Below are 72,089 nucleotides of genomic sequence, written 5' to 3' on the forward strand. Positions count from 1 at the left end.
AGATTTAGGAAGCCTTTCCTTCTTATAACTGTGTCTCTGGCAAAGTCTTGTGAAATGGAGATGCGATGACCTTCCCAGCTGACTTGTTTGACTTTCCTCATATGAGAGAGAATCAGCTCCGTGTGCTGATGGCGTAGAGGCTTAAAAATAATTGCTCTTGGCTGGGTTGCTGCCTTAGGTCGAAACGTTGGAACACGGTGTGCTCTTTCAATCTCAAACTCTCTGTGAAAGGAGATTTGTAAAGTGTCCGGGATCCACTGAGATAAAAACTCTATCATAGAAGAAGCAGCCTTCTCCGAATCCTCCGGAACACCAAAAATGCGCAGATTAGATCTACGATTACGGTCCTCCTGCTCAGTGAGATCTCTGCGCAATGCCGCCATTGAGCGCTCCAAGTGGGTGAGAGATCTGGACTGCTTGTGCATACCATCCTCAGCAGAACTAATTTGTGATTCTGTGGCTGACACACGAAGAGAAAGGGCTTTAAAGTCATTCCTGATAGCAGAGACCTCCACTTGTAACAAGTCTGTGTTAGTTTTAGTTGACTGCGCAATATCATGTACCTCGTTAAGGCGCGCCAAAATGGTATCCAGCGTGGAAGCAGTGTCTGCCTGAGGAGACTCGGGCGACGGAGAGAGTGACTTGAGTCTTTTCAACGACGAGCCCACATCTTTTAAGTCTTTGGCGGTCGTAGACCGATTCATAATTGCAGTTGTGAGGTAAAATACTGCAAGAGTACCACTTGAGAAAAAAAGGTACACAGGAATTGCGCAGAATGACACAGAGAATACTAAGTAGGCGCCCACGGTAATGTGTGCCAGGATATGGTAGCAGCGAAGGAATGCGCAAAGCAGGGAAATACAATAATAAAATAGCAGGAAAAAATATCAACACCTTGTATGGCAGAAGTGCACTGAGAAAAAAAACAGCGCGTCAGCAGCTTAAAAAACCAGCCAAGCAGCAATGAAATAAGGAAAAGAAGATACAAATGTTACCAGAAATAAGCCTCATGACAGGAACACCCTAGAAAGCCAGGCGACGCTGCAAAATTGTATCCATAGCGGCGCCTCTGAGGTAAAATGACAGGAACGTCAATAGCGGGAAAATGGCGGCCGCTCGTCAGGAATGCGAGCGCTTTTGAAGAGTGCGGCGGAATTCATATATCCGGTGAGCCAAACCACAGGAAAATAGCCTCATGCAACTCCCCTCATGTTCCGCTGGAGAGGTGTGCCTTTTCCGCGAAGAAGGGCAGCCAGAAGCGGAGAAAAGCTCTCAAAGGGCCGAACTCGCTACGGAGCTCAAGCGCAACCCGCCATGTAGAAGCGGCGCGCAAGCCACGCCCCCCGAAGACATTCGTTTTTAAGAAGAAATATTGGGAAAAGTAAGTAGGAGGCCTCTTGCAAAGAAGAACTCTATCAAGTATATGGCATTCCACTCTTTTACAGCCAGAGCCTAGAACAAGGGGCTATCTGATGTGTTAATATTCATTTAATACAAGTATTTTTGTAATAATTCATAAAGCACTTAGGGGCATTTTTGCAAGTCCCTACCGCCACCACAGCGTCACTTTTAGTGATATTGTGATGGCGATAGGAACTTTGCCTTATTTAAAAGGCAGTGTTAAGCCATTTAACATGGCTTAACGCTGCCTTGTAAATAAGACCCCCTTTCACGCTGTGTTTAGCGTGAAGGGGAAGGCAATGGGTGATGCAGTGGGCGTTCTACCAACACACCCATTGATTTTGACGCTGCCCCCTATTTACAAGGGTAGCATAAATAGGATTCAGTGCCAAAATTAAGACTAGGGAAAACCTGGTCTTAAACAGGCGAAATTAGGAGAATTTTTTTATTTCTCCTCGTTTATGCTGTTTCCATGTGTGCTGCCTTGTGCAGCACACATATAAACAGCAAAACGCCCATGATTGTTTATGTGCAGGAAGGTGACCCTTCCAGCACATAAACAATCAATAAAAAAAATTCAGTTTAGCAATTTCTATGTGTGCTGCATTAAGCAGCACACATAGAAATACAAAATGGCATTTAACGATTGTTTATGTGCAGGAAGGTAGCCCTTCCTGCACATAAACAATCTTCCCCTCAACACAGGCCCCCTTGCACTAGGGTGCAAGGCTGCCTGCGTTGGCACCAGGCAGCTCAATTTAGCGCCAACGCAGGGGGATACACAGGGCTGCACCATATTCTAGTAAATGTGGTGCAGCTCTGCGTTTCTAAAGTGATGAAGCGTGTCGTTAGCCTTCTTGGCTTTACAACACGCTTTGCCACTTTGTTGTAATTATGCCCCTCGCTTTGCTCCCTGCTTACTCGTTGTTTGCACTTAATACCAGTTTACTTCTATTTTCTATTCTTTTGCTTCATACCTTACTAGGCAATAAAAATGAGATGGTCGCGATGAAATTGTGCCCTCTATGCAGGTAATGCTGTAAAATGCTCCATCACATTACCAAGCATTGCATTCACTGAAGCTTCTTGCAGGGAATAGCTCCACAAAAGAATAGTGATGGCACAATTGTTTGTGGCTTATGGTTTCATAATGGATTCTTTATCACGTTTCAGTAGATTAAATGTATTTATTTATCATGCATAGTTAATTAAAACCATTACATGTCCATTAAACACAGAAAAAAATACCAACTAACATACAATTAACTTAGACTGAACCCGACTAACTATTAGAGCAAAGAAATATCAGGATCGGACAGGATGAGCTCAACACAACACTGAAATTAATGGAAAAGAATGTTAAAATCCACAGGAGCCAGCTATATTCAAACCCATTAAGCTTTACCTCCTGAAGGATATAAGTATTTATACCTGTTCAGGTAGTAAAGCACTTATCATGCTTGCAATCATCATGCATTGAGGTGCCTGCCATGCTGCTGTTGTAGTACCGACAAATGAGCCTGCGCTCTTTTATACCGATACCCGGGCTAAAGTTGAGTTATCATTGTTCATAACATGCATGTAAATAAGAATATTCGGCAATAGATGTTAAAACTGGGCAATTTTAGGAAAATAAAATATATTTAAAAAAATTCAATTTACCTTGGCTCTAGTGGTATAAAAGGTGCTAAGCATTGAATATTGGCTCTTGCACTGCTTGAAGATATTTGAAGTTCCAGGATATGCTGACTGTCTAAATTACTTGATCATTAAAGTTCCATTGTGCAGCTGAAATCATCCAGACATAATTCACAATGATCCAGAGGTTAGTTTTCCATATAGTACCAGGAATTTCAGCAATTTACAATTGATCTGGAGGCGCGAGGGATCAAGACTCTTTATAATAGCCATAAGACACGTGTTAATTAGAGTATTTGGCAATAGATTAAAAAACTAGGCAATCTTCAGAGGATAACCTACATGAAATAAATATCTTCCTTGGCTCTAGTACTATATCAGGTGCAGAGCATTGAATATTGGCTCACGCACTACTTGGAAATATTTGAGGTGCCAGGATACATTGATCATGTAAATTACTTGATCAGTAAAGTGCAATTGTGCTGCTTGAGATCGACCTAAGCCTCCATTGTTTATAGTGTGCCAGAGATTAGTTTTCCATGTAGTACCAGGAATATCAACAGTTTACAATTGATCTGGGGGTCAGAGGGATCAAGAATCTTTATAATAGCCGTCCAACAATTTTGGACCCTCCCCCATTAGTTGAAAATGGATTTCAGCAGTAAAACACATGGCTTCTTTAGAGCTGGGCATATACAAGCCAGATGTTTGATATCTTCCTTCGGGGCACCACATAATCTGCATGATTTAGAACCTTTGTATTTCTATACCGGTAGGTCAGCCAAAGAGGGCAGGATTCCTAGGCCGGAAATGGGATTGGTGTCACTACAACGCATGTTATTACAACGCATGTTTTTACATCGCATTTTTTACATCGCAAAGTCTATTACAACGCGATTTTTTACAACGCATACCACTACATCGCAATATAGTTTTATTAATGAAAAAGTACCAATACAACGCATTCTGTTACAACGCATACATTTACATCGATTTTTTATATATAAATTTTTTTTTGTAACATAAAATCTGGCACGGGATGCAGGGAAAATAGGGGTTTTGGGTGGGGAAGTGTATTAAAATATAGAGAAAAACTACACGTACAAGTAACAATATTTTAATAAATAATTTAAACGTATACCGTTTTTTTTTTGTAACATAAAATCTGGCACGGGATGCAGTGAAAATAGGGGTTTTGGGTGGGGAAGTGTATTAAAATCTATAAAAAATCTCCACATAAACTTTCTTTTTTTATTTAAAAATTAATAAATTAATAAATTAGCTTAAAATATTATAATTTTAAATTAATTAAATAAATAAATTAAAAAATTAAATAAATAAAATAATAGCCAAAAATCATACGGAAACACTGTATAATCATAAGAGTATTAAATTTAATACTCGAGTATTAAAATTAATACTTGAGTAACAATAAATATATTAAAAAAAATTAAATTTACATTAATTTTCAAAATAATTTCGGTAAATAATTTCATATTGTTACATTATCTGTAAACAATTATTTAAAAAAATAATTAATTAGATTTTTAAAAAATTTATATATATATTTATTAATTAAATAAAATAAATAAATAATTTTTATTATTTAAGTAAAATAAAATAAAACGACGTGTTGGTAGTAAACTAATTCCATAAATAATCGACCTATATTTCTATTATTCAAACAACACAGATACAATGCAATGCATAGATATTCTAATTAAAACGAGATTAATAAAAAACGTACTCGATATATTTTACAAAGTAGTCATAGTAAGGATAATTATTATATTTCAAGAAAATAACGACGTATTGAAAAAATAAGGATTAAATGATTAGTAAATAATTGATTTTTAAACTTTTTAATCAAAAGTAACACATTAACGTGCAAAGTTGCGCCATTTTACACACAGGAAACTAAAATGAAGTCCATCTACGATTTCCATGACCTACAATATCAACAAGACTTTCAAGATGGATGCCAAAATGGAACGAAAATATTAAAAGTTTACTTCCACGTAACGTATTTTAAATTATATGTTTCCACATCAAATGATTTTAAAAGAATTTAGAAACGGAACGGTATAATTTACTCCAAAAATAATGATAATTACGAAAAGTTATAAATAGAAGAAACCCACCATTTTGAAGGCAGTTGATTATCAACTAACAGAGTGAGCAGACGTGAAAACCTGACCCTCTGACCTCTTGATTTAATTGTGAAGGAAAAGGAACATAGACGCATTTCTCTTTCACATTAAAGTAAGTCAAATGAAATAAGAATTGAATTTATGTAGTGCTAACATATGAGCACCAATATATTTAAAAAAAAAAAATTCTAATAAATTATTTAATATAATAATAAGCATTTAGAAAGAAAGTATTAAAACGTTTGATAGGAATGTTTATATATGTTAAAGTTTTTATAATTATTAAACAGAATACTTTTAAGAAAATGAAACAAAGGTTGATGAAATTTTTTTTAACCAATAATTGCATTGTCAACAAGGTAACTGCTGAATACTTCAAAAAAGCTTATATTTCAACTTATTTAATTTAAATATATAAATGAAAAAATACATTACCATAACCAAAATAAACAAGCAACATTACTAAACGTTCTCTCCCTCTCCCCCACATCCTTCGAAAATTAATCGTAAATGTAATATGTTAAAAATAGTAAGACAGACACATAATACAGCGTAAAAATGGATGACAACTAAATGTCAGAATAATTAAAATTAAAATATAGAATATGTATTTATTTGCTTTGCATCTCATGCAAATCAACATTTAATTTTAGATACTTCAATGTATGTTGTGAAGCAGTATAGATTGTGAAAAAAACCTGAAACAACAATCGATTCAACCAAAGATTTAAAAATATAAGAAAAATAAAGGACTATCAGCAAGGTAAATACTTGACAGTTTTAATGTACCAGTAGAATATCGTTTTAAAAAAATATAAATTAGTATAAGAAGTAGATTATTTTCTACAAAAAATGTCATAGTAAAAAAACTCGCATGTATTATGAAGGAACATATGACACGTTTTCAAATGTTTTCTTTACAGCAAAAGGAGAACAACCATAACTGAGAAAGCCACCGAAAATCAGCCAATATCGAAACCATTTGCAAAATAACACCACAAATTAACATTCAAATCTCAAAGGTAACTTTTAAATATAAAACACATTTCTATTTGAGAATACAATAGAAATCATAAATATTTTTTAGCTGAATATGTGCAGGATAGTCAAAAAAATGTAAATTTCTAATCGAACTCTAGATAAGTGCATATTCTGTTTAAAATGCTGATTATTAATAGAAACTAAGATAAGTACTTGGGGCTAGATGTAGGTCGGTCGGTAACGGCCGAAAATCGGTATTTTCGGCCGTTACCGACCGAAAAATCTGATTTGGTATGTAGGGCACTGTATTTTACAGAATCGGTAAATTTACCGATCGTTAAATTTACCGATTCTGTAAAATACCGAATCGGTATTCATACCGATTCGGTATTTTTGAAATGTAGGTGGGACTCTTCTGAGTCCCACAACCCTTACCGATTCGGTATTTTACCATCAAATATATTTGATGGTAAAATACCGATTCAGGTGTGCATGCACATGTGTGCATGCACACCTGTGCCATATGACAGGCAGACCTGCCCTTAGGGCAAGTATGCCTGCCACATGGCCCCGAACCTTTTTTGGGGGTACTAGAGGGTGTCAAAGTGACACCCCCTGCATCCTTGGCAAAATCTGTATTTACCGATTCGGTAAATACCGACCGGTAATGCCCCATTCATTCCTATGGGCTGCAAAGCCCATAGGAATGAATGGAGCATTACCGGTCGGTATTTACCGAATCGGTAAATACAGATATTTACCGATTCGGTAAATGGAACATCTGGATGTTCCTACATACCCCCCCTTCTCATTTACCGATTCATAATTACCGAATCGGTATGATTCGGTAATTAAAAATCGGTAAATGATTCCTACCTACATCTGGCCCTTGATCTCTTATTATTTCCACTCTGAGAAAGTGCATGACTTTAGTGGTCCCCAAATCTTTTTTGGGGGTGCTAGAGGGTGTCAAAGTGACACCCCCTGCACCCTTGTCAATATCTGTATTGACCGATTCGGTAAATAACGACCGGTAATGCCCCATTCATTCCTATGCGCTTCAAAGCCCATAGGAATGAATGGGGCATTACCGGTCGGTATTTACCGAATCGGTAAATACAGATATTTACCAATTCGGCAAAAGGAACATCTGGATATTGCCACATCTCGACCCCTTAGATTTACCGATTTTTAATTACCTAATCGGTATGATTCGGTAATTAAAAATCAGTAAATCTATTTTACCTACATCGGGCCCTAAGTAATGTAAGTCCAGGTAAATGCATGATGTAATAAAAGGCTGGTTAGTGTTAACATTTTACTAATTTGTAAACAATAATAAACATATTTTTATTCAAGACAACGTACAAAAGGGATAAATAATTAAAACATTATCCAAATATATAACACATTTTCTAATTTTTTTTTTACATTCAAAGGAGAACAACCAAAACTATAAAAGCGATCAAAGCTCAGCCAATATCAAAACAGTTTGCAAGACTTGAAAGGAACGCATAAACCAACCTTCAAAACTCAAAGGTAACTGTCAAATGAACACATTTCATTTTCTGCTTACATTGCATACGATATATAATTTTAAAGCAGAAAAAACGCAGGATAGTGAAAAAATTTCATTTACTATTTAAACTCCAGGTAATTGTTTGATACGGGAAAGTGCTGGATAGATTAGAAATACAAATTACTATTCTAACTCCAGGTAAGAGCATGATTAGATAAAGTGCTGGATAGTGTAGAAATGCCACTTACTATTCCAACACCAATAAAGTGCATGATTAAAGAAAGTACTGTATAGTGTTAAAGTGCCACTTACTGTGCAATGTTCAAGTAAATACATGATTAGTGCAAGTGCTGGATAGTTTTGAAGTGCCACTTACTATTCTAACTCTAGATAAGTGCATGATTAGGGAAAGTGCTGGATAGTGTTGAAGTGCAACTTACTATTCTAGCTCCTGGAAAGTGCATGATTAGGGAAAGTGCTGGATAGTGTTGAAGTACCACTTACTATTCTAACTCCAGGAAAGTGCATGTTTAGGGAAAGTGCTGGATAGTGTTGAAGTGCCACTTACTATTCTAACACCAGGTAAGTGCTTGATTATGGAAAGTGCTGGATAGTATTGAAGTGCCACTTACTATTCTAACTCCAGGAAAATGCATGTTTAAGGAAAATGCTGGATAGTGTTGAAGTGCCACTTACTATTCTAACACCAGATAATTGCATGATTAGGGAAAGTGCTGGATAGTGTTGAAGTGCAACTTACTATTCTAGCTCCTGGAAAGTGCATGATTAGGGAAAGTGCTGGATAGTGTTGAAGTGCCACTTACTATTCTAACTCCAGGAAAGTGCATGATTAGGGAAAGTGGTGGATAGTGTTTAAGTGCCACTTACTATTCTAACACCAGGTAAGTGCTTGATTAGGGAAAGTGCTGGATAGTGTTGAAATGCAACTTACTATTCTAACTCCAGGAAAGTGCATGATTAGGGAAAGTGCTGGATAGTGTTGAAGTGCCATTTACTATTCTAACTCCAGGAAAGTGCATGATTAAGGAAAGTGCTGGATAGTGTTGAAGTGCCACTTACTATTCTAAGTCCAGATAAGTACATAATTAGAGAAAATGCTGGATAGTGTTGAAGTGCAACTTACTATTCTAACTCCTGGAAAGTGCATTAGTAGGGAAAGTGTTCGATAGTGTTGAAGTGCCACTTACTATTCTAACACCAGATAAGTGCTTGATTAGGGAAAGTGCTGGATAGTGTTGAAGTGCCACTTACTATTCTAACTCCAGATAAGTACATAATTAGAGAAAATGCTGGATAGTGTTGAAGTGCAACTTACTATTCTAACTCCTGGAAAGTGCATTAGTAGGGAAAGTGTTCGATAGTGTTGAAGTGCCACTTACTATTCTAACACCAGATAAGTGCTTGATTAGGGAAAGTGCTGGATAGTGTTGAAGTGCCACTTACAATTCCAAGTCCAGATAAATGCATGAGCAAATAAAGTGCTGGTTAGTGTTAACATGTCACAAATTTCTAATCATCAATACATATAGATTATTTTTTTCAACGTTTAGAAAAGATATAGAAATAAAACATTATCAAACCATATAACATTATTTTAAATTTTTTCATTACAGCCAAACAAGATAAACCAAAACCGAAAAAGCAAGCAAAGCTCAGCCAAAACACAAAAAATTTGCAAGACTTGAAAGAAACCGACAAAGCAACCTTCGAAACTCAAAGGTAACTGACAAATAAACACATTTCATTTTCTGCGTACATTGCATACAAAATATAATTTTAAAACCAAAAAAGTGCAGGATAGTAAAAAATGTCAATTACTATTCAAACTCCAGGTAAGTGCTTCATTAGGAAACGTACTGGATAGTTTTGAAGTGCCACTCACTATTCTAAATCCAGGAAAGTGCATAATTAGAGAAATTGTTGGATAGTGTTGAAGTGCAACTTACTATTCTAGCTCCTGGAAAGTGCATGATTAGGGAAAGTGCTGGATAGTGTTGAAGTGCAACTTACTATTCTAGCTCCTGGAAAGTGCATGATTAGGGAAAGTGCTGGATAGTGTTGAAGTACCACTTACTATTCTAACACCAGGTAAGTGCTTGATTAGGGAAAGTGCTGGATAGTATTGAAGTGCTACTTACTATTCTAACTCCAGGAAAGTGCATGCTTAAGGAAAGTGCTGGATAGTGTTGAAGTGCCACTTACTATTCTAACTCCAGGAAAGTGCATGATTAGTGAAAGTGCTGGATAGTGTTGAAGTGCAACTTACTATTCTAGCTCCAGGTAAGTGCTTCATCAGGAAACGTACTGGATAGTGTTGAAGTGCCACTTACTATTCTAGCTCCTGGAAAGTGCATGATTAGGGAAAGTGCTGGATAGTGTTAAAGTGCCACTTACTATTCTAAGACCAGGTAAGTGCTTGAGTAGGGAAAGTGCTGGATAGTATTGAAGTGCTACTTACTATTCTAACTCCAGGAAAGTGCATGTTTAAGGAAAGTGCTGGATAGTGTTGAAGTGCCACTTACTATTCTAACACCAGGTAAGTGCTTGATTAGGGAAAGTGCTGGATAGTGTTGAAGTGCCATTTATTATTCTAACTCCAGGAAAGTGCATGATTAGGGAAAGTGCTGGATAGTGTTGAAGTGCCACTTACTATTCTAACTCCAGGAAAGTGCATGTTTAGGGAAAGTGCTGGATAGTGTTAAAGTGCAACTTACTATTCTAACTCCAGGAAAGTGCATGATTAGGGAAAATGGTGGATAGTGTTGAAGTGCCACTTACTATTCTAACTCCAAGAAAGTGGATGATTAGGGAAAGTGCTGGATAGTGTTGAAGTGCAACTTACTATTCTAGCTCCAGGAAAGTGCATGTTTAGGGAAAGTGCTGGATAGTGTTGAAGTGCCACTTACAATTCCAAGTCCAGATAAATGCATGAGCAAATAAAGTGCTGGTTAGTGTTAACATGTCACAAATTTCTAATCATCAATACATATAGATTATTTTTTTCAACGTTTAGAAAAGATATAGAAATAAAACATTATCAAACCATATAACATTTTTTTTAATTTTTTCATTACAGCCAAACAAGAGAAACCAAAACCGAAAAAGCAAGCAAAGCTCAGCCAAAATCCAAACAATTTGCAAGACTTGAAAGAAACCGACAAAGCAACCTTCAAAACTCAAAGGTAACTGACAAATAAACACATTTCATTTTCTGCGTACATTGCATACAGAATATAATTTTAAAACCAAAAAAGTGCAGGATAGTAAAAAATGTCAATTACTATTCAAACTCCAGGTAAGTGCTTCATTAGGAAACGTACTGGATAGTTTTGAAGTGCCACTCACTATTCTAAATCCAGGAAAGTGCATAATTAGAGAAATTGTTGGATAGTGTTGAAGTGCAACTTACTATTCTAGCTCCTGGAAAGTGCATGATTAGGGAAAGTGCTGGATAGTGTTGAAGTGCAACTTACTATTCTAGCTCCTGGAAAGTGCATGATTAGGGAAAGTGCTGGATAGTGTTGAAGTACCACTTACTATTCTAACACCAGGTAAGTGCTTGATTAGGGAAAGTGCTGGATAGTATTGAAGTGCTACTTACTATTCTAACTCCAGGAAAGTGCATGCTTAAGGAAAGTGCTGGATAGTGTTGAAGTGCCACTTACTATTCTAACTCCAGGAAAGTGCATGATTAGTGAAAGTGCTGGATAGTGTTGAAGTGCAACTTACTATTCTAGCTCCTGGAAAGTGCATGATTAGGGAAAGTGCTGGATAGTGTTGAAGTGCCACTTACTATTCTAACTCCAGGAAAGTGCATGTTTAGGGAAAGTGCTGGATAGTGTTGAAGTGCCACTTACTATTCTAACACCAGGTAAGTGCTTGATTAGGGAAAGTGCTGGATAGTATTGAAGTGCCACTTACTATTCTAACTCCAGGAAAGTGCATGTTTAGGGAAAGTGCTGGATAGTGTTTAAGTGCCACTTACTATTCTAACACCAGGTAAGTGCTTGATTAGGGAAAGTGCTGGATAGTGTTGAAGTGCCATTTATTATTCTAACTCCAGGAAAGTGCATGATTAGGGAAAGTGCTGGATAGTGTTGAAGTGCCACTTACTATTCTAACTCCAGGAAAGTGCATGTTTAGGGAAAGTGCTGGATAGTGTTAAAGTGCAACTTACTATTCTAACTCCAGGAAAGTGCATGATTAGGGAAAGTGGTGGATAGTGTTGAAGTGCCACTTACTATTCTAACTCCAGGAAAGTGCATGATTAGGGAAAGTGGTGGATAGTGTTGAAGTGCCACTTACAATTCCAAGTCCAGATAAATGCATGAGCAAATAAAGTGCTGGTTAGTGTTAACATGTCACAAATTTCTAATAATCAATACATATAGATTATTTTTTTCAACGTTTAGAAAAGATATAGAAATAAAACATTATCAAACCATATAAAAATTTTTTAAATTTTTTCATTACAGACAAACAAGATAAACCAAAACCGAAAAAGCAAGCAAAGCTCAGCCAACATCAAAACAATTTACAAGACTTGAAAGAAACCGTCAAAGCAACCTTCAAAACTCAAAGGTAACTGACAAATAAACACATTTCATTTTCTGCGTACATTGCATACAAAATATAATTATAAAACCGATAAAGTGCAGGATAGTGAAAAATGTTAATTACTATTCAAACTCCAGGTATGTACTTCATTAGGGAACGTACTGGATAATTTTGAAGTGCCACTTAATATTCTAACTCCAGATAAGTGCATGATTAGAAAAAGTGCTGGATAGTCTTGAAGTGCCACTTACTATTCTAACTCCTGGAAAGTGCATGATTAGGGAAAGTGCTGGATAGTATTGAAGTGCCACTTATAATTGTAACTCCAGGAAAGTGCATGTTTAGGGAAAGTGCTGGATAGTGTTGAAGTGCCACTTACTATTCTAACTCCAGGAAAGTGCATGTTTAGGGAAAGTGCTGGATAGTGTTTAAGTGCCACTTACTATTCTAACTCCAGGAAAGTGCATGATTAGGGAAAGTGTTGGATAGTGTTGAAGTGCCACTTACTATTCTAACACCAGGTAAGTGCTTGATTAGGGAAAGTGCTGGATAGTATTGAAGTGCCACTTACTATTCTAACTCCAGAAAAGTGCATGTTTAGGGAAAGTGCTGGATAGTGATGAAGTGCAACTTACTATTCTAACTCCAGGAAAGTGCATGATTAGTGAAAGTGCTGGATAGTGTTGAAGTGCCACTTACTATTCTAACTCCAGGAAAGTGCATGATTTGGTAAAGTGCTGGATAGTGTTGAAGTGCCACTTATTATTCTAACTCCAGGAAAGTGCATATTTAGGAAAAGTGTTGGATAGTGTTGAAGTGCCACTTACTATTCTAACACCAGGTAAGTGCTTAATTAGGGAAAGTGCTGGATAGTATTGAAGTGCCACTTACTATTCTAACTCCAGATAAATGTATGATTAGAGAAAGTGCTGGATAGTCTTGAAGTGCCACTTACTATTCTAACTCCAGGAAATTGCATGATTAGAGAAAGTGCTGGATAGTGTTGAAGTGCCACTTACTATTCTAACTCCAGGAAAGTGCATGATTAGGGAAAGTGCTGGATAGTGTTGAAGTGCAACTTACTATTCTAGCTCCTGGAAAGTGCATAAGTAGGAAAAGTGTTGGATAGTGTTGAAGTGCCACTTACAATTCCAAGTCCAGATAAGTCCATTATTACAGAAATTAATGGATAGTGTTCAAGTTCAACTTGCAATTCCAAGTCCAGGTAAATGCATGATTAAGGAAAGTGCTGAAAATGTTTAAGTGCAATGTATTTTTTCAAACAGAACCAACATAATATTTTATATTTCATGTTTCCTTTTTTCCACAGAAAATGGCAAGCAATACCACAGCAATTTATACAAAATCAAGAAAAGGAAACAGACTTCTAAAACACTGTGGGTATATATATTGTAATGAGAGGATAAGTGAACCAAGGAGACATTGGAGGTGTGTTCAATATTATTTTTCTCGTTGCAGAGGCAGAGCAGTTACTGTTGGTGACAACATAATCAAAACCACTGAACATAACCACTCTGCCTCTGCAATGGAAATAGAAATACGCGATACAATCAACCAAATGAAAGATATTGCATCCACCTCCAATGCAACTCCTGGTCAAATTTTAAGAGAGGTTGCACAACATGTCCCTGGACATGTTGCTTGTAATATGCCAACAATCCCTAATTTGCGTAGAATTATTCAACGTAAAAAGCAGGCAAGTAACACACAAACAGTTACTCCACAAACTTTTGCTGACATTGTAATTCCACACGAATTAACTCTTTCTTTCTCTAATGAACCTTTCCTTCTCTATGATAACCAAAACCCTCTCAAACGCATATTAATATTTAGCACTCCCCGTAACCTTTATAAATTAGAGAATACTGAAATTTGGATGATGGATGGTACGTTTAAATGTACGCCCCATCCTTTCACCCAAATTTAAAGCATTCATGCACAAATAAACAATAATGTAGTTCCCTTAGTATATAGTTTACTACCAGACAAGCAATCTGCAACCTATAATGAATTTTTATCAGTAATTAAAGAGAAAACATCTGGAAAAAGTCCTAGGAAAATCATTTTAGATTTTGAATTGACTATGATGAATGTCATCAACAAATTGTACGTGGATACCCAAATTCAGGGATGTTTTTTTCATTTTTCCCAGGCATATTGGCGTAAACTTCAAAAAACATCCCTGGTTGCAGATTACTCCTCTGATAGCAAATTACAATTTGAATTAAAAAAATTAACTGCCCTTTGTTTTGTACCACCTGATAGTGTAGATGAATACTACACTGCAATTTCAGAATCTGAATATTTTATAGAAAATGAAGAAAAATTGGCTCCAATTTTAAATTATTTCGAGGACACATGGATTGGGCGTCTAAGCAGATCAGGTCGCAGGAGGAAGCCACGTTACCATGTGCAGTGGTGGAACTGCTACTCAACCTGCTTGGAAGGTGGTGCTAAAACAAATAATGCCATAGAGGGATGGCACAACTCCTTCAGTCATACAATTGGCAAACATCATCCTAATTTTTACTCTTTTTTGAAAACTTTGAAGAAGGAGCAAAGTTTTCAAGAGATGAGAATTGCACAAGCATTTTCAGGTAGCCTAAATCCACGACCTTCAAGACAAACAAAGGAAATGTCCAGGAGACTATTGGGTGTACTACAACAATTTTCGTTGTGTGTGGCATCAGACTACCTTGAAAATGTTGCTAACATATTACATTTCTAAAATTTAATCCAAAACTTACTTTCCTGCTTTGCCCTAAATTTATTTTTTATATATTGAATTCAATTGGCTTTTTTGTAAAAAATTTTAAATTTTATAATCGTCGGGTTCCCTTACCTTTTGAAATCTTATCCTTTTCAGGTATACATTTTTTTAAATGGAAAAATCCATCCCCTTTCTTTTTACAAATAAAAACCTATAAAAGGCATGTAGAAATTATTTTTCTACTATTTAAAATTAATTATGATTTCATATATGGAATATTTTTCCTAGATGTAAACATTTTGAACGTTTTTTTTTTAAAGTTATTTTGAAATACTTTTTTTCCCACTTACTATTTCAAAAATGATACTGGCTTGTAAAAATTAGTTTATATGACAAATTTCTGTTGTATTTCAAACAGAAAACAAACAAAAAAGCACCTTTACTGAAATATTCCCCATTCTTCTATTTGTCTAACAATTCTTCATTTAAAAATGTGACGTACGTAACTTTAAAATTTTTTTTATGGTTAAGTAACTTCACAACCTAACTAAATATAATCTCACTTACTAAATATATTTATAAATTCTTCCTTCTAGATTTTTTCATGATTTTGCCAAGAACACATCCTAACTGCAATTTTTCTCGCTGACTAAATCTTTTCATTTTTCAAATATTTCAATTTTTAAAATACACATGCAAAACATATATTTTGTAAACCTGCTTTTTGAAATATGAAAAGAAAACAACCAATTAAACCCATTTTTCGTAATCATATCTTGCATCTATGAAACCACTCGTAAAAAAGCATTACCAATGCCATGAAATTCCTTCTTTTTGAAATATTTATCCAAAACAACCAATCAAGACCCTTATTTCAAAATATCAGCAAAGAATACCGCACAAATGTTGCTTCGATTTGAACAATCGTAAATGCAAAAACCATTTTTTTTTTCAACAATCCAAGCCCAAAAGTATCATTTTTCAAATTAACGTTGATAACCTTTCTATGTTGAACAAACTTACAAAAGCAATACATTCCCATCTCAACACAAAACATGTAACGTTCAAAATGATTACTTTTTGTGTATAATAACTTTATTGAATAATATTTACCCTTGACTTGTTCTGATACATTACCCGACGAAGGCATATACAAATGAAATGTTCGGCGACATGTTCAATTTCAATCAAAAACAAATATTAGTTTAAAACGCAACCTCTCATTATCCTCTCATTACAATATATATACTTTTTTAATATGTTTTACTGTTAATTAAGTTGTAAAAGTTTCCTACCTTGAGCGCAGATCAGCTTCCAGCTGCTTCCAGCAATCGATGAAATCCAAGATGGCGTCTAACGTCGACGTTAACGTAACGACGTGATCAAAAAGCCGCAAAATGAATAAAGGACTATTTTAAGCTAATGTAATATTTTTTTGTTATAATACATTATAATAATCATTTCAAAAGTTAAAAAATTTAGAAAATGTTGTAAATTTGAAATAAATATTATATATTTTTTTTACATTTTATTTTCGTTAAATAATAAAATATTTTTGAAAACACAAAGACTTTTTCAATTATTTTTCTTAATTTTTAACGTTTTAAAATATTGTTTATATACCAAAAATAAAGTTTTTAATCACTTACCATTATGCTACCCTTGTATCCTTCTTCTCCATCCTGCTTCTGTTCTTTTTCATCCTTACTAAACCGTTCCGCGGATTCCAATGGAGTATTCATAGAAATAAATAAAGGACTAAAACCTTCATTGAAACCAATGCAAAAGCGTGAGAAAGTTTCTAAAATTACATCTATTAATATTCCTATTTATTTGTAAATTATTTAAATATTATTTTAAACATAACTTAATATTAAAATATTTATTAATAATAATTTTTACCTTCTAAATCATCTAATTATTATTATAGTATTATTTTTTAAAATCATAATCTCTATTCTTTCTCAAATAATACTGGAGTATTAATATTAATTTTTGTAAAACATTATTTTATATAAATAAATTTGACAAATTTTTATAAACATTATTTACCAAAGTATTAAAACTTTATTTTATAAACATTATTTAATTTAACTAAATAATAAAAAATTCCTACAAAAAATACCTGAGTATTGATATTTATTTTTATAAACATTATTTAACAATGTATTAATATTTATTTTTATAAATATTATTTATTTAAAATAAATAATAAAAAAATGCTACAAATAATACATGATTATTAATACTTATTATATTTTAAAAAAATATACAAAATTGCTACAAAAAATACCTGAGTATTAATACTTATTATATTTAAATAAATTATACAAAATTCCCTGAGTATTACATATTACATAATTAAATATTAAAATTATTCATACTTATTTTTTCAAACATTATTTAATTTAAATAAATAATAACATATTGCTACAAAAAATACCTGAATATTAATAATTATTATATACTTATTAATATTCATTATATTTAAATGCCTGAGTATGACATAATTAAATAATAAAAAAATATTCATATTACTATTATTATTAAATAACCCACAAAATAATATTTATCAATTAACCATATAAATTACGATGTAAAAGCATGCGTTGTAATAGCACTTGCGTTGTAATACCATGCGTTGTAAAAACATGCGTTGTAAAAGAACCTGCGTTGTATTACCTGCGTTGTAATAGCACTGCGTTGTTATACATGCGTTGTAATGGATGTTCCCCCCGGAAATGTAGTACTAAGATGGTCTGCTGGTTTTGAAATGTTATGAGATTGTATAGTCATCCAAGCATGGAACAGAGCAGCACATTTGGGCTTGTCATCAATAAGAGAGTGCAGTTGAGCGGTTTTATTAAAAAAGTGTATTCATCCCCCATATCTCAGCACATTAAATGTCATGTACATCTTCATCTTTTCCTGAGTCAGGACCCAAGTCCAGACCTCTAATGGACTGCCAGCCTGCCCATATCTTCTCTCATTTCCTGGGGCAACCCTGTCCCTGATATATTTTGGCTCCCGTTCCCAATCACCCACCCGCGGAACCTTTTCCCTCCACACCCCCACAATCTTGGTATGTTTCGCTTAGCCACTATTTATTTAAAACACTTATTAAGCGCACTGTCACCTTGCAGGCATCCTGGCGCTGACTAGTTCAGAAGAAGCGGACGGTGACCGGGAGGGCGTGAACTTTCAGGGAATTGCCTTGGGAAACAACCAGGTTTTAGTCTTTCTCCTGAACAGGAGAAGTTCTGTAGTTTGTCTAATCTCAAACGGGAGCAGATTCCAGAGTTTGGCAACTGCCACCTCGAAGGATCTGCCCCCGGCTCTGACCTTCCTAAATCTAGGTACCTTCACCAGCTTGGCCACAGAGGATCGAAGCTGCCTAGTTGGAGTATACCAAACAAATTTCGATTGCAAGGAGGCCGGGCCAATTCCATGGAGAGCCCTAAAAACTATGCAGAGGGCCTTAAATTGTATCCTCTGTCTCACCGGTAGCCAATGCAATTTCCCAAGAGTGGACGGCCCATGTGCTCTTCTCGGAAGCCCCAGAGCCAACCTAGCAGCCGCTGATTGGACCCTTTGGAGCCTGTCCAACAAAAACTCAGGGGACCCCAATAAGAGGGCATTGCAGTAGTCCAGCCTACTGAGGATTGTACACCTTACCACCTGAGCACGAGCTTGAGATGGTAAGAGAGGCAAAACATTCCTCAGGGAGCGTAAGATGGCGAAGCAACAGGCAGTTGTCTTTTTTACATGCGTCTCCATACTAAGCCTTTGGTCTAACATGACCCCTAGATTACGGACAGAGTACACAGGCCGTACTTTGGTCCCTGTTTCAGGAGGCCAAAAGTTAGCTGGAAACGGCTAGGAGATCTTAGTCCCAGCGCTAAAGAGCACCTCCGTCTTCCCCGCATTAAACTGGAGGGAGTTATCCTTTAGCCATCGTGACATATCACGCAGACAATTGTGGAAAACCTCCACAGATGTTGAGTCTTCTCCCTCCAAGGAGAGAATCATCTGCGTGTCGTCAGCATAGTTTACAATCCTGATGTTAAAGCTTTTGATGAGTGAAATCAGAGGTCTAAGATACAAGTTAAAAAGTATGGGACTGATTGCTGAGCCCTGAGGGACCCTATCAGATATTAGAGTGAAGGATGATTGAAAAGGGGACAGGGACACCGCCTGCTGCCTATCCTGCAAAAATGTTCGAAACCACAACAAAGCAGTACCTTTCACCCCGGCCTCAAACAGCCGATTCAGCAAGATTTTATGATTCACCGTATCAAAGGCGGCAGACATATCTAGCAGGATCAGAAACGCTGCCTGCCTCCTGTCTGCACGCCTCTGAAGCTCGTCCATGGCGGTGATTAACGCTGTTTCGGTCCCATGGGCTGGCCGGAAACCAAATTGATCAGCATCTAATAATTGGTGACGTTCCAGATGTTTGGAGAGAGTGTTACTAACCAGATGCTCGACAATCTTGGCTGGAAAAGGCAACAAGGAGATGGGTCTGTAATTTTTTGAACAGTCCGGATCCAAAGAGGGCTTTTTCAGCAAAGGAGATATCATCGCCCGCTTCCACTGAGCTGGGACGGTACCAGTAACAAGTGATTGGTTGCATATTAGGCGAAGTAAAGGAAATAGTTCCTCCTCATATTCCTTCCAAATTTGGTGTGGTACAGGGTCCAGAGGAGACCCAGAGGAAATCCCTCTGGCTAGCCCCCTAAATGCCTCGTGCGTAAAGAGTGGGAACTCAAGTAAAAGTTCCTTCAGGACCCAGGCTGGCACAGCCATCCTGTCCAATGGAGACCCAAGTCTCGTATCAAGGGTAGGATCAGATTCAGGAGAAACTTCCAAATCCCTAATGATTTGTTCAATTTTCTCCTTAAAGAATTCGGCAAGGTTCTTGCAGAGTTCTTGGGATGGGACAATAGCATTCTTGGAGCACTCAGGGTTGGTAAAACTGTTCAATATATTAAAAATGCTCCTGGAGCTATTGGTGGAGTTACAAATCAAGGAGGAATAGTATTCTGCCTTAGATTTCTTAATCAGGTTCTTATATTCTAAAACCTTATTTTTCCACACCTCCTTAAACGCTTCCTTATAATCCCGTCTCCACCTTCTTTCAGCTTGTTTACAGCCCTGCTTCAAGTTTTTCAGTGTATCATTGAACCAGGGGGCAGAGCCATTACCCTTATAACTACGTGTTTTTTGGGGAGCATGAGCATCCAAGAGGCCTAGTGAGAGCCAGATCTTGGCATATTTTGGTGTCGGTTCCTTTCCCCAAATATTCAGGATGTACTTCTTAGCTGCTGTCGGGGGATTCCCCGTCACTTCCCCATTATTTTCTGCAGGTCGATCCAAAAGTTTTGAATCCTCGGACACAACCACAGCGTGTGAAAGAAAGTCCCCTCTATCCCGCAGCCTCTCATACAAAGGTCCGAGGCAGCCCGCCCCATGCGTCTAAGAGTTGTGCGTGCATAATATGATTGATGAAGTATGTGCAGGAAAATCAGTCAGAACCCTGTTTGTATAGCAACCTCTTGGAAGATCCCCTGTGCCTCCTCCCAATCCCCGTCATTACAATCTCCAATATCAGCCTCCAACTTTGAATTGTTTCGTAATTTCTTATATATAAGAGAGACTGTTTTTTTGGGTTGGGCTTCCGTTAGGACTCTATCCTCCAGGGGGGAGTAGTTGGGCAGGGGGGACTCCCTGGAGATGTGTGTTCTGAGGGCATGTCTAAGCTGAAGGTATCTAAAGCCTCAGTGTCAGCTAGTTCATATTGGGTACGTAACTCTTCCCAAGTAAGCATATTGCCATCTCTCCAGACGTCCCCCATTGCGGAAATGTCTATTAAGTCCAATGGTTGGAAACTCAATAAACCACATACATGTGAAAGTGCATTGCTGTGCCACAGTGGAGTCATGGTAGTAACCTTCCCCTTCCACCACAAGAAGGAAGTGACAGTGCGCCATATCTGAGCAACCCATTATTAAGTGTATGAGGGATTTTCCCCAGTTTATTCTAATGCCGGAGTACCGACCAAAAGTGCGAAGGCTGTGTGTGAGCTGGTTGATCGTGGCGGGCGGGTTGGACACATAGCAAAACAACAGTTGATGGACAGAATGCAGAACAATGTCATACATTCACCCCAGTACAGAGATCTGGGCCTAAATCCATCGTTTTTTTGCACTCCACACCACCCCAGTTCAGACATGGCCATATGCAAATCAGCCTTGACCCTGTGCCTCATGAGAACAGTCCAGCCCGAACTGCCAAGCCATGTCTTTCCTGGACCGGAATCAAGCTTCCTGGGACCGGTTTCTGGCTATCAGCCGTCTTCAGCCAGGATAGCTTGACTCCAGTGGTGTGGAGAGCATGGGACTCACGTCTGAGCATACCCATCTCACTGTGGTGGTGTGGAGTACAAAAAAATGATGGATTTAGGCCCAGATCTCTGTACTGGGGTGAATGTATGACATTGTTCTGCATTCTGTCCATCAATTGTTGGTTTTGCATTTGTCACCCCGAGTGGGATGGGTATGCTCAGACGTGAGTCCCATGCTCTCCACACCACTGGAGTCAAGCTATCCTGGCGGAAGACGGTTGACAGCCAGAAACCGGTCCTAGGATCCTTGATTCCGGTCCAGGAAAGACATGACTTGGCAGTTCGGGCTGGACTGTTCCCATGAGGCACAGGGTCAAGGCTGATTTGCATATGGCCATGTCTGAACTGGGGTGGTGTGGAGTGCAAAAAAACGATGGATTTAGGCCCAGATCTTGGTACTGGGGTGAATGTATGACATTGTTCTGCATTCTGTCCATCAATTGTTGGTTTTGCATTTGTTACCCCGAGTGGGATGGGTATGCTCAGACGTGAGTCCCATGCTCTCCACACCACTGAAGTCAAGCTATCCTGGCTGAAGACGGCTGATAGCCAGAAACCGGTCCTAGGATGCTTGATTCCGGTCCAGGAAAGACATGGCTTGACAGTTCGGGCTGGACTGTTCCCATGAGGCACAGGGTCAAGGCTGATTTGCATATGGCCATGTCTGAACTGGGGTGGTGTGGACTGTAAAAAAAACGATGGATTTAGGCCCAGATCCCTGTACTGGGGTGAATGTATGACATTGTTCTGCATTCTGTCCATCAATTGTTGGTTTTGCATTTGTCACCCCGAGTAGGATGGGTATGCTCAGACGTGAGTCCCATGCTCTCCACACCACTGGAGTCAAGCTATCCTGCCTGAAAACGGCTGATAGCCAGAAACCGGTCCTAGGATGCTTGATTCCGGTCCAGGAAAGACATGGCTTAGCAGTTCGGGCTGGACTGTTCCCATGAGGCACAGGGTCAAGGCTGATTTGCATATGGCCATGTCTGAACTGGGGTGGTGTGGAGTGAAAAAAAACGATGGATTTAGGCCCAGATCTCTGTACTGGGGTGAATGTATGACATTGTTCTGCATTCTGTCCATCAATTGTTGGTTTTGCATTTGTCACCCCGAGTGGGATGGGTATGCTCAGACGTAAGTCCCATGCTCTCCACACCACTGGAGTCAAGCTATCCTGGCTGAAGACGGCTGATAGCCAGAAACCGGTCCCAGGATGCTTGATTCCGGTCCAGGAAAGACATGGCTTGGCAGTTTGGGCTGGACTGTTCCCATGAGGCACAGGGTCAAGGCTGATTTTCATATGGCCATGTCTGAACTGGGGTGGTGTGGAGTGCAAAGAAACGATGGATTTAGGCCCAGATCTCTGTACTGGGGTAAATGTATGACACTGTTCTGCATTCTGTCCATCAATTGTTGGTTTTGGGTTGGACACATAGAACAGGATATCGTCCATATGCAAAAAGAGATGCATTCTTCCCATGATACTCCCCACGTGGTTCCCATTAAAATCGGGTCTTGTCTTACCCACGCCGCCAAGGGTTACAGGGCTAGCGTGAATATTAAGGGGGAAAGAGGACATCCCTGTCTGGTTCCTCTCCTCAGAGGGAAACAACATGAAGTTATAAAATGTACCTGAACCTGGGCAATTGGGGCAGTGTACAGCAGTCGCACCCATCCCAAAATATTTGGATCAAAACCTAATTGTTCAAGTCTTCCAAACATATATGTCCATTCTAGGGTATTAAATGCAATTGAGGCATTCACAGACAGGACTATAGTACCTCCTTTGTCATTTCCAGAACCGGCCATTACTCCATACGGTCTGCGCAGGGTGAGTCGTGTTCCTCTATTGTGCCTAAAGCCCGTCTGGTAGCGGTGAACTAGAGTAGTTCTAACTCTGAATAACCTAGTAGCTAAGAGCTTAGTGAGGACATTTACCTCCACATTAAGTAGAGAGATGGGCCGATATGAGTTACATCTCTTCAGCCCTTTCCCAGCCTTATAAATACTCCTATCGTAGCAATGCGTTGATCTGACAGAAGCATTTGCTCTTCTTTCGTCTACATCCACATATGAAGCAGATAGGGTGCTCATTTTGAAGCTTGACATTTGTATAGTTCAATAGGAAGGCCATTAGGCCCCATTGCTTTACCTGAGTTCGGTGTTCGTATTGCTTGTTCCGCTTCGAAAGGTTCGATGTAGCCTCCATAGAGTCTCTGTGTTCTTCCGAGAAAGTTAGGAGTTTATTGTCCCTGAGAAAGTCCTGAATCTTTGCAGTGGACCGTTGAGTAGTGGGGTTGGAAAGTTGCTCATAATACTGTGCAAATGCCTCTGAGAGTCCTTTCTCCTAACTCTGTCATTATTTGGGGTACCCGAAACAACAACAACTCCCCTATGACCTATATTTCTTTACCAGAGATTAAATCTCGTATGGGTTGAGATACAAATCTAACTTAACATTGTTTTGACATTCAAATACACATGTACATATTCTATTTTTTATAAAAAATCATTTTATTTTTGATTCTTATTGGTTTTAATCTCCTGTTTGTCAATACATATTATTTTATATGTTTTTGTTCACTAAAAAAACATTTTATCCATTTGTACTGGTGGTGAGGCGAAGGCAACTCCAAACTCATTTAGGAAACCATCAGCCCCCTCCCCTGTCAGAGTCCTCATTCCCATTCTTAGTCCCACCTGTGTCCTCTCTCAACCGACTGGCCCAAGCCCACCCCTTTGCAGCCCCCGCACCCTTCTGGCATGGCAACTGGTGTCTTTTCCCTTCACCTGCCGCCCACTAACCTTCCAGCAAGTCCATTGCCAGGCTAGGAGAGTCAAAAAACCATATTACATGCATGACATTATCCTGCAGTAAAGAAGTTACCTGCCTCTTTAGTTGAGTGGTTGTCTCATCAATGCATGAGACCTGCTGTTGTGTCTCACAGAGCCTCTCTTTCTCCTTATTTAGCTCTGCTCTCATCAAAGACATTTCCGCCACTACAAAATCAAGTTTGGGCTCCAGAGTTCCTTTGACATCCTGAATGGCCGACATATTGTCTCTCAACGATGATTTCTGGACCTCTTCATCCGACTGGCGTGCATATACTTCAGTCCCATTCTCAGTCTGCGCCTACGGAGGAGGACATAATGCTCCATCTTGCTCTGGTGGGACTTCTTTCCCACTTCCTTGCCCCCGCCATAGTGAGGATGTTGGTGTTAGTGGCCGCTTTGGCTGCTCGTTGCCTCCTGAACCACTCCGCTATCTCCCACACCACCGCCTGCCGCAATGGGCACCCCTGGCTAGAGATGCGCGAGCACAGGGAGCTAGATTTCCGTCTCTGGGCGCCCCTCACACGGTCTGTCAGTGGGGAGGCTTCACTAATCGGCCCCAGACTGCATGTGTCATAGCTCTGGAAAAATTCAGATCCAGCCTCTCCAGCATTTGGCCCACTGAATGAGTTTAATTTTTAAAAGGGGGGGTGTTGCAGGGAGGCGATGACTTCAGGGCCTTCTCGCTTCCCCACCCGACAGACTCCTCACCTCTCCTTGAATGGCTTTGAGTCTGGGCATCACCACTCTGCCAAATCTTCCTCTGGGCCCCGAGGCTGAGCACTGGTCCCCTCAGTGTGTCGGTTACGTCTCCCAGTCAGGTAGGAGGCCCCGCGCCCTGCCACCATTTAGATCTCCACTCCCGGGCCAAGTCCTCCACACAAACTCAGATCAGGGTACCTCGGCCGGACTGCCGGCGCTACTGAGCCTACGGGTGGAGCGCTGAGCCTCACCTCCATTGACACGTTATGTCGCCGCGTTGCAGGCGCCTCCATGATCCATTCGCGTGGTCTGGCATTTCCTGGGCCTTTCTCACTGGTTCAAGCAGCGCTGGGCCTGACGTCACCACCGCGCCCACGGCCGCTCCGTCTCCTCGGGTAATTCTTGGCCCAATCTTCTCCAACTCGGACCCCAGGAACAAAACAGGTTGGGGAAGCAGGAGGTGTTGTCTCTTCTCTAAACTTGTAGCGGATAATGGTCAAAATAATCGGCAGAGCAGCTCGGGCTGCGGAGCCCCGCTAGCTCGTGTCCGCCATGTTCGGCTGCTAGCCAAGCCCCTAAACTGAAATATTTGTACATAAGTCAGTTCAGAAATGTAATTACTTGTCATAACAATCCTGATCACAAAGTGTGACCAGAATTTGGCAATCTGTAATAGTACATTTGCACCATCATTCTCAACTGCATGGTTGACAGAGACAGTTCACTCTGTAATTCCTCATCCAGTTACTGAATATGTTCTGATGAAGTTAAATCTCCCTGTGCAAAGAGTAAATCTTCTCTCAGGCATTTTCCCTGTTCCACAGTGTGAGAAATACATTTTTCTATTTCATAATTCTTTTTATTTCATACTTATATATGATTATCAAAGGATCTGAAGACTCATCTTCCAGCTGCATTAGAAAGTTTTTTAGTAAACACAATATCTGAGTACAGAGCGAAGAGATAATCAATTGTCTAGTATATGTGTGTTGTTCTACGGCATTTTTGGCTTTCAGACCTTTTGCATTCCATATGCACTTCAGTTTCCACTTTTGCAAGATGTTCCACAGTTGGTTTCCACACAGCACCTTCACTGTCTGGTATATATGCTCACACAGGTTAAGCAAAGGTCTGGTGTAGTATATGGTTTTGAAGCTGTGTGTGATATAAGGAAGGCCCATTGATATCCATCACTCTGGAACTGCATGTGAGTGTTCTTTGTAGCAGTGTGCCGACTTTAGAAGTTATGCTGTTTCTACAGGCTTTGACCTTCCTACCAGAAGATTGACAGCATGTACCTGAGTTTAATCGTGATGTTCCCCACCAGGACAGATCCTTGACATCACATTGTCAGGGACAGGCTTAGGTTTTGTTGGAAAGTGGGTTTAGATTGAAGTAACCCCCCGCTTTTTGCCAGATTTCTGATGCACTTTGACAGAATGTGCCCTGGGTCCCTGCCAATCAGGTTTCCAAGGCCTGTTTCCATTCCTAAAACTGTACCTTTGTTTCCACATTTGACAAACCTCTGGCTCACACATAAGTCCCTTGAAAAGTAAGGGTGGACGGAATTTGCGTAGTCGTGCTACACAAAGCTCCGCGAAATGGTAAAAAATCTCCGCGAGCACACAGAGTTCCGCAAACACGTGGAATTGCTTGTTCCGCCCATTTGTGATGCTTTTTTCCTGTTCACGAACGCTGCTTACGTCCTCAGGGGGACATATGTCGTGAACACGCAATTTGAAAGCGCGAACAAGCAAAAAATTTCAAAAGTCGCAGATCACAGAATTTTTGGCAATTCCGCATTTTCCAGGGAACACGAAATTACCCAAATTCTGTGAATGGAATTTACTGCCCAGGCCTATTGAAAAGGATACCACTGGTACCAAGGGCCTTGTGGCCAGAAACGGTCCGTGAGGGCTGAAGCATGTATTTTGCCATACTAAGGAACCCCTCACCTAACACATACACAGTGCCATTGCAGACTGTGCATAATGGTGCAGACAAAACTACAAAGTGGACATAGCACACATCCCTATATGCCATGCCCACAACCACTGCCTGTGGCATTGGTAAGTCACCCCTCTAACAGGTCTCAAGGTCCTAGGACAGGCTGCACTATACTACAGGTGAGGACACAGTTGCTTGAGTAATGTGCCCCCACAGTTTCTTTGTTGTCATTATAAACTCCATAGCTCCATGATGGCTTTACTGAACCCTTGGAATGTTGGTAGCAAACGTCTCAGCACATTAAACCCACACTGATGTCAGTTTTGGATTTAATGTAAAAATCACTCAGAGGGCATTTTAAAGACTCCCCAGAAAAACGACCAGTTCTGGTGTGGTTCCTGAATCGCCATCTGCCACCACCAGACAGGTTTCTGGACCTCTGGGTAGAGAGCCTTGTGCTCGCTGGGTCCTGAATCAAAGCACATCCTGGGCAGAGGTGTCATGCCTACCTCCCCCAGGATGGGCAGGGTCCAAGAAGGGGAAGCATTAATGGCTGCTACCTTTCTTAGCTACCCCCAGCCTCTGCTGCCAGCAGCATCTGGCTCCCACCAGTTCTGACCCCACTTTGGGTGGCAGAATCAGCAGCAAATCCTAGAAAGAAAGGGAGGTGCGCCCACCTTTGACAGCCCCACATCTCAGTGTGGGAGGCGAAGTGAAGCACTCATCTCAGTCCAATTCATCTTGAAGATGAGGGGACTCCCCTAATCAGGATGAGGCATATGCCGCCCTCCTACTTGAGGGTGGCATAAGAGAGGGTGTAGACCCAACCTGCACACCCCTGTAATGCTCATAAGTCTGGTATTTAGGGGCACCCCTGAAACTTCCTCCATAGATTTGATGGACCAAAGAAGACGGAAGAAGAACACTGTCGGACCAGGAACTGGACCCCTGCAGACAGAACCCGGCAAGAACCCCGCCACCTGTAGCCGGTTCAACAACTGGACCTGCTGCCCTTCCCCAAACCCTGCCAGGGCTCCAAGAAACCCAGGAGACCTTCCACCCTTCAACCAATCTCCAAGAATCTCCCTTTGGGCAAGAGGTTCTAGTACCCGGCGTCTGCCGTTACAAGAACTACAGTAGCTGAGTACTGACTCTTGTCTTGATGCGACTCACTATCGCCAAAAGAACCCAAGACTGCAGCGGTAGAGGTCTAACACTTGTGTCGATAGGACTCTGCCCTGCCTGAAGAAATCACCACAGCTGGGCAGCCCCCACGACCTAGAAGGATCCCCTCGGCTCAACGACTTAAGCTGATGACAGCCTCATTCCTGAGAGCCTCTACCCTCCTCCAAGTGGCCCTGTCGGCCTCTTCCTGCCCGGCCTGCCCAATCTTGGCAGAACTTCTCAATCCCCTGCACATCTCCATCCCCATGACTTCTGGGCTGGTGGTGCCTCCCTTCGACCATCAGTGACTCACTGACAACGACAGTGATGGTCCCAGCATTGTCGGCCTACTGATTCCCATTCATCCCCTTTGCCATTCACCCACCACAAGAGCAGAACAACATTGGCAATATTGACCGCTGCAGCATAGATACTCAACTGTGCACCTCTTAGGGTGCCCCCAGTCTCCAGTGACTAGCCTTGGGCTCAGAAGACTCTGCACCCAGCTGCCCCAGTGTCACTGGTGGTGCAGTGCCCACCTTAAACTGACCCAAGCCAAGGGCTGTCCTACATTCTCCCCCCCCCAAAAATACTAGAAAAGTAAGTCGGGTACCCACCCTCTGATTCATAACGCTGTTTTCCTTCCTTAGGATTGCATTACATTTTCTCAATTACCTACAATTGTCTATCTTGTGCCAGTATTATCTGTTACTGTTTCGGACTGACAATAATCAAAGTATTTCCAAGACCATAAAATATTTCTACTGCCCTTTTGAAAGTACCGCCTACCTGTAACTAAGTTCAACTTTGCTCCTAAAATAAAAGTAACAAAAGTAATATTTTTGTAAAACATTGGTCTGGAGTTAGTTATTGAACGTGTGCTCCTGTCTTGTAGGAGTGTGTACAACAAGTGCATTCACACTACCCTCTGATAAGCCCAACAGCCCAGCCCAGCTACCACTAAATTGAGATTAAAGTATTATCTAGTTTAACCTCTGCAAAATCTTTGGGGACTCCCTGGACGTTGTGCACACTATACCTCTTTTTGGTATAGTATATACAGAGCTGGCTTCCTACATGTTTCCACACACATTAGATTAGTGGGTCACAAGAGTCAAAATAACAACCCTTATACCAGACACACACACAGACAGGCACTCAGGACACCGGTAAATTCCCATATGCAATGAAGGGGACATTCACGTCACAGCTGAAACCAGTCCTAACAGACTGTTTCTCCAGATTCGAATGCCAATCAAAATACATATTGTATGAAATTGGGTTATTGGGTGAAGGGGCGGTGAAGCCCTACCCATGCAGCAAACACAATCTCTGTCAGAGTGAAACACAAGCAAACCCCAAATTAACCTGTGCTTAACTCTCTTATAGATTGGCACAAGGCAGTCAGGCTTAACTTAGAGGCAATGTGTAAATACTTATGCAGTACTTCAAACAGTAATAAAGTGAAAATACAACACAAGTCAAAACCCACACCATTAGAGAAGATGAGAATCAAATGTAATACATTTATTTGAGACGAAAAAGACAAAAACCCAAACAGTAGATCCTGAGTTAAGCACTTTTAAAGATTTAATCAAAAACAGTGCTTAGAAGCATGAAGTGCCAGACCTAGACAAAGCAACAACTGCAGGCCAAATGCGATGGAGTGTGAGCCATGTATAGAGACAAAGGTAAGCCTACTGAACACAGTACCTTAAATATCCTGGTTTGCTGAGCGTTGCGACATTCCACGTCGAGGATGCGTAGTGAAGCAGTGGTTCAGAGGAAGCAGTGTTGCTACAGAGTGCAATCCTACCTCATTGTTGAGGATGCTGTCGATAAGGGGCTTGTGATGCAAAGGCGTATGTCGAGGACACTCAGTGGCAGCTCTCAGGAAAATATGATGCAAGGTTTGGCATCGGGGATGCATCCGATGCAGTTGCGAGGAGAGGTGCCACTCTGCATCGATTTTGCTCACAGGAACACAGATAGGCTAGCAGAACAGCTTTAGGATCACTTCTAAGCATCCAGGACCGGGGTGGCACCACTAGGGGGTACGGTACACAGCAGAGAGGGTTGAGGTTCTGGGCTCAATGTGGCTGGAGTATTTTCTGTCCCCGAGGATCTGATCAGGAGGCCAGCCAACTAGACCTTTGAGTCACTTTGGTGATCCTGGGTTCAAGATGCAGGTCCAGTCAGGTAAAAGGGCAACAGGCAAGAGGGACAGCAGGGCAGCAGGAAAGCAGAGTAGCAGCCCTTTTTGCAGAGATGCACAGCAGTCTTTTTGAATCTTCCACAGGTCCAGCAGTGTACTGAAAATTTTGGTGTCAGGGTCTGCATATTAAAAACTGCTGCTCACTTTGAGGTAGGGGAAGGCTCTGGAGGATTCCACCCCCAGAGGTGTCTAGAATCTTCTGCCTCCCTGCCCTGGCCCCAGCTTGTCTGAGATCACAAAAGACTAGTGTCAAACCCTTTGTGAATGTTCTAGGCAGAGGCTATGTGATGTTCAAGTGTGGTAGGTGACAAATTCAGCCCCTCATCAACTCAGAGGTGGCCCATTCTGTCTTTACCTGTTCCCCCTTTGCCTCACTATTTGGGAGCAATACAAAAAGACCAACTGCCAGCTACAGTTAGTCATGTGACCCTGGGTACAGGCTGCAGGGACCAAATGGTTAGGACACGAAAATGCTAACTTTCTTAAAGTGGAATTTTCAGAACAGGAATTTTAACTCCAACTCCTACATTAAAGATGATTTTAAATTGTATTGTCATAGAGGCCATACTTGACATTCCTGTGTGCTCCCAATTGAAAGTGAGCACTTATTATATGTAATAAGGGAACCTAATGTTATCCCATAAGAGAGGTAGACCTCACTGTAGTGAAAAATTAATTTAGGGGGTTTTCCCTACCAGGACATGTAAAACTTAAAAGTACATGTCCAACTTGTTAAATACACTGCACCCTATCCTCTGAGCTTTGTGGTGCCTACACTCGGGGTGACGTATATGTATTAAAAAGGGAGGTTTGGGCCTGGCAAGAGTTTATCTTGACAAGACAAAATGGCAGGTTCAATTGTACACACTGGCTGCAATGGCAGGCCTTGCACATGGTTAAAGGGCTACTTAAGTGGGTGACACAATAAGTGCTGCAGGCCCACTTGTAGCATTTAATTTACAGCCCCTGGGTACAGGTAGTACCCCATTATATGAGTAAATGAAATATGCCAATTGGGTGTAAGCAAATGTTCACATGTTTGAAGGAGAGATTGCAAGCACTGGCTAGCAGTGACAAAGTATGCAGAGTACTAAAAACGAAGTCAGCAAAAACAGGAGGATGGAAGGGAAAGATTTTGTGGAAAACTACGCCTAGGATACAGGTCCAACACTATTCCACGTGCATATAATATTGTGTTTCTTTCTTCAGTTTTACATCCTCAGACAGTATCTTACCCCAACAAGCCATCTCCTTCTATATTCTAGAAACTCTGCAAGATAATATAGCCTTAGAGCCCTCCGTAGTGAGTACTACCAGCCATTAAAGGCGCGCTCCAGCGTTAAATGCCAAAAGCGAGGGCCTTTAACAAGGAAGCAAGCATTTAATGGCCAGTAGTGCATGCTACGGAGGGCTCTAAGGCTATTAGAAAATTCCAACCCTAGAGGGCAGAATGTTCTCATTTGTAAAACAAAGACCTCAAGTAACCTGAGGGGGTTGAAATCAACTCTCGGGGTCCGTGAGGCCTTTGTTAAACATAGGAATGTTGATGCTTTGGGCTTCTACCGACCATTAGAAACCTGGAGCACTCCTTTGTTTTCAGTGAAGCGCTCAAAATTCCAATGTTCTGATATGACTTTGACCTTTAAATGTTGAATTGTTCTCTCATATTTCTTTCTTTTGAATGAACCAGTCTTAACCTCAACCCTCTGCATGCCCCCTCTCTCTGAACATAGCCCACTCTATGCCGCCTGCATGCCTCCCTTAATCTTGTTAATTATATTTTTGCAAATTACCAACAACTCATTTTATTGGCCACAAATTCCCCTTTTTTCAACCATACCCATGCAACCTAATAAAACACAAGCTCCTATAGCTAATATATTCTTCCCACCAGCTGTCTGGAAGATTTCACAACGCCCTCACTAATGATCATAACTAACTCCTATTAATCTAAGCAAGCACAAATAAACTGGATGCAATGCAATGATTTCATTGTCAGCACAAGACTAATGCCGGTAACCAATAATAATCTATAACCACTGGATTAACCACCAATCTTTGATTCCATTGTAACGTGCAACTCGCCATAAAGAGCTTCAGCACCTTGTCAGGGATAGTACACATTATATTAATTCACTTATACTACAAAGCAATTGTTTAATATGAATGATGCTCATTCATATTCAAAGAGCATTAGTTGACAGAGTCTATCAGAATTGTGATACCATGAAACCACCCCACCATCCTTTAGGAACAAGTTTGGCCGATGACAAAACAGTTTTCTTTCTGGAAGATGGCCCTAAGACCGACAATATTTCACAATACATGCAATGTAAGGTAAGGTAAGGTAATGTTTATTTGTACATGATTAATTAAAATCTTTACAAAAATATAAAACACCAATAGAAACGTTAAAAGCAATTTGTAGTTAAACTTAAAAAATACAAGATTTACTGGGATCAGTTCAAGGTTATCCTCAGGGCCTAATAATGTTCATCAAGCGCTATTAAGTCTTTTTCTTGTTAAGTCAAAGAACTTCACAACCTCCGCAATTCAGTTTGATGTTACTGGTGGTAAAGCATAGTTTGACTGCCTGCCTGCAGGTCCGAACAGCATGTGATTTAAAGGATGGTAGCAAAAGGTTATACCTCAAATCCCTTAGTCTAGGGCATATACAAATCACATGGACAATGCCCTCCTTACCGGTCTTACACAGGCGACACTGTTGCGAAGAATGTATTCTCTCGCAGGGGGGCAAGTGTGGCAGTATAGGAATTACACCAAGGAGTAATTTTAGGAACTTTTCTTTGACTTTTATTTTCATGCTAGTATTGAGGTATGCTTGTGGCTGTATTTTACCATAGTCACCCAGGGTTGTCCATCCATGCGCTCTATTATCTAAGTCCTTCTTGTCTTCAATCGCTGAGATAATACGCGCTGATTTTTTGGCTACTTTTTTGAAGGACAGGAGATCTATTAACGTTTCCCAGATATCAGTCAAACCTAGAAATTCAAGTGATTCAAATAAGTAGTCTCTAGGCAACGAATTACGATGCCGGAGTGGATGGATGGATGGGTTTTTATATAGCGCAATATCACCGCCAGGTCTCAAAGCGCTTTGCATTGGGAACCCGTCCTGGTTTTTCCCTGTGAGATAGCCCCTACTGGGTATCCCCAAGGTGAAAGCCAGGCATCCCGCCGCAGGGGGCCGTAGTGGAGATTAAGCAAGCTATTGCCCAGAGTTGCAGAGTGTGAACCTGTGATTCGAGTAGGCACCGAAGCGAGAATTACCGAGTCCGTGGACATTTTAAGCTCAAGACCCTGCCGCGTCGGGAATTGAACCCTGGTCCCGGGTCTGATCTCAGCGTCCGGGTCTGCCTCCTCTAACCAGTGAGCCACACTTCTCCAATGTATGGGAAGAGTAACTCTTCCCATACATTGCAGTTTAAGGAGTCGGCCTCTGTAGTGCGAATCTTGCACCAGCTGCTACATACGCACTCCACCTTTCTAATGTTTGTTTGAGGATGCCGAATTCTAATCGAATCTGAGCAAGAGAGGCGTATTTAGGAAGATTAAAAATAGCCCTATAGGAGTTGGCTATGACTGTGTCCAGCAGTGCGGCATCCTTCCCATGAAGAGATTCATTCCCGTATGTAAGCGTTGGTTGTAGTTACGCACGCAGGACTTCAAGGAAGGGTTTGAGTGTGAGATCGGGGAGTTTGGCCTTTAATGATTTTAATGCCAGATAAGTCATTGTGGCCTTCCCTCGGAGGGAGTGAAGTTGTGCCCTAGACGTGTTATTTGAGTCCAGGAGAACATCCAGATACTTGTATGTAGTTACCCAGTCAAGCTTTTCTCCATTCAGGTGCCGGCAAGGATTCCTTTTTTTCCTATAATTCACCGTCATGACCTTTGACTTGTTAAAATTTATTTGAAGGACATTCTCTGCTGAGAAAGCATAGGCTGCGTTCAAAAGATGCTGAAGGCCTGTTGGCGTACGGCTTATCAGCACCAGGTCGTCCGCATATAACAGATTTGAAAGGGTGTTTTTCCCTAATTTGGGTGCATGGTTGCGGCATTTGTCAAGTTCTGCGGGTAAATCCGCTAAAAAAAGGTTGAATAAAATGGGCGCTAATAGGCACCCCTGCTTTAGTCCTTTTGTTGTCCTAATGGGCTTTGAAAGGTGTGTACCTGCCCCAAGTTTAATTTTAATCCAGGCGTTGGAGTGGAGCAGTATTAGGACGTCTAGGAGGCGTTTCGGAATTCCCCAATTGTACAGTTTCTGCCAAAGTTTGTTGCAGTCCACATGGTCGAAGGCAGCAGTATAGTCGATGAACGTGAGAAATAAAGATGACTTGGTTGCTTTTGCTGCAACCATCAGGAGGGACAGTGCCATGATGTTAGTTGTGGTCCCTTGGCTTTTGCAGAAACCCCTTTGGTTGAGTGGGATGATGGAGTTTTCAGAAGCCCATGATGATAATTCCTCCAGGATGAGTCCTGCGAAGTATTTTGCTTCTACGTCTAGCAAGGAAATAAGATGATAGCTGTTTGGATGACTCTTACTCCCATGTTTGTAAATCGGGCTGATGACTGACCCATGCCAGGAATCATGAAGGGACAAGGTGAGTCTTGTATTGTTGAATACTAGTGCTACAGATGCACTCCAGAAGTATACATCTGATTTATACAGCATAGGTGGTATTCCATTCGGCCCCGGAGCTCCATTGGGTCTCCCCTTTGTTATTTGCCCTCTGATGTCTGCTGGGACAATTTTCATTGGCCCTGGCTCGACATCCTTTGCAGGTCTTTCTTCCGTTTTTGAATGATCAAGTTTCGGTGAGCTCATGGCCTCACGCTCCCACATTTCATAGGTTTTTACGCCCGTGTGATGATTGAATTTCTCCTCTTTTTCAGGCCTTATGGTTTTTATGCGAGAATTCTTTATTACAGTGTCTCCTGTGATGTCATCATTATTGAAGTGCGACAATAGGTATTTTGTCCATACTTTCTCTGATATATGTGAGTTTTGCCCTAAATGGTCAGGATTCTGTATTCTTTTTACCATTTGCCAAAACCTAGAGCTGTTTTTCTGCTTCCCTTCATAGAGAAGTTTTACCCATAGGTCTTAGTTTCTTTGCTTCTGGCTTTCCCATTTCATCCGTTTGAGCTGTTTTTTCGCTTCCCGCAAAACCGCTTGCAGGCTGTGGTTTGTCTGGTCCTTTCGCATCCGTCTCAAGGTTTGATTAATTAATTGTTTTTGTGTTTTCATGTCCGGGCATGAATGTTTCCAATTTGAGGTCCCCTTCCCTTGGCAAAAGTTGTTAGACACAGTACTTCTCATTTTCTCCCTGATGGCATTGATAAAAATGTTGCCAGACATCCGACAGCTTAGTTGAGGAGCTTGAAGCTTGGGAGAAAAGGATTTTCGCTGTGGAGCTGATGGAGTCAATGTTGTCGGGGTTACACCGTAACCGCCTTAAATTTGAGCTGTCTTCTGTGTCTGGGCCTGTGAGGGGTTCAATTTCCAGTTGGGAGTTGGATCTTATTTCGGCCACTTGAGGCAGGTGATCACTGAAGTCGCTCGTCTCTATTCTGAACGATGTACCCAACAGAACATATTTAGAGACATGAACATGTAATCAAGATGCGAGGAGTGTGTGTTAGAGTGGAAGGTGGCTGCTGGCGGGTCATCTTCGGCATAGCGACCATTTAGGGCCCTTAAATTAAGTTGTTCCAGATGACGTAGTACATTTTTCGAATGCTTCGCTGAGTTCTTGTTTTTTGTCAGGCCTTGTGGCGGCATGCCCCATGCTGCATTCAGATCTTGAGTGAGGTCAGGATGAGTAAGTCAGACACCCTAGCTTCCCTTATTTTTTCCAAAACTTTTGCCAGCTCTTCCACCGATTTTTGTTTCTGTTTAGGGTGAATATATGTATTAATTATAATTGCTTCCTGGAGCTGCTTTTTTAGCCGGACTGAGATCTTTACCACCTTAATGACACTTTGGGGAGGTATATGAAAATCCATTGCCTAGATTTCGCCTATTGTCGATATAGAGACGAGGAACATCAGCCCTCCTGATCTACGTCCATAGGTTGAATTTTTGTTTGCCGGGATGCAGCAAGACGTGAACCCTTGGAGTTCAAATACTTTGTATTCCCAAGTTTCTTGGAGTAATAGAAGGTCAAATGTGATTAAATATTGTAAACATTCAGGGTCATTCCTTTTGCTAGCTAGACCATTGATGTTCCAGGAGCAAATTCTTGTATCCCTGCGCCTCACTGAGGGGTTGGAGAGCTCTTGCCCTTTTTGTCAATTGTCTACAGTCGTTGTAACGATTGTACGCTGAATTGACTTCCAATTATGGTCGGTTTTTAGCGGAAGATGACTACTACAATTTTGATTTTGTTCAGGTCGAGGACTTTTTATGTTTCGGGGGTGCATCCCAGGTGAGCTGTTCCTGGCTCCCTTTAATATTGAGTTGGAGTTTTTTTGAGGCTGGATTCTGATAGGAGGTAAAAGAGGAGTCGGATAGCGGGGTTTCTTTTCGAGCTTCAGTTCAATCCCCCATTGCTGGAACGTTGCTTCTTCTTCCATGGTTTTATGCGCTATCTCTAATGAGTGCCAATTTGCTTTTGTTATATCTGGGCGATGAAGCTCGGTGTTGGACTGAAACCCTACTAGCAAGAGGTCAGTAGAGCTGATGTTTGCAAGATTTGTTAATGAATGCAGGAGTCTTAATATGTTTCCCCTATTCAGTATATCATCCCTGCCTCGGGATATATATTCAGGAATAAAGAGAATTGATGTTGGGGTACTCAGATGCTGCATTCTTGTTGAGTCAATTGGTGGACTCTTATTGTCCTGTTGGATTTGTTCAGGCGAGTGACTTGGGGATGCTGTATCTGGGACGTATGGATGCCCACTTTGGTCATTGTCTATCCTCGAATTCCGGGATATGCTATTTAGTTTCAATTTAGGTTGTTGAGATGACTCTGTGGCAATGACCGTGAGGGTATCGTCTCTTCCTGTTGTTAAGGCATCTTCAAGTGGTTTGGATTTGATATTAGCAGAATTTTGGCTTAATTGTATTGTTTTAAATTGTAAACGTTTCTGTTTGAGTTTTTTTGGTGTCAGTTTCTTTGTAGAGTTGCTCGTCGGTTTTGCACTCTGTGATGGGGACACTGGTGGAGTGCTTACAGGGGCCTTGTGCAGGGGAGATAGTTGTTCATTGGTTTTCAATCTCCGGACATGAGTAGCTGATAAAGGAGAGGAGATCGATTGTTCTTCTATATTTTGTCTTGCGCCTATTAGCGTACGATTCCTTCCTTTCCTTTTGTTCTTTCTACGGGTTTTAGGAGAGGATCGAGAAGAGGGTTCAACTGTGATCGCAGTGGTGGTCATTGACTCAGTTTCCAGTAGTCTGGGAGATGATGTTTGAGCTAAGGGTAAAATAATAGCTGGGCTCTGATCGCCCGGCTGCTCAGTCACTGGCCCTATTGGTATCACTGGAAGATCTGGGGGTAGGTCGGAGGTTTGTGGCTTCAAGGATTGTAGAACTGTTGATTTTAAGTCGCTTATCAAGTCCCCTAACATAGATGGTAAGGATGATAATTTGTCTAGAAGAGGATCACAGGGTAGTGGTTGTAACGGAGATGGTTGAGCTGCAAAAACGGCGTCTTGGCCCCTCCTTTTAAGACCATTTAATTCCAAGATTTTCCAGTCGATCCCGAAATAGAGTCGGCCATTGACTGCAAAACAGAAAGCTGTAAGTCCATTTTTTGTGACTGGAAGTCCAGGGCAGTGGCCGAGTATTGCAGGGTGTTTAAGATTGTTGCCTATGGAGATTCGGGGGCTGATTTACCTGAGTTACTACTCCCCTCTAGTCTCGGAGAGGCGTCAATAGATGGTTTCCCTTCAGATGGTTTAAGGTTATAAGTGGCAACTAGTTCCTCCCACTCCTGTGCTGCTATGGAGGACATGTCGTTGTTTAAGGAGTTATTTATAGGTTGGGAATCGTTGTACGGCAGTAAAGTGCGGCGTTGAGATGCCGTTTGCGCTGCTGGCCTATTGTTTGGTGTTGTTTGTTCACTAATGCTGCTCAGGTTCGGTTGAGGTATCTTAGTTGGAGTCAGGAGTGTTCTTGGCAGTTGGGGTGATGGAATACCGCTTCCTTGCCCTTTGAGGGCCGTTGGTGGTTCCGTGCATGCGTCTCGGGTTTCTTTCACTGAGATTGGGGAGATTGGGGAGCTGCTAACTGGTTGGAGATGGGGCAGATCTTCTCTTGCCTCCTCTTTATGGATCATGGCCTTAATTACCATTGACCCGTCTTGGCTTCCTAGGAGTTATGGACTGAGCTTCCTGGGTTGAGTCTCACCCTGATTGACTGAATGTCGGTCGGTTACTAGCTCGGGGGGTTCGGCTTTGTTTGGTAGGCTCCAATCTCTTGTGGAATCTTTTTTTAGCAGACCCCATTTCCGAGGAATTGAGAATGGTAGGATCGTGGCCGGCTGGGAAGATGTATGCTGCTGTTTTTCTTGGATCAGTTGATGTTGGTGTTGGTATAGCAGCGGCGGCCCCGATGCTGGATGGGTAGGAGACATCGGCTGGTTGGAGTAAACCTACTTGGCTCCTAGTCGTATGGCTACAATCGGGTTCGCTTTGTAGAAGCGGGGTTTGAAGGCCTCTAATGTTCCCTGTCTTGGAGTTCAGTAAATAGCTGTCCCTGGATCTTTAAGGAAGAAAAACTTTGTGTAAATCTTAGGTTGATGGGAGCATATCATTTTCTTTGCTGGCAGTCCGTCGATGGTTACAAGATTGTCTGAGGCTGTTGGTGGAGACTTTGATGCTGAAGATAATAAGGTTTGTACGGACCTTTGTGATTGCTGAGGGGCAATAATTGGACAAAGTGGTGCCGAGGGGACCTTGACCTGATCGTTTTTATTTGTCGGTTCAGTTGGGGTTGGATTTTGATTTAAAGTCAACGTTTCCATAACTGCCAAGGTTGAGTCCTCTTTGTTATTTTTATTGCGCGCGTATGGACAGATGTCCTGAGAGTTATTTAGGTTTGGTGGGGATGTTGGCTCCGAATTTCCCAGTTTCCTTTTCCGTGATTTAGGCTTAGCGTTGGATTTAGGCTTTGGTTGCTGCCTAATTCTGCCTGATCTCATTGCTCTGTTTGTTTATAGTCTCTCTGTTTTTCCTTATTATAACCCTAACAAAAGTTATGATTGTGCGCTGGTGGTTATAATTGCGTCCTCTATTGGAACCCTAAGGGGGTTTGTTACAGGAGTTTTGGTTTTTTCTTTCTGAAATCCAATTGATAGAGTTAGAGATGATGCTCTGGATTGATCACAGTTGTAACTGGTTGTAGCTAGTAGCTAGTTGTAACTGGTTGTAGCTAGTAGCTAGTAAATGGCAGGAAGGCTGATAGCTCTCTTGCTATCTTCTAGATGCAGGCAGGCTGATCAATGTGAGGCATACTGGCACACTGAAGGAACACAGGGAAGGTGCTGTGGTTGGGAGCGGTGCTCATGGAGAGGGCCACGGGTCAGCAGGACCTAGTCGAGCTGCATTCCAGTCACTCCCCAGGCTCTTACTCAGCGGCCGCCTCTATCGGCAGCCGCACTCGCGTGTGCACAATATCCAGTATCCCCCTTGTGTCGCCGTTTGTCGCTCACCCCTCTCCTGCTCCTGCTCCTCTCCTGAGGCGAGCACAACCTCACTATTGCGCAGGCTGCAACGCCACCAGGTATGTAGAAGAGTGGGGTTGGGGGGCAAGTGTACAAGTCCTGACCCCTGCTCCCCTGGTTACAGATATGGTGAGCCCGTCAGGATGAGTGCAGGGGGTGGGGGGGCGGGGGGGTTGCGGGGAGAAACACAGGGAGAAACGGGTCCCCCTCACCTGTTGACGAGCAGGACGCTGGGCGAGGGACAGAGGGCAGAGGTCAGAGACCGCCGTAAAGCCACCGCAAATCCACTGCAGATCGATTGCGAGGGGGTAGTCGGGAGAACGGGTGCTCGCTGACTCGCAGTTACCCCCACAGTCGCCCCCAGTCTCCCGCTCAGCTCGGGACGGCTTGGAACGGCAGAATCAGCACCGCGGTTTCTCACTGCACCTCGCTCTGCACAGTGCCGCTCAGTGTCATCTGCGGTCTGCTCTCTGCACTGCGTACAATACATGCAATGTGATTTTAGATGTCACGAAGCAAATTTATAATTGCCCGCAAATGACATAGGCTGGAACACCTTCTCCACCGTCGACAGTAGAATTTTTTTAACCCATGGGCAAAGTGGGCAATTGTTAAGTTCCCCCACGCTCCAAGGGGACCCCAGAGAAAGTAAACTTACCCTTTATCTAGCACATCTCTATCTATTTCCATACCTCACCCTCTCTCCTCTCGTCCTATCTCTACTTCTAAATTTCTCTCTTTGCCCAGTTGCATATTAAGGATTTCTGGGGGCCTTGGAAAGACGGATTTCAACTGTTTTGTGTAAACCCCATCAATGAAAGTTTGTTTAGAGTCATGCTGGTTTTAAAAAGCAGAAAATTGTCAGTAAGATTACGAACAGGTGACCCCAAACATTTTCCAGTCCTGGACCCCAAAGCTTAAGACTACACTGGTCGGCATGAAATGTGGCCCCAGCAATCTAGACGAAACACAAAATCCTGAGGTCATCTCATTTGTCGCATTAAATAGCCCCCTAAAGCATCAAAAGTAGCCAGAAAAAAACAAAATGAACAATGAAAATAAAGTATGATCGCCACTGTTCCTGCCCAAACTTGTAAAACCATCCCACGCACCAATAACAAGCACAAAATATAAAACAGCTGCAGGGTTAAAAATGAACTTTACCTTCTTACCTCTCAGTTACTGAAGCAAAATAAACCAACATGAAATCCAGAATGAAGTGGTCCTCAATGACATGCAATACAGTGAAAAGCAAAGCCAAGGCACCTAAAGAGAAGCACCAAGTACGAATAAAACTAGAAAACTACAATAGGAAAAACAAATGAGCCTCCCCCTCCCATTTGAATTTAAAGTTATGCTCTTTTTTTACCTTACTTGACCCTCGTAAATCCATTGAATGATACAATAGTGACAACATTTCATCATCTATTCAAGTGAGCCTGGATGCAATAGGATAATCATGGAGCAAATATGCATGATTTAATAGATTACATTATTAATTAACAAGAGATTGAAAATCTACAAACGCTAGTCAAGACAACTTGCCAAAGGGCACCTTACTGCACAAAGAATCCGGAGGGCATATTTCTATTTCTTTTTCTATGCACATAGAAAGGGGAAGTAACAAGGAGAAATAAAGATATTTCTCCTCCTTACACCTCCCCTTAGAAGACGTATCTTTCTGGCGCATTCCCAGGTTTATCACTTTTGGTTAATCTGGGAATGTGTCAAAAACCATGACAGATTTCTGGGAATATCCACGCAACGCCCATCTAACACCTTCCTAGGGTTGCGTAAAGCAATGCAGTGATTTGCGCTGCGTTGTGTTACTCCAGATTTATAAAGCCACTCAGGGCCACGCAAAGTGGCTTTGCGTGGCTTCGGAAACCGCATTTTGGGTTTGCATCACGCTTGCACCGCGCTATGTGGTGCAAGAGCCTCACAACTCCCCTCTAAAATATGTCCCTTTGAGTATGTTTTGTTCATGATGCTGATCTGGGGGGGAACTGTTTGGATGTTTCTTGCAAAAAAAATAAATAAATAAAGTTTAAAAAAAATATATATATATGTCCCTTTGGTCATAACGTGAACTCGATTTTTTTTTTAAATATTCTCACTCAAGCTTAACTGCATCCAATGAGCACCAACTGATGACAAACGTAATTGGGCATCTGCGCTAATTACAAAATAGGACCTGTGCACAAGTTGTTGTTTAGGCGTAGGCATGCGAAAAAAATGGCTTCAGATGATCAAACACCAATTATTTTACAGGTGCAAGTTGTTAATGATACGGCTCCTGTTGTTTACATTAGGTAGCAACAGAAGTGGCAGACAATGCACTATATAAAAAGCAATGTGTTATTACCAGTTCTTCGCTCTGCAGAAGGTGTTCAATGAAGAGGAAGAAGGAAACCCTTAATTGAGGATATCACTCTTTATATTGTCACATTTCAGGCGAAGCTGTTGACTCATATCCTTTAAAATGAGTAGTTTTTAGTACATGTAGGAAAGCTATTTATACTCAAAATGTCAGAAATGCAGGTTAAATCGCAAATTGATCACCTGGCATAAGCAAATATAGATCTTTTTCTATATTTTAAAAGTACCCACAAAATTATAACAAAGAACAAGTAGAATCTTAAAATATTGCAGTATTATGCATTAATGACGATTATATCTGAACTAAGTGGCATGCAGCACACAATTCACATTACAGTTGCACCTCAAATTGTTTTCAGAGGCGCAGGTTTAATATAGGCAAGCCATATCTGAAGTTGGCTGTCGCCCATTTAAACTCATTTCATCGGTGGATTTCTGAGGACCCCTTTCAAAGACACTTGAGCTTTCCTTTTTTTGGATCACAAAATTGCTCCATATTAAAGTGTCCTTCAGAAGGGCTAAGAGTGGAAAACCCATTACCAATTTAATTGGTATTTTAGTACTTTTCAGAAAAGTCAGTCCTGTAGCCAATCTGTAATGGTTTTGCATATATATAATCACTTCTAATACATTTTCTGTTTTCAGTTTCAACCATGAGAAACTGTAACCCAAGGCAGGAAATGTTTTCTTTTTTCTTCAATAAATTATTTTTTGCAGGACCAGACAACCTAAACTCATTTGAGATGTCCCAATTGCTAAAAAAGAGATTGATCCTATTTAAGTAATTTTCAAAAAGACGAATCCGTAACTTTATGAGAAAGTGGACATCTTTTTTTGAAGCACTAGCTAAATATATGACATGAAACGGAAATGCCAGTTAATGTAATACTCAGCAGCCATTTTGTATTTCAATCATGACAAATTCAAAATGTATGGTCATATATTTTCTATCCGCCTGTTTGGGGAGTTCTCAACTCCAGAGGTGAAGATATCCAGTGCCAAGTTGGAGATCTCGCCACTAAGGTCAAGAATTCCAAATGAAAGGGAAATGAACAGGCAGACACCATACACATAACCTGAACATGAACACCTCACACACGGTCAAACGGTCAACCCGAGCTTTATTCGATTTTAGGCATTTAAAATCATAAAAGCAATCAATACAAACATCTCATCTCAGTTCTAAAAATACAGTGATCTACATAAATGCACCTCACACACAATAACATTCCAAAAATATAAATATAAGTACAGCACACACGCTAGTCTCCACTCTCATCCCTTTTACTGCTTAACTAATAGGATTCCAAGATGCAGGAACCCCCCCCTTAAGAGGAAGAGAAACTTCACTGATGAGGAGTCAGACTGTAGTTGCCCTTGTTGTTGTTCACCAAAAGAACCACGAGAAGGTAGAGATACAGCCTGGAGATTTGTGAAACGCATTTTTAAGTACAAGAAGCAGTACCACTGGGGGTAGTTCTTGCCATGCTCTCAAAAGCTCTGTGGAAAGTCCCTTGAGAATCTTGCATTTTACATGGATTCCTAGCACAGGAAAGAAAATATGACAAACCACCAACCAGCTTGTGATGGTTTATGCATTTCTTTTTTCTTTACAAGGACATCAGTACATGTGTTCTTTATATTGATTAACATGTCTTTTATCATTTTGTCTATTCAATGGCAATTGGTCTTTGAGTTTATCTCTGGTTGGCTTTGCTTCATACACAGTCATTCCTTAGGCACACCTTGAAAATTACCCTTCACTCATTTATGACCAAAACCTTGGAATCTATCTTTATTAAGAGGATATATTTTCTATCCTTTGCTCTTTTGGCAGCAGACAAATCATTCTAATATGGCCTTCATTAAGAGTGGCCCGAAAACATCCCCACTGTTCTCCTTAGAATTATCCTTACTGTGCGTCTCAGTCATTCTGAGTTAAATAGCAGAGAGTGTGTGAATTGAAATTGAACAACTCCTGCATGTTCCCCTTATTATTTCATACTGAGAGTTTGCCAGTTTGCATTTCCAGGTGGAATACCACAGATATGCAGTATTTCTGTTCTAATCATAATTTCAATGAAACTGCTAACTCCTGTTACCAACCTATTCAGAATTAACAACCCACTCATAATGCTGGCTCACGTGCTGGCAGCAGACATATTATTCACTTGTCCTGGACAGCAAAGGTTCCATCAAGTGGCAATCAGAAGACCCATTCCTCAGTTACCTTAAATTGTCCATTACGCCACTGACTAAATCATCGCTCTGTGGTTTTAGCAAGACTGTTATTCACTTTTCAAAGACAAACTTGCTATTCCCACTTGCCAATGTAGCAGAGCTCCTTACTATGACAAAAATGACAGGGCTGAGTCTTTCATTTCCTAATTATGCCTGGATAGGTGATCACATGTCATGGGGCGGCTCTAGGCTCATGGTGGCCCTGGGCAGGGAGCGTAGGTCGGGGGGCCCTGGAAGAGGGGGTCCGGGCGGAGCGCTGAGGCCAGTGAAGAGGGGGTCCGGGTGTTTGGAAGTGGAACAGAGGCGGAGGCCACCAAAACAATGCAAGGGTCTGCCACGCAAATATGTATCCATTCTCAGATGATTATTATATTAAGGATATATATTGGTGTGGTGGCCCCTGGGGTTTGGTGGCCCTGTGCAGGTGCACAGCTTGCACATGCCTAAGGCCGCCACTGACATGTCTGTATGGTTGTCTGTCTTTCTACCAGTCTGCTCCGTCCGTCCTAATTTATCTATCCAAGTTAGTCATGGAGAGAGAACCTCAAGGAAAAGAACTCTTAAAGGATTGGGGGCCTGGTAATGAGGAGGCTTAGAATTAGGGAAGGCAAGAGACAAAACATCTGGTGCGACATGAAAAGCAAAGGGACAGGGAGACACAGATAAAGGGACAAAAGGACAGAGGAACTCACCCAGAAGGTATCAGGTTAGGAAATATAAATCAAAAAGACATAGGTGTAAAGGATTCAAGAAGACAGGAAAATGGGTAAGAAGGGGACAGGGCAGTTACAGGAAGACAGGGAAAAAGGAACCTGGGTAAATTGTTACCCACTGAAACCTAATAATAAATATTATACCCCAGTAAAGAATGAGAAGATTTACAAACACTGACCTATAAAAACTGAAAAAACACTCAGGGAACCAATTCAGAAAGATAAGTCTATGGGTGGAAATGTCAAGGCATATAGATTTACATCTATGCATACATCTCCACCTAAATGCAATTTAGCTTATTCTAGCAGTGATTTACTAATATTAGAAGTTCCCAGTCCTTCAGATGAATGAATGGGGACCATATATCTCAAAATATAAGTGTACAATTGCTACTAGTAACTTTGCAGGCATATTTTGGGCATAAATCCACCACATATAGTGCTACTTACGAGAGGTGAAGAAAAAGAATACAAATCTGACAATCATTTTCACAGGGAGCACGTAATTAGAGTCAAACCCCTGGACTGTCTCCTCTTCCACCAGTGCTGCGAGATCTTGTGGATCCAGATATCCACAACTGTTGGGTTGTGTGCAACTTTGTTTGTGTGCATGTGTATAAGTTTGATACGTTTTGTGTTATGACATATTTGAATCTGTTAGAGCAGAGATAGATGTGAGATGGGTTTTCTTAATAATTCATTAACAATATACATTGTAATATGCTTATATTAATCTATGTATGTGCTTCTACTATGCTTACATTTTTATCGTTTGTTTTATATTTATGTCTGCAATGTTTAGAATAACATACGTTTCTACATTTAATTAGAATTTATATTATTGTTTTTTTCAAATATACAATATGAGTGTATTTCTAAATCTATATAACCATTTTTTACAATACTTTTAGTTTTTATTTATTTTATTTTTCAATTATATACATTTCCACAGGGTGATATGCATGGGTGTAAATTCATAGTTCAATTTTGATATTAATTGATTTGTTTTATATATTAATGTTTTGTTTTCTTAAATTTAGTTTTATGGTTTGGATGTTGTGCTGGCAGCATTATTCCCTTCCTAAATTAATTTCTCTGTTATTTGCTTGTGGTAGCTGTGAGTAGCTACGCATGGTGTGTAGGCCAAGGTGAAATTTTAATTCTTCTCACAGAATCGGCTGAGTTTGTTACTTCCGTGTTACTCTTGTATTGGGGAGTTCATAAGAAATTCTGCCAACCACCGCATGGAGGAATTTTGCTCCCATTCGAGCAGCATGATGACAACAGTAACAACGCAAGGCTCCATCAAGCGAGCTTGTGAGGGTAATTTGATGGCCACTGTGCAATTTCATGTCACGAGGGAGCCCTATGGCACCATTTTGTTGTTAGCATAGGAAGTTGAGAGCAGTCAGAGCTGCCTTTGCAGTAGATTTTCTTCTCAAGAAGCAGCAAAATCAGCACACACATGCCTTTTTGAGTGAATACTCTACCCAAACTACCGGTTCAGGTAGTTCTTGTAGCACAAAAAACTCTTTTCTATTTTATTTATTTTTTAACAGGAAGACTGCAGCTTTCTCTTCCCATCTAGAAGGCTCCTCACAGTCCCTTTCCCATCACCTGGTCACTTTCCACTTGGATTTCTACATGAAAGGATGAATCTCTTTTTCTGCAATTCCTGATGCATATACCATTGGTTTTAAGGACTTTGGTTTTGTGGCACATCAATCAAGTAATTAAAAAAAACTTTTGGATTAAAGTGTTGATCGATAGAGGGCATACAATGGTATATATTTGTAACTTTTTTGTTTTTTATTCAATTTTTAAATTTGATTGTGGTTGGCATGGAGTTGTAGTATGAGCCAATTTTTTGCAGTCACTTTTTATTATTTTTATACGGGGAAGAGATTGCACAGTTAAGTGTTTTTTCTTCATGTTTATGAGATTTTCACAGGCCATCCAGCTAGTACTAGGCAATGGATATATAAAACAATTGTTTCTGTGGCATATGTTGAAAGCAACAATGATTTAGGGATGACCTTGAATTAAATACAAAATGTGATTTTTATTTGCACTTCATGTTTTTCTGTAAAGTGTTAAAGTGCATTTTGGTGGGGTAATTTTTTTTATGCCTTAGGAAGATGTGGGTTTTTGGGGAATTTTTATAGCTCACTTAATTTTTGTTTTTAGCACTGCTGAATTAATAGTAGTGCTTTCTTCTTTATTTACAATGTGTCTTTTGTATGCTGGCCAAATGGCATTTGTTTCATCTACCTAGGGTGTGTTTGCCATAGGTCACCTTTTTGTCCTTATTCTCCATGCCATGTGGCTGGTGGCCATTTTGTGTAGTCAGTGTCCATAGGCCTGCATGTGTTCCTTGTTTTCCATGACTCCTTTTTTATTTTTGTTTGAATATGTGACTGTTGGCCATTTTGTGTAGTATTCAGTATGTTTTTGCCATAGATCTGCATATGTTCTTTATTATCCATGCCTCCTTGCTTTTTGTTGTTTGAACATGTGGCTCGCGGTCATTTTGTGTAGTAGTTAGTGTACTTTTGTCATAGGCCTGCATTTATTGTTTGTTGTCTTGCCCCCTGCTTGTTGCAGCATTAATTCTTATGAGTATTATTCCATTGTTCCCTGCACCCCCAGCCTTCCAAAGGCGCGCACCAGCATTATTTTTTTGAGTATTGTTCCATATTCCCTTGCACCCCGCCTGCTTTGGAGGCCACGAGCATTAATTTTTTTAAAGGATTATTCCATTTTCCCCTGCACCTCCTGCCTGGCACAGGTGTCTCGTAGCCTTAGAGGCACCAAAAGTAAACGATTAAATCTGTATGTTGAAATATTATGTTATGGCTAGGATTGGCATAGATACACTATAGTAAATTAGTTATGATGACCTGACTAAATTAAATTGTGTATATGTATATTCAAAATAGAATTTCCAAGTTTCAATGGAAAATGTGAAAGTTTCAGTTTATTCTGCCTCAGTCCACCCACGTTAAGTGCATTTGATGTGTTTATCACATCAAATGCCCTTAACATTTTATTAATTGCACCTGCATTTTTAAATGTATTTTGTATCTGTACTTTGCAAAATTATGCAAATGATCTTGCTTTTTGGATCAGAATGTGCTAAGGAAAGTTCTAAGGAAACTGCAGCTAAATCAGATCCCATGATTTTCCAATATGCTAACAGGAGTGAGCAAAAACTGAATACATTAATAAACCTTGTTTTTGTCACACGTAGGTACATTTTAGAAATCTTTCATAAAACAATTAATCTGGAAGACATGCATTTTCAACACAGAAACTAACGATGGCACCTGCCTCCATACACAGCTTGAAGGTAAATTAATACTAAAATGATGTCTGGACTACTCTCGTCATCAAACCACGATAGCAGACCTGTTCCTAGCATATTGGATCCCTATAGAGGAGAGTAATGAAGGTTCCACCTCAAGTATATCCTCCAAAATCTACACAACACAAAAGAGAGACCAGGGTATTTAGAGTCAACTAGGTCCTATTAGGTTGTTATTGACTTCTCGTGGTTGTGGGTCATCAAAAGGTTTTTGAAAGGTTATCTCACCATCAATTTATCAAGGCATTTGACATCCTCTCACACCGGGGTAGGAGCAATGCCACCCTTGCGTTCTCAACCGAGGGAAGCTAATCTAACCCCAGGAGTTTTTATAAATCTGTGCTCAGGACAATACACTGGGTTCTTCTTTTTTCTGGGCAAGCGTACATGTAAAATATACCTAGTGGTATACTCAAAGTATTCTTTATTCAGCAAGTACATCTGCTATATTTAAAAATATTGGCGAAACACAATGAATCACCTGACCTGAGATCTATGTGCTACTAACATGTTTCGAACTCTACATGAGCCTTAAAGATCTGGGGTCTTCTTCAAGGTAAATGACTATTAGGCAATGGTGTACATTCAGATCATGCAAGTAGGTGATAAATACAAACCTATGGGTCCCTCTGATAATTCAGCGGATACCTGAATTAGACAAAAAAGGGAAAGGGGCGGTTTCATGAGGGGGTTTTTAGGTGGGGGGGAGTTGAGGGACAAGATATTAATCAATGAATCCCACTATCCTCTGAGTGCATGTATTTATCACCTCAAAGAATTTTTACTAAAAATAAAAATTATTCTATTATTGCACTCACTTGTCTCAAGACATAATGACACTTAGGGCCCTATTAGGACAGAAAACCACCCTGACCGCCATGGTAGCGGAAATCAACCGTCCGCCGGTACCGCGGCCAAACTGGCAGTCCGATTAGGATCAACTGCGAAAAAAATCAGACCACAGCGGAATGGGGCCACGAAAGACCGCCCACAGGGGGTGGAGCTGATGAAAATCTGTCTGTGGTGGTCAGATTTGCAGCAGAAACCCACTAAACAGCTGCTAGGCCAGCGGAGAAACCACAAGGAAAATTAGGATTCTTCCGATGTCACACAAGGACTTTCCTCTGTTTCCGACCGCTGCGGTCTTAAACAGTGATGAATGGGAGACCCGGCGGAAGGGCTGTAGCATAGCCATCGCTACGGATGCTCAGTGACGAATATGACAGTCTACAAACAAACTCACAACAAGGCCACCAAGTGCACACAGCAAACTAGCCCTGCCCCCAAAAACACCGAACACACCCCAATGACACACCCCCATGGCAACTTCAAAAATACAAATCCCAGGACAACCCAAACAGGACCCCTGACAGCAGTACTCCATTTTGACACACCCACATAGCTGAGTATGAAACCAGCCCCTTCCCTGACCAGAATTATTTGGACTACTCTAGCACTGAAGGAACCAAACCCTGCAGCACATTGGATAGGCAAAACACCACACATCTCAACATCTCAACAATACACACATGCACACCACCTACCCCACCCTCACAACTGCACCTCAAAACATTAGCATATCACACACCATGGCACCACAGAAAATGCCAGAATTCACAAAGAGTGAGTTGTCATAATAATCAGAGTAGAACCACAAGTGTTTGGTACCCTGGTCCAACAGACACCATTAGGCACAAGAGCACAAATGTGGGCAAAGATAGTCGAGAAGGTCAATGCAGTAGGGAACACCCCACGCTCCAGAAATGAAAGAACCGTGGGCTGGCTCAGAGGACTGGCAGTGACCCTCCCATCCCACCAAAAACATTCACTGCATGGGAGGAGAAGGTGCTTGCCGTACTGCATCCAGAGAATCTCACAGGAGTAGCCGGGGGAGTGCAGGCTGGTAAGGGCAAACAAATGCAAACCATTATACTGCCATGTACTGTCTTGCACTACTACAAAGCTACCCCTCCTAGGCACAAGTCCATTCATATGCACCACAATACCCAACACAGGTCTCCCGGATGTAAAATCCACTTCATCTAAATACCCCCAAAGGTAGCCTGATACATTTCCAGGGTTGCATGTGTACAGCCAGGCAGCACTACAACTCCAACCAGGCAGCCCTGTCCCACCCCTGAGCAGGATGGAACACTCCCCACCCACCCAAAAGCATGTGTCAGCCATTGCATTGTTCACCTTCATCTAACAGGTAGGTAGCCATTTTCACAATGAAGGCTGTTTGGGGGTGGGAGGCCTGCACCACAACTCCCACCAGGCAGCCCTGTCCCACCCCTGGGTAGGATGGAACACTCCCCCCATCCAGAAGCATGTCAGCCATTGCATTGTTTACCCTCATCTAGGTAGTCATCTTCCCACGTTGGGCTGTTTGGGGGTGGAAGGCTTGCACCACTATTCCTACCATGCCCCCTTGTTGCCCAGCTTAGCAAGATGGAACACTCCACCACTGTAGTGTAGTTCCTATATTCCCAATAGGCTCTGCGCATTGGAATAATATAAACATGGTTTTAGACGTAGGACTGAGATCGACTAGGTCTCTATTGAATATGTTAGATTTAATTATGAATGGCAGCTAGCTCAGAGGTCACTAGAAACTTTCTCGAGTAAACAGGAAGGAGTTAACTTTCCTGAATGGACAAGAAGGGATTAGCTTCTGACAACCACATTAACATGACAACTTTACTCCCTCCAGAATAAGGAGTATATCTCCAGAGTCGTGTGAAAACAATAGACAGCTATTTCACTCAGTCAATCGTGCATGCTTAGTTTAACCAGAGTTCAGAGAAATAGAGAGACGGGCGTTTTCAATAAAAGTTGTTATTTATTGAGCAGTCCTCTTTCTCATGCAAGTAAAGTGCGCACAGTAAAAGGAGTATTATGAAATAATTCTGTAAAAGCATTTATATGGTTTCTGAGCCATATGATACTTAAAATGGATAAGATATATACATGCATAAAATCATTGACTAAACGTACTCAACTGGTGCTTCTAAGATACACCTACCCCGGTGTACCTAACCTAAGCCTAGTACGTGGGAAGGAGTAAGTGAGCTGCAGTTTAAGTTAGTTTTTGCCAAGAATCTGAATCAAGAATTCTCTTAAGGATTTAATCAGCTCCGTACCTTGGTTATAGAATGAAGGAGATCTTGTATCTCGTTCTCAGGACTCGATCTCCCAGAAACCCGCAAGGGTGACTGGAAACACTGGAGCTGGATTTCTTGGCAGGAGAAAAGACAGCGTCTCTCTCAGTGCGTCAAATGGGAGGGTCGGCTTCCTTCAGCACTTGCATCAGCTGGGCTTCGGGCAAGTAGATAGCTGCTCGGCTCCAAACCACTGTGTGTTTGCTTAAGGCAACGTTGGTATATTTATACCTGGAAGATGCCGAGTTTGACATAAGGTTGGACATAAGACGTCACTAAGAACTTACAGTTCTTTCTGGACTCCAGGAGTTTTTGTTCAAATCAAAACAAAAGCAGGGGGATTTCCCAGGCTGCTGGAGGCTTGGTTTGTTTAAAGAACTCGTTGTGCTTTCTAGGTGTCTATGGGACTAGCCTTGCCGTATTTGGACTGCATTGGCTATGACTAAATATGGATATGACTCTTATGCCTTGATAAGGATATGTTTTGTTATAACCACATTAGGGCATGAATCGGGAATAATTAAATAGGGTCGTAGATACGTTTACAACACCACACCCAGAAGCATGTGTCAGCCATTGCATTGTTCACCTTCATCTAACAGGTAGGTAGCCATTTTTACAATGAGGGCTATTTGGGGGTGGGAGGCCTGCACCATAGCAACCACCAGGCAGCCCTGTGACACCCCTGAACAGGATGGAGCACTCCCCGCCGTGTCCCAAAATCATGTCTCAGCCATTGCATTGTTCACCCTCATCTAGCAGGTACGTAGCCACCTTCCGAGGTTGGGCTGTTAGGGGGTGGAAGGCCTGCACTACTACTCCCACCATGCACCCTTGTCCCCCAGCTTAGCAAGATGAAGCACTCCACTATACCCAGAAGCATGTGTCAGCCGAATCTATGACATCATTTCGACAGACAGAATATAGACATACAAAAATATCGACACAAAAATATCGAAATCAAAAATATCGGAGTTCTATCTACATAAAGGTAAGTACAAAAATAACAAGAAAAAAAATATAGTAGTACAAAAATATCGAAGTTAAAAATATCGTTTTTTTAAATGTATTAATAATAATGTAAAAATAATTTAAAAATACATATAATTTAGCAAATTATAAATATAAACATTAAAACATATTTAAAAAATAATAACTAATACATACACATTTAAAATAAATTAAAAACTACATATAAATTAATATATATACTTACTCTACATATTGCTACTATAGGAAAAGCGTTGGATAGCGCAGGGGTAAAAATTACTATTCCCACTCCAGAGGGTGCAACAGTAGGGAAAGCGTTTGATAGCGTAGGGGTAAAAATTACTATTCCCACTCCAGAGAGTGCAACAGTAGGGAAAGCGTTGGATAGCGTAGGGGTAAAAATTACTATTCCCACTCCAGAGAGTGCAACAGTAGGGAAAGCGTTGGATAGCGTAGGGGTAAAAATTACTATTCCCACTCCAGAGGGTGCAACAGTAGGTAAAGCGTTGGATAGCGTAGGGGTAAAAACTACTATTCCCACTCCAGAGAGTGCAACAGTAGGGAAAGCGTTGGATAGCGTAGGGGTAAAAATGACTATTGCCACTCCAGAGGGTGCAACAGTAGGGAAAGCGTTGGATAGCGTAGGGGTAAAAATTACTATTCCCACTCCAGAGAGTGCAACAGTAGGGAAAGCGTTGGATAGCATAGGGGTAAAAACTACTATTCCCACTCCAGAGGGTGCAACAGTAGGGAAAGCGTTGGATAGCGTAGGGGTAAAAATTACTATTCCCACTCCAGAGGGTGCAACAGTAGGGAAAGTGTTGGATAGCGTAGGGGTAAAAATTACTATTCCCACTCCAGAGAGTGCAACAGAAGGGAAAGCGTTGGATAGCGTAGGGGTAAAAATTACTATTCCCACTCCAGAGAGTGCAACAGTAGGGAAAGCGTTGGATAGCGTAGGGGTAAAAATTACTATTCCCACTCCAGAGGGTGCAACAGTAGGTAAAGCGTTGGATAGAGTATGGGTAAAAATTACTATTCCCACTCCAGAGAGTGCAACAGTAGGGAAAGCGTTCGATAGCGTAGGGGTAAAAATTACTATTCCCACTCCAGAGGGTGCAACAGTAGGGAAAGCGTTGGATAGCATGGGGGTAAAAATGACTTCCCACACTACTCCCCCTTTAACACACAACACACTACACATACAAAAACCCACAATTAATATAAATATCAATTAATCAATTAATAACAATTAATATTAAATTGATGTAATTATAAATTAGCTAATTAACACATATTAATTACCAATTTATAATTAATTACCAATTATGCATTAATTAACAAGATATTTACAAGAATAAACAATATGTATTAATAAATTATTTATAATTAATATTATGAAATAATTAAAAAAAACTAATTAGCAATTAATTAATTAACAATTAATTAACAATAAATACCAATAAATAAATACAATCTCTTCAATTAATTTAATTTAATTATGTCACACCCTATTCCCCTATAAACACACAACCCACTACACATAAATAAATCACATAAAAATAATTAATTTTCATTTAATAACTTAATAATAAGTAATTACCAATTAATTATTAATTAGCAATAACAAAAAATTAAAAATATTAGTACATTAACTCTAATTAATGTAATTACCTAATTAATAATAATTAATTACCAATTAATTATTAATTAACAATAAGAAAAAATAATAAACATCACTATATTAACTCTAATTAATTTAATTAACTTATTAATAATTAATTACCAATTAATTATTAATTAACAATAACAAAAAATAATAAACATTACTACATTAACTCAAATTAATTTAATTAACTAATTAATAATAATTAATTACCAATTAATTATTAATTAATAACAAAAATAATAAATACTACTACACTAACTCTAATTCATTTAATTAACTAATTAATAATAATTTACTACCAATTAATTATTAATTTATAATTATGTATTAATCAAAAATATTTTAAAAACATATTAATCAATTAATTATAATTAAATTACTTCCCACCCTATTCCCCTATAAACCCACAACCCGCACTGATACTAAAACGCAAAATGTAAACAAAATTACAAATTTCTAAACATACATTAAAATACATGTTTAACAAACATATAAACAACATAATAAAATACATAACACTAAACAAAATTTCGATATTAGTAACATACATACCTTAATATCGATATTCTGTCTATCGATATTATTGCACATCGATATTCTATACCATCAAAATTAAAACATCGAATTTATTGTATATCGAGATTTTAATTTCGATATTTTGTCTCTCTACCGTGTCAGCCATTGCATTGTACACCTCCACCTAACAGGTAAGTAGGCATTTTCACAATGAGGACTTTTTGGGGGTGGGACGCCTGCACCACACCTCCCACCAGGCAGCCCTGTCCCACCTCTGAGCAGGACGTAGCACCCCCTCCCAAGCATGTGTCAGATATTGCATTGTTCACCCTCATCTAACAGGTAGGTAGCCATCTTCACAGGTTGGGCTACTTGGGGTGGGAGGCCTGCACTACTACTCCCACCATGAACCCTTGTTCCCCAGCTTAGCAAGATTGAGCACTCCACCACACCCAGAAGCATGTGTCAGCCATTGCATTGTTCACCCTCATTTTACAGGTAGGTAGCCATTTTCACAATGATGGCTGTTTGGGAGTGGAAGGTCTGCACCACAACTCCCACCAGGCAGCCCTGTCCCACCCCTGAGCAGGATGGAGCACTCGCCCCCCACCCAAAAGCATGTGTCAGCCATTGCATTGTTCACCCTCATCTAACAGGTAGGTAGCCATCTTCCCATGTTGGGCTGTTTTGAGGTGGGAAGCCCTTACTACTACTCAAACCATGCATCCTTGTTCCCCAGCTTAGCAAGATGGAGCACTCCGCTACACCCAGAAGCATGTGTCAGCCATTGCATTGTTCACCTCCAACTAACAGGTAGGTAGCCATTAATACAATGAGGGCTGTTTGGGGATGGGAGGCCTGCACCACAACTCCCACCAGGTAGCCCTGTCCCACCTCTGAGAAGGATGGAGCACCTCCCCAAAAGCATGTGTCAGCCATTGCATTGTTCACCCTCATCTAACAGGTATGCAGTCATCTTCCCAGGTTGGGCTGTTTGGGGGTGGGAGGACTGCACTACTACTCCCACCATGCACCCTTGTTCCCTAGCTTAGCAACATGGAGCACTACACCACACCCAGAAGCATGTGTCGGCCATTGCAGTGTTCACCTTCATCTTACAGGTAGATAGCAATCTTAACAGGGAGGGCTGTTTGGGGGTGGGAGGCCTGTACTACTACTCCCACCATGCCCCCTTGTCCCACAGCTGAACAGGATGGAGCATTCCACCACACACCCAGAGAGATGTTTCAGAAATTCCACCCACATGTGACAACAGAACAGATAAGTAGACAGTGCATGCGCCCTGTAATTCCTCTCAGAAAGCATGGAGCCAAAAGACAACACCAGCCCTCATATCCCACCAAAATTGCCACAGATATAATTGCCACTTACAGTTTGCAGACAGCTACACTGTCACAGAAACAGAAGTGTGACTAACCAAAAACCACGTTAAGCAAATCAGGGCACAAACATGCACAGCAATAAATGCTATCTGTAAGTTACATGGGTGCTGAGCTTGAAGGACCATATGAAAACAAAACAAGCATGGTCTGTCGAACAAATAAATCCAAGCCCAGGACATGACAAAGGTAGGCATGAGATGACAATGCCTAGTACATGCGCAATTGTAATGCCTGACAGGCAGAGTATAGATAAAAAACAATGGTTCTGTCGTAAGTACAAAGCAATTTCTTTGTTCTGTTATAAATCTAAATATTCTTTACGCATTTCACAATAGAAATTCAATATGCAAGAACACATTACGCAATTCTTACTTTAAAATATTTTTCTTATTATAGATATCTTGCATGAATCAGTCAATTCAAAAATGGCTGTCCAAGACAGAAGTGACATAGAATCACATAGAGGGTGAAATGTTTTTAGGTGACTAGAAGTGACAAGTGATGACCGTGCTATACAAGGAAAGGGGGAATGACTGTCATTCACCTTTCCTTGTATGTCACCTTCCTCATCTCCACTATCCTCGTCACTGGACATGGCTTGGGTTGCTTGCGGGGGCCTCAGCTGCTCATCAGCATCCAGGAGCAGGGGGCTCTCCTTGCTCAAGGCCAGTTTGTGGAGCATGCAGCTTGCAACTACAATCTGACACACCTTTTGGGGCGAGTACATCAGTGCACCTCTGGTCTGGTCACCCAGCGGAAACATGACTTTAGGAGACCGAAAGTACGCTCCACCACATGACGTGTCCTCCCATGGGCATCATTGTAGCTGATTTCAGCCAGGGTCCTGGGATTCCACAGTGGGCTCAACCAACCAAGGACGATTGGGATATGCAGAATCACCTATGTGTGAGATACACAGACCAACCTTGTAATATAACTGTGGCAGAGGACAGCATGTCGCACACACAGCATGCTACCTGACTCTTCGGACTCACCCATAATCCCTACATGCTCTGGAAGCAGATTATCCAGCAGCTGTGGCACAATGGTGTTACACATGATATACGAGTCATGGGCAGAGCCAGGGAATATGGCATAGACGTGAGAGATGATCATATCAGCCAGGCACACCACTTGCACATTGATGGAATTGAAATGCTTCCTTCACCTGTAGATGTGCTCACGTGCCTGTGTTGGAACCAGGTCAACGTGTGCAGTCAAAGGCACCAACAACATTGGGGATCTGCCCAAGTGCGTAAAAATCTCCCTTCACAGCCGCCAATTCATGCCCCTGGGGAAATGGATATATCTGTCCTTGTAGATCATCATAGTGGACAAAACATCACATAGCACCATGCTGAATATCGGTTGCGACATCCCACCTGCGCTAGACACCGTGTACTGGAATGATCCAGAAGCAAAAAAATGCAAGGCCGCCATCACCTTAGACGTTGGTGTGAAAGCACTCCGATATGTCCTGCGAGGCTACAGGTGGGGCTCCAACATAGCACATAGGTCTTGTATGGTGGGTTTATCCAGAAGAAATTTCTGTATGACCTCCTCATCCTCCATGTCTGCCAGCACTGTGTAGGGAGGATGGGCATTTGGTCTCCTCCTAGGTGAGATGAAAGGGGACACACATCAATGCAAACCACCAGGAGAACACCCTCCTCATCCACCTACGGCAGACCCAAGACCTGCTGACCTTCAGAAAACTGCTCAAGACCTGGCTTTTCAAGCAGTAGCAGCATTCCCCACCCCAGCGCCTTGAGACCCTCACGGGTGAGTAGTGAGCTTTACAAATGATATGAAATATGATATATATATGATATATGGGAGATGTGTCAGACATCTTACATCTTGACTGACACAACGTCAACAATGACTGTCACCACATTTGAGCTCACAGCCCAACTTACATGTAGGGACACCTTCAGCTATACCATCCATACACCTGTCCATATTTCACACAGCTAGCACCTCCCAAACAATATCTGACTATGTGAATGCCCAATTGGATATGGCCACATCTTGCATGAGCAGCCCTGACAGTAGTTGAGACTGCATATGTGTGAAACAGCAACACTACTGTCTCCTACCTAGCTGCTGTACCTGCCACACCTTCTTTCGTATGTCGAAAAGGGCACACATCAACCACACAATGAGCCCAGTCTGTGCGTAACCAACAAGTATGTGCATGAGCCAAGAAAAGCAGACAGTCAAATATGCACATTGTGTAGACATTCATCACTGTGAGTTGCTCTGCCCTTTCACACATTGATATGTGTACCCATTGGAAAGTCCATCACAACACTGTTCTGTGTACATGCCCAGCAATATTACAAGTGTCAGGTGAGGGAGTACATGCCAATGTTTTCAGTCATATACAACGACATGCCATGTGTAGTCAGCAATGGGATAAAATTACATTGACATTGTGTGCACAATTTTGGGCCACGAATCATGTGTCTACTGTGCACTGTTGAGAACTGGCCATTGGCCATTCACACAGCATGACATGTCCATAGGTGCTGTTAAAGTGATCTGCAACACAAATCACGCTCACTGGCTCAAATGTATAGCAGCCATATCGCGGTAACGACAGCCTGGCCCCAGCGTTGTGTCACCGCCAATGCCCAAGCCGCACTCGCAGTAGTGATGGTTATATTTGTATTGCCAAATGGCGGTTGGCATGCTCTGCCATCCAAATCATGGCCACTGGCTCAAATGTATGGCAGCCATATCGCAGTAGCGACTGCCTGACCCCAGCGGTGTGTCACTGCCAATGGCAAAGCCACACTCGCGGTGGTGATACATATTGTGCAATGGCATTTGGCATGCTCCGCCACCCAAATCACAGTCATTGGCTCAAATGTATTGCAGTCATATCGTGGTAGCGACTGCCTGGGCCCTGTGGTGTGTCACCACCAATGCCAAAACCCTTACAGCCAACGGGAACCGCAATCAGGGTAGACTAATACAATTTTGAAAATCGTGGTAGGTGTCCTCCGCCACTGTGGGGCCGGTCATTGGCTGCAATTGAAAGAGGCAAGACCGTGGTAGCGACCGCCTGGTTCCTGCTGTGTGTCACCACCAATGCCCAAGCCCTTACAGCCAATGGTAACTGCAATCACGGTAGACTAATGCAAATTAAAAAATCGCGGTAGGCGTGCTTTGCCACCGTGGGGCGGTCTTTGGATGCATTTGAAAAAAGCTGACCTGGAACACCAATTGCAGCAGCTCAGAACCACTGAAACTACCCTCGGGGGCTATATAGGTATGGGAGAGAGCCTCACATTTCCACTGCTTCCAGAGCCTGCTGCCTGACACCCCTCACCACCAACTGCTCCTGCTCCTGTCGCCAGGGCCTGCTGCCTGACACCCCACAACACCAACTGCTGCTGCTCCTGACTTCAGAGCCTGCTGCCTGACTCACATCACCACCAACTGCTTCTGCTCCTGTCTCCGAGATTGCTGCCTGACACCCCTCACCACCAACTGCTGCTGCTCCTGCCTCCTGGACCCAGTGATGTCGAGGACAGAGAAGATCCGGGCACGTCCCTTCACCACCGAGGAGCTGGAGGTCCTGGTGGACAAGGTGCTCACACGGTATGGGAGGCTATATGGTGCTCCAGATGTCATGGTAAGTGTTTCAGAGTGGAAGTGAGAGTGCACACATGAAGTTGATCTGCTGCAATATGTGCCTGAGAGTGTTGGTTGGTGTCATACACTGCCTAGCATGCTGTCTCCAGGGAAAAGGGTGTTAAGCCTATTTCACACGTTTCCCTGCCTGCACATCAAAATTGGATGGACATGTATTGTTTTTTCAGCCATACAGTGACGCAGCAAGCTGATTATGCATGAGCCAGAACAGACATTGCCTGTGTGAATGGATGTGTGGGCCATTGATGTTCTTCACAGGCTCATCTGTGGCCTTACCAAGGGTTTACGTCCAGAGGGTACTGGTGGAAGTGTGTCTGACTCAAAATTTACATCATGTATAGGTCAGCACTATCCTCTGGACTTAAATGCCAGAGGGTGACATTCTTGGTGGTAATTCACCCATGACACAGCAGATTGTTGTACTTTTGTACAGAGCCCCTTCTATTTCCACCAGCATGTGTACTGACTCGCATGTGTAGGCACTGTTTACGCTCTCAATTTGTTCCTTCATGTGCCCACCTGGCCTGCACAGTCACTGCCCAATCTGACAAGGACACATCACTGAATGTACAGAGGGAAACATATGGGTTGTTTGCTAGACTATCCATCAAAGAGCCATCTCAGCCCTGTAGATTGCGTATGACAGGCCTTGTAAGAATTGTATGAGATTGTAAGATCATGTCCCTAAATGTGAATCCCCCTCGCACACTTATAGCACCTTAGTGAGTGCTACACATAGTCTAAATTACACACTCACTTAAGTTTTTAATTTGCACTTTCACCCTGTTACGGTCCTGAGGAAAGCCAGCTTAACTTAAAGGCTCTGGCTGAAACATGTAGACCAAACCTGGATGTTGGAGGTCTTAACTCTGTCTCCCATTACATCCACCAGCCTTGTTTTTAATTGCTAACAGAGGCCCAGTTATTATAATTTAATTTACCCTCGGGTACTGGGACCACTGTATAGCATTTTTAATCTTCACAGCTCACGTCACTACACTGCACACTCAGTTACATACCTGCTCCGCTGCAATCAGGCGTTGAAGCACACCCGGGACACATTCGGTGTCACTGGGTGGGCCCGATGATGAAGCATGCCACCAACCAGGTTGGTGTGTGAGGGCTTCATGAAGAAACCTAATGGTTCACCCATAATCATACAGTTCTGAGTCCTGTAAATATTCACAATAGGCTAGTCCTTTTTGATTACATATAAATCCTTGGGGATGTGGACTAGCTACCTAGTCCTCTCTCTCTCCCTTGATATACTGTGTTACTAAATCCTAAACATGTTAAACATATCTAAAACATAGCTTTGCATGATTTGCTAAAACATGTCAATAACATATTTAAAAAAATGCATTAAAAGTGTTGTTGTACGCATTCAAGCAATGCTTCATTCTAAGCATTTGTAGATCTTTTGAATGCTACATGAATGAATCATAAACATATGTACATGATGAAATGGCTTGTAAATACAGAAGAAAAAGGTCTGAAACCATTTCATTTCAGATTACATAATCATGTTGGTGTGGACAAGGTCATATTTTGTCTCTGGAAGTATTCAAAGAATTCTTGTTCTCTATGAATGTTTCTGCTGTAAGCAGATTACTTGTGCCATAAAATGAAAAATACAAATATGAAAAAAAAAATTATCATGGGAGAAAGGTTCCAAAGTTAGTCCCTTGCTTTTAAAAAATGAAGGTCAAATTCAAAGTCACTCAGAACACTGCGTGCCAAAATCAAAAGTCAGTGTTAGGGCTTGGAGAAAACATAAAATCTTCTATCTCTGTAGACAAAAAGTCATCTACCATTGTAGGTGAAAGTTGGATTACCTCATTTAGAAGACTAACCGCACATAGATGAGAAGCATCGCCTTCAGCATTGGTCGCATCAGCAATGTTCGTATCGGATGTTACCTGCGTGCCTGTTGTTTCCTCTTGTACCTCAGCAGAAGCAATTTGGGTCTTTGAGATCTCAATGAATGCCGGCATCAGGATTGGTAGCCGCTGGGGACAACACAGAGCATGGGCCGTTACTGGGTCCAGCAGAGTATTGATATCCGTAGGCATGACTGATGGGAATTTTAGACAGATGTCTAGCAGGAATTCTTCACCACAATTCAGGAAGCGTAGAACAGGTAAGATGCAATCTTGCCAGATTGGTCTGAATGACAGAAACCATGTGGTATTTAATTCTCGTAGAGGAGGTAAACCTAAAATTTGGACGATGCGCTCATGACACTTCATCTCCAATAGAGCTCTCTCTATGGTGCTTGGAGTGACGCTGGTGATTTGGCTTGCCATATCGTAGCAGTAAGAGCAAAAATAGGATCCCTGCAACGAGTCCAAAAAGTAGAGGCAGTCCGCCAACCATGTGGTACTTAATTCTCGTAGACGAGGTAAACCTAACATTTGGACGATGCACTCACGACACTTCATCTCCATTAGAGCTGTCTCTATGGTGCTTGAAGTGACGCTGGTGATTTGACTTGCCATATCGTAGCAGTAGGAGCAAACATAGGATCCCTGCAACGAGTCCAAAAAGTAGTGGCAGTCCGCCAAAAAGGAGTGCACGAAGTTGGGAAATATCCCGAGGACTGTTTGAAAAGGTGCTAACAGTCCTGAAAACACGTTCTTAAATTGATGTACAATACTGCTCGTATCAGACATGTTTAACTCGTTCGACGCTTATGACGAGCTCATCATGAGGCACAGTGGAGCTGTGCTCATGACGAGCTGAGCTCGTCATAACCGCCGCTGAATGCCCACGCGGGGATAATTCCCCTCTTGTGCGGGACGTTCCATTGAGTGGGCGGAGTTGTGACGAGGTCAGCTCCACTGTGCAGCGTGACGAGCTGAGCTTGTCACGAGCAGACCGGTGCCGCCTGAGGCCCACCTCCCCCCCACACCGCGGGGGAATTAGCCCCGCGGGGAAGGGGTTAAGATACGTTCCAACATTTCCGAGAAATGTATAGGGCAGTTTGTATTCAAAAGGGCATGTATCTCGGCAGTAGTCCTTGCGACTTGTAAATCATAGGTTTCTTTGGCTGAGGTTAGTGGCGCAGTTTTTTGTAAAAGAATTACTTTCATTCTGCTTAGAGTATCAATTTGTGTAGAAGATATGTTCAGTGAAAGCCATAAAGGCGACTTCCTGACTCTTGGATTGTGGAAACAATACTTGCATACAGCAGGTTACCCTGGATGAAACAGTCACTAGATATGGAATATCTGGCAACATGCCACAGCAGCTGTGATCATTCAACATTAGGTAACTCCCATTAGAAAGTAGTCCAAAAATTGGATTAATCACTGCAGCTGGTGAGCCTTGCAGGTGACAGGATAAGTTTGTAGTGAAACCATCGCAGGCCCCGTGTAAATTAATACCCTGACAAAGGAGAAAACAGCTTAGTGCGTTTTCACAGTTAGAACTGCTAAGAAACACTTCACGTCCCACACTCTAACATCTGTGTGTGTATGGTAAATCCCATGTATTCTTTACCCAACCTTTCATATTGGCCTGCTGGTATGTGTTTTAGGCACTACTGAAAATAGAAAATTGTAACAGGCAGAGTAATTTTACCATGTATGATCCACTCAGTAGCTGGTTTTTCTGCCACTGTAAATGGTAATTTTTCCAGTTTTTCAATGCTCAGAACCGTATAGTCTGCTCCCATTTGTGCCAGGTTGATCTGTTTATCAGTGAGATGGAATTCTGAAAACAGTGACGTAGTGTTGATTAAACGCCAAGGCACATAGCCTGCATGCAAGTGTTGTAGCATCCAGTCTAATAGCATGATAGAACGTAATTGAGACTGACCATGTTGCAACATGACCAAGTCATGTTCCATGATGTCTATGGCTGAAGATACAATGCTGTCCAATGAATATATCCTGGATGACAGAGTCGTTAACCCATTGTCTACTACAGAGAGAGATTTCTCTAAATTAATACGATCAATTTCTCGTATTCGTTCTGCAGTCTCTGCATGGGTAATCTTCCATATTTCATTATAAGCAGCGTATACACTGGCATATATGAAACGTATTTGACGCGGTTTTCTTGGTCCTAGCAAGAATTCCCTAAGGGAAAGATAAGTGTTGTTTTACATCCTCAAGTGTAGATTTCTGAGGCCAATCAAGGCATAGTTTCCCTACACTGTATGTTGTTACAACCTCAGGATGCTGTCTTTGAACATATCTTGGGTCTGGCCTATTGATAGTGAAACCCTGTGTTTTGTTCAGAAATCGATCTTGACAGTTGTTTGTGTTTGTGGGCCAGAGCAATAATTTTTTCCTTTCTGGATCTGATCTTTTGTGATGCCAAATATTATGTGTGTCGACCTCCCCCCCTGTAGTGCTATTACTTGCAGGTATAGGTATGGTCGGTGTGTTCATGTCCTCGATCTTGGCTAACCCAAGGCAAGATGTCTGTTGGACAGTGTCATTCAAAAACATAATTTGCTCAGGGATAATACAGGCTCTAAACAAAGCTTCTACCCCCTGCACTTGCCAATCTTTTGTACCCCAGACAGTTTTTGTCTCAATGTTGTCTTTCCAAAAGTTGATACCCTGTCTAGACAGTTGGGCAATGAAGGCTGCAGAATAAATCTGTTTTGTATTTGTTAACATATTTTTCGTTCCTGTCTTGTTCACATTTTTAAAAAAAAAATGATTCAGCATTGGATAAATTGAACCCTGAAAAACATGGAAATTTCATTGCAAAAGTTTTTGAGCTACCCTTTGGAGGTGTAGGACAATGTTCCCATTGCTTATACATATACATATTTCTAGGTATTGCATGTTTGTGCAAGAAATGATGACCATAATGGTTATATTAATACATTTGTTCATAGTCTAATGAACCCTCTAAATATTCATGATTTGTGAATACTGCTGACAGTTCAAGATCAGACATCATGTTATTAAAAGTCTTAAAGTCCCAATCATCAGAAAAGGTACTAGAGGCAATAAAGTCACTTAATGAAATCTTGAATAAGTGTGGAATCTTCAATAGCTCCGACAGGCCAAAAATGTCAAATTCAGTTCTGTTCCAAACTATACCATCTGGTATAGGAACGGCTGCTATCTTCACTGTTGACAAGTCTCTTTGTTCACAATGGGATGATTTGTGTGGCTGGAGAAGTAAGTTCACTCTTTTACTTGCTGTGTCCTTTTGAATATATCTTCCATTTATCAGCATACCCAGAGTTATTACCAGAGCTAACTAAAGTAGAAAGAAGAATATTCCCAAAACAATCCATAGTTCAATCCATGGTGAAACCAGATAAGTCTTTTTCAGGTGATGAAAAAAGTCTGTTGCTTGTTCTTTGAAAGTTCTTTGTGCTGGCGTAATTTCAGGTTCGCTGGGATCCTCAGAAAACGTATCAAAGTTAATGAAATAGCCAGAGGCAGTTCTGTCAATGGTTGGAATTGCATCAGGATTCGTTGAAATCACTGGAACCACTTGATCACTTGTTACTTCGTTGTAGACAGGTGTATCAGGATGATCTGTTACTTGGGTCTCAAGAGGAAGGAGTTCCATAGCTTTATTGCATTGTCCTTCTTTTCTTACTGTAGAATCTTCAAACGCGATGAGTCTCTCATGTTGGAACCTCTTGGATTGTACCTAGCGAAGTGCGCCTGCTACATTGTTGGAGTCCACTTGGCCTACTGCTTAGTATCGGCCACATAATGTGGGTTGATCAGGTTGATGGCACAAATCTATTCTCCTTTTTACCAGCAAGGGGCGGCAGTAAAACTGTTCTTCATCCGTGGATTGCTAGGACAGGTACTGGTTGTCTGTAAGAAGGGCCAAATTCCTTCTTGTCAGCGATCTTTTCTCTGACTAGATCACCAAGCTTTGGGATCCAGACAGGCCTTGCTGGGACGGTTGGTTTTTCCCCAGTGGTGGTTGGCTTCAGGAACACGTTGCTTTGTTTCGATCTTAGTTCGTGTAAGTCCTATAAAAAGCCAAATGATCTTTGATATCAAATTTCTAACAATCAAGATCCGGAACCAACATTCTTGTCCCAAACAGGACCTAATATGGAGTGACACCCCCTAGAGAACTTCTTGGCAAATTGTTTAGACTACGGTGGACCCCATAAAGATGTTTGACCCACCCATCACCCGGACCTAATACCCTAGCTGTTATAGACTGCTTTATGTCCCGTTTTTTTCTTTCCACAACAGAATTTCCCCCAGGATGGAATGGAGAAGACTACCACAATTTAATGCCCAAACTGGCCATGGCTTCTTTGTAAGCTTGAGAGCTAAACGCAGGGCCCTTGTCACTGTAGTGTGCTTATTGGGTATGTGCCTATAAAGACTCGCAAAACAGTTCGAGCATCAGCCGAGCGCTGAGGCCACATCCAAATGAACCTTGATTTAATGTTTGTGGGACTGCATTAGTCTATAAGGACACCTGCATGTAGATAGTCCAAGGCTGTCTAACAATGGTGTCTGTACTGGGCTGGCTACACTGTAGTCAGGTATCTGGTGGAGTTCCGTACTGCGATCTCTATTGCAGTTAAAGCAGTTAATGATGAAGATGTGAATATGTGCATTCTTCCCTGGCCACCAGTACATTTCTTTTAATGCTAATATTGTTTTAGAGATCCCCTGATGTATCAGACCCTCTCCCAGGTGCGCTTTGTAAATCAAAACTGTCCTACGTTCCATGTTTGGAATTACCCTACTCCAGGGATTTGAGCTAACGGAACGCTATTTTCATCAATTATATATGAGTATTTGAGCGGAAACTTTTTAGGTAACGCTGCACCGCTGCCTTTGCTTGACGCATTGACATCCAGTATTACTTCACTGTCTGTTTTTGTTTTGGAACAAGTGGTTGCAGCTATGGAAGTTGTTTGCACAACCCCTTTCGCAGCTTCATGAGCCAACGACTTCCCTTCAACGTGAACGCCATCACATTGATGACTCAGCGTGTTTATCATGTGAGTGTTTTGTAGTCCGTTTCGCAACTGAGCTACTTGTTCCCAAAGCGTTTTGTGCTTTATTGTGCCACCTTTTGCATCTTTGAAACCATTTTGAAGCCAATTCTGCAAATATTCATTATATGATTGAACACAATAAAAGGAATTGCACACTATGAGTGCGGGGAATTCGCCATCCGTATTTTCAAGTGCCATTATGAATCCTTGTTGTTTAGCTCGCTGAGCTGTACAATCTCCTAGAGATTGCATTTTTGTGACCATAGGTCTGAATTTGCCATCGCGCATACAACCTTTAATGATCGCGTATGCTGCACTATATGATTGTTTACCCCCATAGCGGGTTGTGCTGATCCGTCAGTATAAATTATACATTCATACTGGTCTAGAGGTAGAATTTCAGTAGGCAGAGGACATTCGTGTTCATATTGCAGGAATACTTGTGTTTTCAAATAAGGATCAAAAATGTATTAAACATCAGTTCCAGCAAGAGAATTAACCCATTGTATCCATCTTGGATGTAAAGCTATTGCATTCGGAATGCTAGCTTTTGTAACTGCCTCTAAGCCTGGTACAGGTGTTACAACCATAATGCGTTTCCCCTGTGCTGGGGCTCTCTCTCTTGCAAGAGCGGTTTGAACTGCTGTCAGAATTTTTTCTGTCAATGTAAATTTCAATTCTGCTTGTGTATACAAACGTGATTTGTTTGCAATTGGTACTTTTTCACCTTCATTGAAAGTTAAGTAGGTGAATCTGCATTGACCCGGAATTATTCAGATCACTAAGTTGCGCACGTTTACACGTGTTTGTAAATGTTCTGTTGCTAACATGTCTGTCTGTAGCAAACGCAAAATTTATGTGTGTTCTTTTGTCCAATGTGTGATTTTAAAATCAGGTTTGATTAATTCATAGAGAGGTTTAACCCTTTCTGCGTAGTTTAGAATATAAGTTCTTCCAAAATTCAGCAAACCTAGAATCGACTGTAAGTTTTTCAGCTTTTTTCAAGGTTAGAGCAGCACACACTTTTCTAAAAAGTTGGCTGCCAGGCTTTTGCCTTCACTTGATAGTTCATATCATAGAAAAAAGACGCTGAGATGGGCAATTCTTGATTTTTTTTTAATTGAATTTATACCCTTCAGAGGCGAAGCCCAGTATAATTGTGTTCACCCTGTTCAAGTGCCTGTTCAGGTCATCGTCTGTCAGATAGATATCATCGACATATGGCAATGCCTCGTCATCATAAGTTTGTAGTAACTCTGTTAATCTTGCTGAGAATAACCCCGGACTATTCTTGAATCCTTGAGGGAGACGACAGAATTGACCCTGGGTCCCCATTATTGAGAAAGCGGTCAAATACCTACTTTCAGGTGCAAATGTTTTACAACATGAGTTTAGGTGTCTGTAATCCAATACTAGACGATATGTATCGTCTGGTTTGGAAACAGAAAACAAAGGATTGTTCATTGATGAGGAGCAAGTTTCAATCACCCCTTGGTATTCAAGTTGATCTAAGATCTCCCTGACCTGTTTTTGATCTTCTTGCTTAATTGGATACTGCCTTTGCGCAGTTAGTTGACTTCCAGATGGCGTCCTGGTGATGGGTGGAGATTTCAATTCTGTCGTCTCTGGCAGGGAGGATCGCTACCCCCCCCCCAGGGACCTTACGAGATCACAATCTTGGCTGAGTGGCTTTCTGGAGACGCTAGGACTGGTAGATTGCTGGAGGCTACTGCATCCGGGACAGGCGCAATACACCTTTCACTCTGGTGCTCATGGTAGTCTCTCTAGACTTGACTATATCTTGATACCAGCAGCACAGGCCTCGTCAGTTAGGGAAGTTAGACACCTGGCTCGGGGTATCTCAGATCACTCCCCATTGTGGCTTTCGATAGACACGAGGATGGGGGCGGAGGGTCGAGTGGCCCCGATTAATCCTTGGTATCTCCGCAACCCCCAAACCCGTGCAGAGTTGGTTAAGTCTCTGGATTTGTATTCTGCTGAGAATGAGGGATTTGTGTCCTCTTCGGCTTTCAAGACGGTCATCCATGGGCAGGCGCTATCGTTAATCGCTGGTGCCAAGAAAAGCAAAAATGAGGCGGTGGTCCGCCTCGAGACTGAAATAGCTGAGTTGGAAGGGGATTTGGAATTGGGTATTACTCATGATAGGGTTCATGTCCTCAGTCTCAAACAACTTGATTATAGAGCATTGGTGATGGACGCTGCAAGAGTCATGAGTAGAGAGCAGCAGGGACTGCTATTTGACTTGGGAGACAAGGCTGGGAAACTGATTTCTTGGTTAGACAGAAAAGAGAGGGCGAGTCGTGTGGTTCCTGTGATTGAGAGAGCTGATGGCGTGCGAGTGACTGACCCTGTTGAGATTGTTGAGTGTTTTGCTGAACATTTTCGAAATGTGTATTCCCCAGTCTCCGATAGACTAGAGGAAGATTCTCATCTGCTGTTATGAGATATTGCGTTGCCTTGCCTGTCGGATTCAGATAGGGACCTGATGGACGCAGCACTTTCGGTTGACGAGGTGGCACTCACTATTCGTTCTGTCCGTTTGGGAAAAGCTATGGGCCCTAATGGTCTACCCATCGAGCTTTACAAGCTGCGTCCTGACAAAATGGCTCCGTATCTTCATGATATGTTCCTGGAATCGCGAGACATCGACTCCCTCCCCCATGATCAGCGACTTGCGACCATTGTGGTGATTCACAAGGAAGGGAAGCCGCGGGATCGCTGTGCATCTTATAGGCCTATTTCGCTTCTAAATGCGGAGCCCAAGATCCTCGCAAAATTGCTGGCAAACCGCTTAATAACAGTTATCAGTGACCGGATCCATCCGGATCAATCTGGTTTCATTCCACATCGTAATACAGCATTGAACTTGCGGCGCTTACATGGCGTTCTCGCGAGAGCAGCGTCACTGCGTGAACCGGCCATCTTGGATTCCTTGGATGCTACGATGGCCTTTGATCAGTGGAATGGCCGTATCTCTGGGCTGCCCTTGCAAAGTTTGGTTTTGGACCTGGTTTCATTGGCTGGGTGAAACTTCTGTATGTGGATCCGTTGGCTCAGATTGTGGTGAATGGTCGGGTTTCTCCGTCCTTTGTTCTTGGGAGGGGCACACGGCAGGGGTGTCCGTTGTCCCCGCTTCTTTTTGCCCTCGCCTTGGCACCCCTGGCTGCATGGCTGCGGTGGGAGCTGTCGATGAAGGGTATTCAGTGGACCCCCGACTTTGAGGATCGAATATCACTCTATGCAGACGACATCTTGTTGTATCTCACGTCGCCTCGAAAGTCATTGATTGTACTGTTTGATGTGTTGAACTCGTTCGGGAGGAACTCAGGCCTCGTGATTAATGGTACCAAGTCTTGTGTCTACGTACTTTCGGGTTACACTCCCTCTTTGCCGCGTGGCTGCCCCATACAGGTAACGCAGATGGGATTTAAATATTTGGGGATCTTTATTACATTAGACCCCGGGGTCAGTTATGATCGTAATCTGCTTCCTCCGCTCCAATGGTTAAAATCTGACGTTGTGGCCTGGCGCAGACTGCCATTGTCCCCCCTCGGGCACGCAGCTCTTTTTAAAATGATGTCCTTGCCGCGGTTTTTATACGCGCTTCAGAACACGTTTGATGTCCTCTCGGTGAGCTATTTCCAGGAGGTGGAGAGTTTGCAGAGGCGGTTGATATGGGATGGGCGTTCGCGGATTGCCCTCGCCAAAATGACGCACCCCTGGTATGATGGCGGTATCGCACTTCCGGATATTAGGCGATACTATTGGGCCTCTCAGCTGGGAGCGATCAACCATGGAATGTACGGTCCTGCGTTAAATTTTGCGTTCGAGATGGATAAGGGGCTGCTACTGTTTGGAGACTATAAAAGGGCGTTGTATTCCAAATCGGATGGAGGGAAACTTTCGGGACCCACTGAGATAGCGGTGCGAGTGTGGCATTGTGCGACTGCGGCAATGGGATAGAGGGATCGACTTACCCGGGCGACTCCGCTCTATGCGTCTGAAAGACTGGGCAGCCTATGGAAGACAAAAGGTTTTGAGAAGTGGGATATGATCGGTATTTCCAGGGTGAGTGATCTCTGGGCCAAGGGTAGGATTAAGACTTTTGAGGAGTTGAAGGTAGAATATGAGCTGAGTGACAAGGAATTCTTCCGTTATGTGCAGATTCGCCACGCGTTGCGTTCGGTTTTTCCTGAAGGTACTGTTATCCCGGAATCGTCCCCGCTCGAAGATCGGGTGCTTGACGTACACGTTCCTGACAGCACTATTTCTCTGATATATAAGAAATTGATTAACAATCGAGTTGACCTGTTGGCGCAACTCAGAGAGGTCTGGACCAGTGATGGTCTAGAGTTAGATGACGAGGACTGGCAATCGGCGATATCCTCACCTAAGGAGGTCGCGGTTCCGTCCCGTCACCGACTCGTACAACTTAACCCCTTAATTGCTGCCGTCGGCCAACGGTCGTCACGGCCACTACCTCCCCAGTGCTGCGCACGACCGTTGGACGTCCATTCAGCACTAGTTCCAATGGACAGCGCAGCACTGGGGAGGTCTATTTACAACGCTCTAAAGGGGTTAAGATCCTGCATCGGGTATATGTGACCGGCCCCCGCCTGATTCGTATGGGTTATTCTGTGGATGGGTTGTGTAAGCGTGGTTGCGGTTTAATTGGTACTTTCCTCCATATAATTTGGGAGTGCCCGGAAGTGGTAGTGTTTTGGAATCGAGTGCATGCTGTGATGGAGGAGGTCACGGGTGTTGCGCTGTTGCCTGAAGCTAGGCGTTGTCTGTTGAATGTTTGGGAACCGACTGATTATGATGTTGCGCAGACTCAGTGGGCGACCCTTGGGAATATGGTGGCCAAGAGAGACATTGCGCAGTTGTGGCGTTCCCAGAGACCGCCCACGGTCCTGGCATGGAAGGAGAACATGGACTGGTGTATGTTTAGAGAGAAGACGGTGTATGTGGCACGCGGCAGACCAAAGAAGTGGGGCAAACTCTGGGGCCAATGGAACTCCTACCAGGGGGATATATGTGCACCCCCCCCTCGCTGAT

This window comes from Lissotriton helveticus, chromosome 6 (assembly GCF_964261635.1).
Source record: "Lissotriton helveticus chromosome 6, aLisHel1.1, whole genome shotgun sequence".
NCBI classification, from domain to species: Eukaryota; Metazoa; Chordata; class Amphibia; order Caudata; family Salamandridae; genus Lissotriton; species Lissotriton helveticus.